Source organism: Salvia splendens, chromosome 11 (assembly GCF_004379255.2).
Source record: "Salvia splendens isolate huo1 chromosome 11, SspV2, whole genome shotgun sequence".
Classification (NCBI taxonomy): Eukaryota; Viridiplantae; Streptophyta; class Magnoliopsida; order Lamiales; family Lamiaceae; genus Salvia; species Salvia splendens.
In genome coordinates this window covers 12,408,829-12,480,917 of record NC_056042.1, presented here as the reverse complement: position 1 = coordinate 12,480,917, position 72,089 = coordinate 12,408,829, and the positions used below count along the sequence as shown (strand labels likewise).

Genomic DNA, 72,089 nt, shown 5'->3' with positions numbered 1-72,089 from the left:
AGGATACACATCAGACGCCCACTCCAAGGATGGAGCGAGAGGAGGCTGCAAGTGCTGACGAAGAGTGGAAGCTCCGAATGGAGCAGACGCTGATGCAGCTGGCGGAGAATTCAAATACTCAACTAGTTCTGTTGGCCAGGTTGTTGGGAACCACCCACGACCAAACCCCTGCCAGGCAACCACCACCTCCCTCTACAAGCTCTCCTCCGACTCGGTACCCGTCGTCCTCCAGGCCACCCTCAGCATCTCCCAGTCAACCCCCTATGAAACATTGAGTAAACCCCCCCCCCCCCAAATCTCAGCTCATTTCAAGTTCCATAACATTTTTAATTTTTATTTGTTTATGGTATGTATAACTGATACTCCACTCCACATCACACTTAGAACTGTGTTGGGTCTAAGTGTGACAAGTATGCATGCATGTTTTGTTTTCCTTGTTGTTTGCCTATATTTGATTTGTTTTTGTTGTTTCTCTATATTTATTGGCATGTTTGATTGTTGACACTATCTCACACTTAGCCCAGTGTCTGGTCTAAGTGTGAGAAGTTTCCTTGGTTGTTGTTGTGCCGTTGCCTATACCTAACACTTTTTCCATTGCATCCAGTCCCTCGAGGACGAGTTCATATGCAGTGGGAGGGGGGAGGGTTAGTTACAGTAAAATCATACATGTCAAAATTTTTCAAAAATACAAAATATCAGTTAGTATTAAATAGGCAATATGCATGAAATTGGATAAGTGGAAGACTTGATTACTTTTTGGAAGAGTAAGAAAAATGACTCTGTATGCTTACATGTAGAAACTTGATTGCAAAAAACTTGATCAGTTTGAACGACGTAAGTATGATGGAAACGCTCAATTTTTAACTTATTGTGAAGCCTCTCTATATGTGAGTTATAAGCCAAAGTAGAACACTTTCTACTATTTTTACAAAAGAAAATATTTTTACGAGAGGCTGAATTTTTTATATTTAGATGAAAATTGCACAAATAGTAATGACTAAAGGCATTAGGACTTAACCCATTGAGCCGTTTCTTCTTTCGCTCCACGAACCCGCCTCGTCAAGCAAGGCACCCCTTAGTTAGCCAAGTTGAGCCCATACACTTTTACCCTTTCTTTGATAACCAAGACCTACATCCATATACTTTTTATAAACACGTGAGGAAAAGGGGTCAGAGAGATGAGTCAATTTCAAAGGAAAAGGGGGATACCAATAAAAAGTCAAAATAAAAGGGTAGCCGGGTTGAGCGAGTTAGTCAATCAGGTTGATCAAGTCAGAAATCGTCATTAAAAAAATGTTGTTATTGAGAAAAGTTTGAGAAAAGAGGGCAGGAAAAATTTGTAACCTGACCCAGCAAGTCAGAAGTTAGAAAATAAAGCCAAAAAATTCAAGGCTAGAAGTCGCCACTTGACCACGTAAGATATCTAGTGGCGAAATAAATAGTTCAATTCTTTGGGCTCTTGACTCGTGTGTTTTTTTCCTTTTACAGTTTATATTTTTAAAACTTAGAACCCCTAGGACCCTACCTTGATGCACCACTACCTTTAAGCCCCATTACACCCGAAACAAAGACTTTAAGGAACTATCTTGTGCAGTCCGATAATAAAATTGTGGCAATACCGAGTGAACAGTCCTAACATCTCTGGTGAGAAATAAGTGACTGAGTGAATCCAACAGTGGTTTAAATTGAGCAATCTTGACAAACTGACACCTTGATCAAGCAAACGCAAAAGAGAAGAAACATAAGCTGCTGGCAAACGGATTGACCTCGACCTCGGGTATGATTGTTGGAAATTTAGTCGGTCTAATGCATACTTGTGAATATATGTTTTTTGTTTTCCTTTTTCGTTTTCTTTTATTTTCTTGAAATGAGTAAACCATGCCTGAAATTTGTCTTATCTTTTTCTTTTCTTTTTCTTTATACTTGAGGACAAGTATGTTTTAAGTGTGAGCAGTTTGATAAGGCTCATTTCATGCATTGGTTTAAGGGTAAAATGTACTCTACTTGATCAGTTTATCGCGCAAAGCAAGTGTTAAATGTGCAGGAATGCCGCTTGACTAAGGCAACAAGGCCAAACTGATCAAGCGAGTACAATAGGCGAAAAAGGCTAGATTTCAAGGGAATTTGATCAAGGGAAATAATCAAGCAGTTAAGGAGGGGACCACTGGATGTCAGAAGAAGGACACGCGAGGCTATGAGCTGGATGGTGCGCATCATTCTGTTATCAAGGACAACGTTCTAGAAGGGGACACGTGCTGAAATATGAGACGCAAGGATGGAGCTGAGTCACGATTCTGTTGCTGAAAAGCGTGGTCATTCTAGAAGAAGAGCACGTAGCAATCAATGAGTCACTCACTCTCAGCATGAGCGAATATTCTCTGCCAATAGACGTCACCACGGTTCGGGAACCGGCGGTTCACGGTTCGGAACCGTTGGTTTCGGTTCAAGAAAAGCATGAACCTGAACCGGCCCGTCCTAGGTTCGGCGGTTCCGGTTCTTGAACCGTGAACCGGCGGTTCACGTAAACAGCCGGCTCCTATACGGTTCCGGGCTAGTTCGTCCAGTTCGGCGGTTCATGTTAAATTTTTTTTTACATTGTAATTCAAGTAAAAAATGTAAATATACTTGCATAAATAAAATTAGAATAAAGCGATGTACAAATGCAAATTTATTGATACAAATTACAACTTCAAAATTACAAATTACAACTTTAAAATTATAAATTACAACTTAAAATTTACAAATTACAACTTAAAAATTATAAATTACAAAAGACTTAAAGTCTTGATTACAATTTACAAATTACATATGCGAAACTAAGGGGAGAAAAAAGAAATAAAGGAAAAGGATTTGAGCTCAACTTAAATTTAAAATTTAAGTTGAGATGCCTACGTATCCTCAATGCTCAATTGCATTTTGGAATCAAAGTCCACGTAGTTCTAATACCTTGCTTACCTATTTGGATTGATCGGAGGAATTGGCCTATTCTTCTTCGTCGGGGAAGTAGTCTTGGTCGGGTTGTACAACTTGATTGTCCAAATCCGGTTCTTGGTCTCTAATTTCGGCGGAGCACCAATCATCAAGTAACATGGTGGCTTCCATGTTTTGCCCGGTGAGTCTACTTCTTCTGTCGTCCAAGACATTGCCTCCAACGCTAAAGGCGGACTCGACGGCGACAGTGGAAGCCGGAACCGAAAAGATCTCCTTGGCCATTGATGCAAGGATGGGAAAATCTTTCTCGTGTGGTCCCCACCAATCTAGGACGTCGATTTGTTGGGGAACGGGACCTCCTTCTTTCTCATTGAATGAAAAGTGTGAGTCAAAATATAAATCTAACTCACTTACCGAATTTTCCGTCCTTCCTCCACTGCTGAAGCCGTATAGGTCCGCCAAAGTTATGTGTTTGACGGGGGGTCTACGTCTCACTTGGTGGGTACTGTTGTACTTGGCTTCGTAATCGTGAAAGAGAGCCCGCAAGTCGAACTCAAACCTTCCTTGCAGGGTTGGGAGGTGGGGGAGGTTTATTTGGAATGTTTGGGCTAGGTTTATGTAGTTGTCGTCGTCCTCGTCATTCGATTGCATAGCTCAGAGTGGTTCAAGATCAATAGAAGCCAAATTGTTGTAATAAAATTCTAAAATTTTTAAAGTACCAACTAGTTTCCATTTTAGATCCAAAACTTTTGCAAGCAAAAAAACTGTTGGGATCTCATTGAAATACTTGAGCCATTTTTCAACCATGTAATATAAAACACACATTAATTCAAGATTATTTGCAGAATTTTTCATTACAGTTTTAAAACCAAGTGATATGTACATACAATGTTCTAAAACACGAACGGATGTGCAATAATACACACCCGATAACTCCACGGTGGCATTTCTAAAACCTTTGAATAATTTAAATAAACTCATGCTTTGATCCCAACAAGAAGAGGTTAGATATAAATCATCAACAGGGAAAGTTCTATAAAAATCAACCAAATATTATATATGCTCTAATGTAGAATGCAACATATCATATGTAGAGTTCCATCTAGTAGACACGTCTAAAGTAAAAGTTGTGTACCTTATTTTCTTCGAGTGGCGATACTTCTTCCACGCCTTGCCAATTTGAGGCTTCCAGTGGATCAAGGATACAACTGTTGTAATAGGTTGAATATGTCTTTGCCATAAAGACAAAGCATCTTGTACACATAAGTTTAAAATATGACAAATACATCGTTGGTGAAAATACATACCACTTATTACTGGGGAGCAAGCCGCAATTAAATCGGGTATACTTGCAGTGTTGGCGGTTGCGTTATCAAAACCAACTGAAAATATTTTGTTGCATAACTCATAATCATTCAAAACTTGAATAATTAAAGATGCAATTGCTTGTGCGGTGTGTGAGGAAGGAAATTGTCTAAAACCAATTAAACGTTTACTTAAAGACCAACTATTGTCTATAAAATGACATGAAATTCCCATGTAGGAATTTCTTTGAAAGAATCCGTCCACACATCAGAGCAAATATTAACTTTGTGCCCCAAGTTGGATAGAAATTTTCCAACTTCTCTTTTTTTATCAAAAAATTGCCGGTTGTTAGATCTTTGAGCAGTTGAGGGGGGAATTCTTTTTGTAGCAACATTAAAAGCGGTTTGCATAGTAACTTCATATTTTTTTTCATTAAAAAAATTAAATGGCAAATGCTTCATTGCCGCCCATCTTACCATAGCATCAGTAACATTTTTTGGATCATATTTAAATAGAGGAGTACCTGTTTGAGACGATGAGCCGGCAGGGAAGTTTATTTGGCTTTGGGACTTAGTATGCCCATATTCCACGGAGTATTTTGTCTTCAAATGGCGATGGAGAGTACCATGTCCCCCACCGGTTCCAAATGGATAGACTTTATCGCAATAGTTGCAATATACTTTGAACTCATTTGTCTCCACGGTAGTGGTCGGATCATTAGGATTTGAAATTACCACCGGGACTTCTTGTAATGTTTGGTGAAAATATCGAATTTTAACTTTGGTGGCATCTTCTTCTTTTGTTGTCCTGAAGCAGGAGGAGCATCGGCCTCCTCATCATTTTCGCCAACTTGGCTGGCGCTAGAAGGGGGGAATTGATGCGATCCATCATCGCCTTCGTCCGACGATAGATTCACATCGTATTCGAAATGCGAAGCCGAATGTGAATGCCCCCTTGTTGGTCGTCGTCGGCGAGGGCAAGTAACAAGGTCGCATTTCGATCTTCTTCCTCCTACGAAAATTATACAACTAAGTAAAAATACTAACACAAAAATAAAACACATAGACACATATATTTAAAAAATGAAATTATGAATTTAATAAAAATGAATTAACAAAAACCAAAAACATATTAGAACTTACTTGCGTTCGAAGAGCGACTCGCCTTCCCACCTCCTCCGCAACTTGTGCTCTAGTAGGGGCACGTCAACGACGAGTATCACTTTGATCTTGGGCAGTTCCCTTGCCCTGATCACCACCACGACGAGATGAAGACATGATATTTATGTGGAGAATAAAGAGTAGTGTGATTGTGTGAATATAATAACGTGAACAACGTGAATAAATTATTAGCGCAAATAAAGTAAACAACTTGAGAGAATGACTGAATGAGGATGGAGAATAGAGATATTGAGATTGAGAAGAGAAATTCTTATTAACACAAGAATGGGGTGAGTAGAAATGAAGAGGAGGGGGGTATTTATAGGGGAAAATTGTGATTAATTTTTTTTTTTTAATTCAAAATTTCAAATTTTGGAAAACCCGACGGAACCGCCGGTTTTATGTTGAAACCGCCGGTTTTATGTTGGAAACCGCCGGTTTCGTCAACGGTTTCTGAACCGGTTTCTGAAAAGGCAGGGGTAGGTCGGAGGTAGCCTGAAAAGCTATCGGGAACTGCCGCACCGGTGGTTACGATTCGTCCAAAAATGAAACCTGAACTGGCCCGGCGGAACCGGCGGTTCCGGTCATGGTTCGAACCGCCGCCGACGGTTCCGGTTCCGGGCCGGTTCGTTCGGTTTGGGGACCTCTACCTGCCAAGATCATTATCCAGCTGGAGGTCGTGCCGAGCCTATAAATAGAGGATGTGCCACCACATGAAAATCATCCGATCCTTTACTTTCCGTCTTAGTTTAGCTTAGTTCTTTAGCTTAGTTCAGTTCTCTAGAATAGCTTAGCTTAGATAAAGTAATGCTTAGTTTGAAAGGGCGATCGAAGGAGCGCTGCAAAATACTTGATATCTGTCAGGGTTTTCTTAAATTTCCCGCCGAGGATCTCCTCGGTTTTACTTGCTTTCATATTTTCCGAAGTGTTAGCTTAGTTTAGATTTCACGCTGTACTGTTCTGAGTTCAGTTTTAATTAAAATTGTTTCATTTTCATCCTGGTGTTTACTGCTTACGTAGTTAAATTTTCTTTCCTGTCTGAAATTCACTTGACCCAGTAGTTAAATTTCTCTTGAGCAAGTAGTTAGTTACTTTTTTGTCTAAGTTAAAATCAGTAGTTAAAAACTCCCAAAGTTAAAGTGTGGCAGCAGCCAACCCCCCTGTTCACTACTCACACACTTGATACACTAGCTTCTCTGTGGGATCGACCCCGAACTTGCCGCTTTACTGTTAAAGTAGTGCAAAATTGGGAGTTATAAATTACTTTGGTAGGAATCGAGTGAGAGCGAGATTGCATTGATCAAGTGGCAACGACATTTGCTAACTGATCCAATCGGTTCAGTTATCTTCCATATAACTTGATACATTCACGCAACCTCTCGTTCGAGGCCGTCCAGGTATTTTGTTACAATGAGAGAAATGGATATGATTTGTGTATAGACGATCTTCGATCATAAGTTTTTTTGGACAAACGACCAAATTTTTCGGATAATACCAGAGATTATTTGAGGATTGGTTGTAGTGGTTAAATTTGGGGATTAATTTGGTATTTTTCATTTATTTTTTTGTGCGGGATCAATCAGTTTGGTTGTTATTTTTCAGTCAACATACCTGTTTTGTTTAAGAGGTGTGGTGTATGGTTTACAAATTTTTTTCGTTAATCACTGATACAGTTTTTATTAGCACTAAAAATACCAGCAACTATACAAGGTAGATCTAGTATAGCTAAAGGTTAGTACGGGATATCGAACACGGGGAATAAATTTACATATTGTCTACCACATACAAAGCCTCAAATACTATTTGGAAAAACCTAATTTTTTGGGTTGAGTAATTAACTAGACAGAAATAAATAAGGAAAGCAAGTAATGAAACAAAATTGTAGTAAACTTGGTTTGAGAAAACAGACGAGGCAAGGGAATCCTAGGGTAGTGATTTCATCAACTCATTAGTAATTCTAATTATTTAGTTCTATGTTCATCCGACTCAAGCTCTACTATGAGCTATTTCTATCATGTATCAACACTCATGTCACAAATATTGTATTGACACATAGAATATAAACCACTCAAAGTCATCACCGATAAGAAATTAACAATTATTAAAGTAACAACCAAGCAGTTAAATATAAACCAAGGAATAATTAAAGTAAAACGAGTTCTAAACATTAAACAAAACAAAAAGAACTACATAGAGTCAATTACTTTCATCCCCTAGGATTCTATAAATTTAGCTATCCATAGACAGATAAGCAAAATAAGACATGTTCAATCTAACAAAAACTAGATAAAACTCAGAAGAATTAATCTTGCTCTTGCTTGATCTCCCTTGAATTCTATGCTCCTTGTAGAAGATGGAGGAATTTATGTGCAAGATAGGGGATGGAATTAAGGCTCTAAGATTGGTGAATAATATGAATTAGGTTATGAGGTATTTATAGGCTTGAAAAAGGTTTGAAGAAGGTAAATTTCGTGCTCCATAGTTTAAGGAAAAGATTTGGCTTCACAAGGTAATATCTTCTTTCATTCCTTTAATTTCCGCCCAAATTCAACACTTGACAGCATTGCGCGACTTTCGTAGAATGGTCATAACTTTCTCCACTGAACTCCGATTAAGGTGTTCAAGGTACCATCACAAAGCTCTTTCGAAGATGAAGGGAAAATCGCTGGGAAAATGAGTTTGAACACAGGCTGTCATGCGCGACCAGGCCTAGCGGGCCGCTGGACAGCTCCAGAGCTCTCTGGATTCGTTTCAGCGACCGTTGGCATTGGTCCAGCTGGCCGCTGGGTTGCCCTTCATCTCCAGCTTCCGAATTTTGACCTTTTATGCCCTTTTTCAGCTCTATTTTGCACATTTCTCACAAAACACGTCAAAATACTAAAATAGTTAAAATATGCAAATAATGGACATGCAATGCAATGCAACTTTGACACTCAAAATGGACCAAATAATGGCCTTAAAAAAGTGTAAAATCCGAGCCTATCAACTTTGTATTCTTTGTGTAAATTTTGTTTGTGCAGTCAATTGATCCTTCATATTGTATTCCTTTTTATGGTGATGGCCCGTCCATTTTGTTTATCCACTGTCATTTACCTCATGATAGAAGATATAGTGCATCTCTTACATATGCAATCGCTTATCATTTTGTACTAACATCTGAAAAGAAGAACACAATTTGGATGGTGTACGAGGCAACGTCTAATTAGGTATTCACTAATATGATGCCTCCACAAGTGAAGCATATGACCAGACTTCTATCAGTTAGTGACATAAACTGTTTTGTTAACCCTCGTATCGATAGGAATGCATTTGGTCGTTTGTGAGTCTTTTTAAGAGACTTCGGGTGGGCTGCAAAATGGTAGGTATGTGTTATTGGAGGAACAAGTGGCTATTTCTCTAAGCACTCTAGCCCACCACAAGAAAAATCGTACATCTGGTTTTGATTTTATGCGCTCTGGAGAAAAAAAATCACATTATGTTCATCTTGTCCTGAGAGCAGTCCTCAGGCTTCATATCATTCTCTTGCCTTAACCCGAACCAGTTACCAACACTTGTGTTGATCCTCGTTTAAAACATTTTAAGGTAATTTGCTATGTGAGTAGTTATTTGTGGCCGTGTGATAGTTTTTCTTAGAGTTGATTTATATTTTTATGAATTGTTGTGATTCGTCTTAAGGGTGTATTGGCGCTTTGGACTGGCCATATATACATGTCCTTGTCAGTATCGTGGATAAGCCACGCTATCGAACTCGGAAGGGGAAAAATCCACTAACATTCTTGCTTTCTGTGACCACAACATGAGATTCTTATATTTTCTACCCAGGTGGAAGGGTTCTGCTGGTGATTCTCGGGTGCTTAGAGATGTCGTTAGTAGAGATGGAAGATTGAGGGTGCCCAAAGGTTTAACTAAACCATTACCTTTGACACTTATTGATTTTTAAAAAATTGTTTCTTTTTTGTACACTACTACCTCCATCCCACTATAGGAATCACATTTGGTGTGGCACGAGTTTTAAGAAATGTAAAGAAAAGTAGGTTGAATAAGTTAGTGGATTATGAGTCTCACTTATATATATTAGTTTTATAATAAAATGTGAGTGGAATAAGTTGGTGGAATGTGGAACCTACTTACTATTTATGGCAAAAGTGAAATGTGACTCTTATTGTGGGGCAGAGGTAGTAGTACATAACATCACTCTGTGTCCGAATGTTTTTTTTAGGAAATTACTTTCTATGCGATAATGGGTACGCAAATTGTGAAATGTTCGTTATCATTTGAAAGAATGGGGCTTCGGCACTCAAAGACCCCAAAATGCACGCATGTTGTTTAATTTACGACACAACTTGTAACATTATCGAGCGATCTTTTGTGGTTCTTAAGATGAGGTGGGGCGTACTACGAAGTGCTAGTTTCTATCCGATTAAGATCCAAATCCGAATGATAATGGAATGCTTCTTACTCCATAATTTTATCCATGGTGAAATGAACAATGACCAATAGAACAACAAGTTGATGGTGCTACCGAAGCTGCCGTAATTGAGGAGGCTGATTGATGTGAATCCGGAGGTTCACAATCATAGAATACAAAGATATCGAGGACCATGGGTTGATCAGGGTCTGAGAAACACATCACAAGAAACCAAGTGGAACTGGAGTATGATTCAATCAGTAATTTTCCTATCAAGAAGACATCCAAATTCGATTGTACATCCACCATTATCTTCATCTTCTAAAGGGCTTCACGTGAGTACCTTGCACGCCTCAATCGGAGTCCAGGAGAAGAAGTTATAGCCATTTTTAAAAAGTCGTGCAGTGCAGAAAACAACGCGCGACGTGCGTCGGGCACCTAGCAAAACGCCCCGTCGGGCGAGTTTCCCGGAAGGGCTCATTTTTTACCAAAACTTGTTTTATTTTGCTCTTTTTAAATTTCTAGTATAAATGTCCGTGTTAAGGTTTTTCCATGGCTGCTTTGAATGATATTGTAGAATAAAGACTCAAATTTGAGCACCCCCTTCATCTTTTGCAGGTTTATCCAAAATCCCTTGTGGGTTCATTTCAATCTATTGTCAGAATTAGATTAAATGTGAATGTATGCAATTCTAGTTCTTGTGTTGCTAGTTTTATGGAGTTATTAGGTTTTGCTTCGGTAAAAGTTGTCTTGGGTTGTCTTCATCGTTTTGTAGAAGGTCCATAGGTTCCAAGCCTCTATCTTAATCATAACACCTCCTTCTTCTTCATTTTTTCCACCATTTTTATTGTTTCATTTCTTGTTGGGTTGGTTGGGTTATTGAAATATTTGCAAGATCAAGTCCGGGGTAAACATATGTGTCTTGAATCCACAAGATTCACATTACTGATGGTTGACCTTGAATTCATTGATCAAGTTGAGATAACTACGACATGGACTCAAATGCAGGATGATTTGGCTTACTCAATGTGGAGCTATGGGTGTATTTGCACCTAGTTCAACTTGAACTTTAGTTTTATAAGTTGTTTATGTTGTCATTTGTAAATTAATGTTTGAATTAACTATGTGACATATGACCTTTTCATTGAATTTTATTTGATGATTTACAGCTAGCTAATGTCCACGTCAACTAAAGAACATGACATGATACCCTAGTGTCTTTGTGGCCGAGGCAAGATGAAGTAGTTTTGTGTTGAGAAAGAAGCCACACACGGTGGTAGATACTTCTACAAATGTCCTACTAATACAAACCATTCGGGATCTTTCTTATGGTGTGATGACTATCATAGTAGGAAAGGAGATGGCAAGCAACCAAATTATGTTTTGAATCAAGTGTATCGTCCAGCTACAACAGTATGCAATAATGATGCTGAGAAAAATAAAAGGATGGCTTATGCCGGAAATGTTTGTGGAGTTTGTAGTAGATGTCATGTCGCAATCAGGATGAACTATGTGTTGGTTTACATGGGTCTAGTCTTGTTATTGCTAGTGGTTGTTCTAGGGAAATGTTCTAGTTTCCTATTTGACTTATTTTCAGTCTGGAACTTTAGTTAAAGTTTAGTTAAAGTTCAATGCATCTTTGTTTGGACATAGTTTATGTAATGAACTATATAAATCTATCTTGTAGAGTCCATCACTTATATGTGTGATGATCTATGGCAGTAGCTTCAGTGATCTTGTATTGTAAACCCATTTCCAAAATGTGCATTAGTAAGTTCAATGGAAATAACACATTTTTATTGTCCTTATATATCATATTGTTAAATATTTGCTACGAAGCATTGATTAAATCCAATGGTGGTGGGTGATGCATTGAACGGTATCTTCTTCTGAGAGTTGTAGTGATTTAATAATGTGAAGTGTGAGTTCATTATATTCCCTTGGCACAGGAGGTAGAAGATTAGACATGAATTTACCCATTGCAAGCGGCGCGTGACATTTAAATAGGTAGTTTCTTGTCAAAAACTTAAATTTATGTACAAGTATATGCAATATATTTTTCCCCAATAAATATGGACTATGTAGACATAGATCTACCCACTGTAGGCCGCGCATCACATTTAAGTAGGTAGTTGCATGTCCAAAATCTTGTATCTGTATATTTATATATCCTACATCTTTTTTGCCTATAAATATGGACCATTTGGAGTAACCAAAACACACACCAGTTGTTTTCTTGAAGCCTCTCATGCGTCAAATATGTCAAATTATATCCCATCCAAAGCTCCTCCTCTATGAAATCAAACCGGGGCCATAGGATTGACTCGGTGATTCTCGGTATATTGATAAGGTTGAAACATGCTAGTGGTTGTGAGGAGATCGTGTTTCCCAGCCATTCATCTTCGAGGCCAAGATCGCAATCGAAAACCAGTTAGGCTACTCATTTGAGTGGTTTGAACTAGTTGATCGCCTACATTTTTTTGGAAAAGCGGTATAAGACTTTTACTGAGATCGTTCATTTGGATGGGACCTACTGGAACGTGCCAACCAACACCTTCATAGTTATGGCGCCCAATAGGCCAGAAGCGCTCGATGTAAGTGCACAACTATATATTATAACATTTTTTAAATTCTTGACTATTGTAAACCCCCTACTCGGAGCTTATTATCAACGCAGTGACCCAGTATACAATCAACTGTATGAATTGTTTGCATTTAATGCCACCAAAGAGGAGTGCGATAACACTGTGATCGTGCTGTCAGAATCATTTCAATCTCAAGGCCATGTGTGTGCTGGACCAGATATGAATGCACCCCAGATTGACACGGGCGAGGTGAATAGCTACCAGCGGTTCTCACTTGCCAGGCGCAAACTCATTTTCGATAAAGGTGGCCCACTGGACCAGGAGTCAACCAACAACAAAGTTGTATGATTCTACGTCCCCGACGCTAATGGTAAGTTTGAAAGGAAGGTTGAGAAAAAAAATCTAATATATTACCTCGAAAGTTGCCACCCAAGAGTCCAACATTGTCCTACTTGTGTCCATAATCTAGTCCGATCACTTAGTGAAGGATGCCACGACAACCCAACATATAACTAGGGTGACAAGTTGTTGTCTTTGTTTGGATAGACACCGTAATGTAATGGCTTGTGTCTTTATTATCGGATATTAAGTTAGTTTATGGACTATATTATGTTGATCATAGTTATAGGTAATAACGAAGGTCACTATTCTTGCATATCAAAAACACTTTTGATTATATTACATGGCTTATTTTGCGGTCAAGTATAATTAAGTAATTGAATCTATTATGCATTATCATTGTGATAAACAAAATAGAAGTTTCTATGCTTAAGTATTTTGCATGTCAAATAATATTGTCTTTCGTTTATCAGTTGGTTGGTGGTTCGGGGTTTAGATGCTTTATTATTTCATTGGACATTGAATTTGAATGTGTGCAGCTGTAGTTTCTTAGCTTTGCAAAATGAAGTTGTGAATTTGAGAAAGGAAAATGTAAAACAGTTCTAATACAACAGTTAGAGGCAAAACCAATAGGAAAATTCTAGGTAATGAAGCTACATAATCATACATCACAAACGATTAGTTCTAAGACACCTTACCTGCCTAATTACAAATCAAAGACACCCATCTGAAATCAATACACAAAAGCAACAGTACATATTGAACTACAAAAGATTGTCATACTACAACACCGGTTAAATAAAGCTGAACTTGTCCAAAAGTGCATAGTTTTTCATAAGCAAAAAAAAAAATCGGCGCTAGTCAGATGGGTTGAGATGCAGGCCATATGTGTGCACAGCCATATAGGTGCAAGCTTCTTTTTCCAGGACTCACTTCACATATCCGGATTTCGAAGCATAGGGAGGCCTGTGAAGATCTCTAGTCTCGAGTTCTCTTTTCCAATGATGTCACAAAGATCATACCTTTCGTTATCAGTTAGATCAGGTATGTTCCCCAAAGCCCAAATGACAGAAGATTTCCTGTCTGGCTTTCCCAAAATCCACTTCATAGCCAATGCGTGCTAACAGAGTATCCAAACGAACGTTGGTCCCAATGCGCAATTTTCCTAGCAGCTCTACTATGCCATTATCATCCTCACTGCCTTTGCGTTTGCGCTTGATCTTTTGGGGAACCTGAAGGTTTGTGTTGCATTCTACCCACTTTGTGCGCTACTGTCATCCACCACCATATTGTTTACAAACGTAGCTTGAACTTGCTCGTAACCTAGAAAATATTCAAAGCTAGGGTGGTAATCACTACTCTCAGCTATTTCAGTAATAGGCTCCTTCGGTATTGCCACTAGTTGCCCTGTCCTTGTCGAAGATGAACTTCTAGTCATCCTAGAAAGGCCAAAACATTGTGGGCATATGGCGTGCATGGTTGTCTTGCTATGTGGAAACATGAAAATATATACTCTCTTCGTCTCATAAATTTTGTCACACTTTGACCAGGCACGGGTTTTAAGAAATGTAATGGAAAGTGAGTTGAAAAAGTTACTGGAATGTGAGTCCTACTTTTATATATTAGTTTTATAATAAAATGTGAGTATGAATGAGTTAATGGAGTATGAGGTCCACTACTAAATATAGTAAAAAGTGAAATGTGACAAATTTTATAGGACCGACGGAAATGGGAAAATGTGACAAACTTTCAGGGTCGGATGGGAGTAAAAGGTTAGAAGCAATGCCAAATAGCTTATCAGAAGTAATCAGTGTTCAAAAGCTAGATATAAATCACAAATCCCATTGGTCATTTGAGCAATCAATTTTAAAATCTCCGTGCACATTGAAACCAACATCACTTCGATCAAGGATTTTTTATATGAGTTGTAGTTTATTTTCAACACTATGTGGATTTGCTTTTAAATCAGTTCCCGGACACTCCTTTTGCAGCCATTCTTTCACCTTGTTCAAGTATCCACCTAGGAACCCATTATCCGATTTCCACCCAAGGACGAGACCAAAAAAATATAGGCAGGAGTATGTTCATAACAATCCAAACCTTGAGTTCTGTTATCAACACAAATAGAAGAATGAGTACCAAGCAAGGTAAACAGAACAACACTACCAAGAAATTAAGCAAAAAAGCAAACAATCAAAGTAGCATTTGACATTGAAATTGTATTATGCGTCACAAACAATGATATACACACCTCATACACCATAACAAACTAAGTTGTTTATGTCTTCATGGTTTTAACAAAGAACCAGGAATGCATTACAGAAAAGAAAAATGAAAATCCAAAAAAACAAGTTTATATCTAGCAATTATCGAAATACAGTGAGAAGCACGCAACAAAATCGGATAATCTAACCTGGAAAGGACTTAGTTCGTAACCGTGGAGGAACTTATGCAGTCGCCGCCCTCGGGAGAAAAGTTTCTCACAAGAAAACACAGTGCTCGAATGATGAAAATCCAAGAGGGAGTCGCGGTTAACATTCTTCAATCCTGAAATAAGTGGACAACCCTAGGGGCAAAAAAGTCGGCCAAACAAAAAGGATGGGAATGGTCTAATAATTGAATGATGCAACCAAACAACTGTATTGTTATGAGTCATAACATCTGTCGATTATAAACCAAGTAGGAGCCTGAACATTGTTATAACTCATCTTGATAACCAAACAACTCCTAAGAGTTAGAAAGTACTACTCTCTAATTGATAAACTCAGTATTTTGATATCTTAAGGTGATTGTTAGGGATTACTAAGATGATCACTAATGCATTCTAAAGCTCTTGTCAAACAATCTAGATTGTAGATTACACTTAAGGGTCGATTAAAGCATCAATGTCCTCATTAATTAGTCTCAAACTTCTCTGTCTTATTGATCTACTGTATTATCTATTATGTCTAACGTAATATCATTGCATTCTACTTAATAATCCAATAATTTATCAGAAAATCGGACACATTATTCGACAATAATAGATAAAATAAGTCCAGATCTTGATATATAAAATAATTCAACTATTATCACATAGTTAGATGGAATAGTTAGAATAACATGGGATCTTGGGTATTCAACCATTCAACTATATATCACATAGTCAAATGGTAATCAAAAGAACATCAAAAGTCAATACTTTCAAAACCTATAATTTCTAAGAAACTTAGGTACTCTTATGTTTACTAAAACAATTACAAGAATAAAATATGTTGTCACATTAAGTAAAACGAGCAGAAAATAAATTCTATCGACTTCAGACTTTTTTTAAAAAATAAACTCCTATATGAAGGAGGAAATTACAACTGATGTCAAAAGGGCTCAAACTCGGCACCTCATACAATAATGTCTAAGCTCCTTGCCGCTAGGACAAAGGCTCTAGACTATCGACTTCAGACTTCTTAGGATCTCTTGTCTTGCTTTGTTTGATCAACTACCAAAGCTCCCTCCAGATAAAGAAATAGATGAAGAAATATGATGGAATAATATCCTATTTAATAGATAGAATAACATTGGGTCTTGGGTATTAAACCATTCAACTATGTCACATAGTTATTAGAAATTTTTGAAGAGAAAAAGTAATCAAAAGAACGTTAAAGTCAATTATTTTCAAATCCTATAATTTCTAAGAAATTTAGCTACTCTTATACAAATATTAGGGGTGGAGAAACGAGTTAACCGCGGGTACCCGTACCTGATTTCGGCTGGAATAGTTGTCCTAATACTTGTCCCGCAGTAAATCGGGTAATCCCGATACCCGAGTCGGGTATCCCGCACCCGACGCTGCGGGTACCGACCCGAACATGCCTTATATATACATGTAGTACTGTATTATACTATCATATACTCCTAAATTACGTTCTAACATTAAGTAAAACTAGAAAATTTCTTATAGAGAATAAATTATGTCGACTTCAGACTTGTTAGGATCTCTTGTCTTGTTTTGATTTATCAACTACTAAAGCTCTCTTCAGATAAAGAAATAAATGAAGAAATATGATGAGGTAATATATCCTAATGAATCATAATAATAAATCCTACTACTGGATTACTCCCTCCGTCCTACAATAAGAGTCATATTTTGTTATTTCGGCTCGTCCCACAGTAAGAGTCTTATTTCACTTTTACTATAAATGGTAAATAGGTCTCACATTCCACCAACTTATTTCACTCACATTTTATTATAAATCTACTATATATAAATGAGACCCATATTCCACTAACTTATTATATCCACTTTCCTTTACATTCCTTAAAATTCATGTCATGACTAAATAGGACTCTTATTTTAGGACCTAGAGCGGAAGCTAGATTTATAGATAAATTTTGGATAACTATTTTTAAGTCAGGGTGTGCATATTTACAGTGTGGATGAGGCTGGGATATGATAATTCGAATCATATAAGGTAATATCTTTAATATTGAGGTTCAAATGATAATAAACCATGAAAAACGTAAAATCTCCCGCTCAATGAACCACTAAGTTGACAAACACCAACTCGGCGGTCCGCTCACTTGGCACCGCATGCACGCAGTTTTCTAGAATAACCATTTCTCTCATTTAAATTCTATTTGGCTGCGTTTGAAACACATAATTGAATTGGAATTCAAATTCTATAGAATTGAATTGGATGGAATTGAATTAGAATCAATTCCAAATCCTATGTTTGGTAAAATGAAGTAATTGATATGGAATTGCATTTGAAGAATTTATGCATACACATTATATGCAAAATACACACTCACACACACTTTGCACAAATATGTTGAAATCTTGATTTAAGATGTCCGGTCAATGAAGTTTGACCAATAATAAATGTGACGAGACATTTAATTTTGGAGAATTAAATGATATAGCGTCGATCTACGTTCCGCGTAGATGACCGTAGTATATTCACTTTCTCAAATCTGATTCTCGGTGAGTGAGAAATAGTGGATTAAAGTTGGTCACATTGTAGCTTTTGATAAAGCTAGGAGTTGAAAGTGTATGGAGTAATTAACTAATGTTAATTATCCCACATAGGAGATGAGACACGTCTTTAAATGTGTATTTATTAAGTGACTAATTACACTTAGTAATTATCGTGGACTAAGATGGGTGAAAGAGCCCACACGCGCGCCGAACTGAGCCGCACCCGCTCCTGCGCCCGCGCCCTTGGACTTGGACCTTGGCAATTGGTCTTTGGGTGGTCTTTGGGCTTGTCCCTGGATCCAGACTTAATGTTTTGGACCACCTAAGTTTTGGGCCTTGATCAACTCGGCCTGCTGCGCCTTGAGCGATGGCTTGATCAGCGTCTTGATCAAGTCGAAGTCCACATGTGACGGCTGAACTAGGGCGTGTACTTCGTCTAGATTCAAAGTCGATCACTCCAGCTTTCAAACTCGTAACGGCCGGCGGTTACAGTCCCGCCATAATGAGCCATGATGACAGCCATCAAGGCTGTGTTGACCCCAGCAGTGGACTGAGCCTATAAATAGGCTAGTCATTCCTTGCATTAGCAACACACAATACATACGAACATACACACAAGCATCATACTCTCTGCATAGTCTTTCTTTCTGAAGCTCTGCCCTCTCCTCCATCCAGTTCGCCGGAGCTCTGTTGATTGCGGTGCTGCTTCACCAGAGACGTTGTCGTTTTATCTTTGGGGACGACACGCCAAGCCGAGAGCACTACCGGGGCGTATCTCGTCTTGCGGAAAGAGGACTCCTCAACTCGGCTAAGTTTATTTCCAGTTTATAGTTTCGATTTCTTTGTAATTTTCAGTTTTCGTTCTTCCTTCTTGGGTTGTATTACACCCGGTATTGTTTATCTCTTGTAATTTCAGCATTATCCCCGACAAAATACACATACTATATACACACACCCACGCACAAAATATACACTACACACTCTACACACACTATACACTATAATGTGTGTAGTGTGTGTAGTTGGTGAAATGTGTGTGTGCGTATAGTGTGTGAAATGTGTGTAGTGTGTGAAATGTGTGTAGTGTGTGAAGCGTGTGTAATGTGTGTAGTGCGTGTAGTGTGTGAAATGTGTGTAGTGTGTGAAATGTGTGTAGCGTGTGAAGTGTGTGTAGTGCGTGAAGTGTGTGTAGTGTGCGTAGTGTGTGAAGTGTGTGTAGTGTGCGTAGTGTGTGAAGTGTGTGTGTGGATATATAGTGAATCTATCTAATTTTATGACTATTTGGAATTCCAATTTTCTACTTTTGATATGAAATTCAAATTGTGGATTTGGAAGATTTGGAATTGCAATTCAATTCCAAATCCAAACATTTTTGTGGTACCAAACATTGGATTTGGAATTGAATGCTCCAATTCAATATACTACTCCCTCCATCCCATTTTAGGAGTCTTTGTTTACCGTTTTTAGGTGTTCCACTTTAGGATTCTCGATTGAAATATTCCATAAAATGGTAATAGGCTTCACATTCTGCTAATTATTTTCCACTCACATTTTATTTTAATATATAAAAGTAAGATCCAATTCTATTATTTTTTTTATATTTCTTAAAACTCATGACGGAACTCACACCCGTGCTATGCACGGATTAAGATATTTTCAAATAACAGAGATTAAAATATAATTACTGTGATTTAAATTAACCAAAATGATGGTTATATAAATTAGTACGGATTGCAACGCAATAAAAAAACACTTAAACTAACAAACACATAGTACATAAGAGTAAAATAATTAATGTTATTCAATTAACCAAAATGGTGCTTCTATAAATTAGTACAGATTGCAACGCAATAAAAAAATACTTAATTAGCCAAATAGTTCAGTACCCAATTAACTAAAAGAATAAATCTAATCAATTAAAGACTTCGACTAATCATACTAATAATTCGAATACCGAAAAGCATAAACCTTCCTTCTTCCTTCTTCCATCATCTTTGTACCTTATTTTTTATCGAGAAACTCCATAAAAAGATACATATTCAAATCTTAAATTTGTAATGCCTCTACTGCAATGCACTAAATATAGATACTCATCAACCAACTAACCGAGCAAATATAGACAGCTCGAATATGATTACCCTAATGGTGAAATCACATAAAATAACACAAAAAAACCCTTAGATCTATGGCTCCATTGCTGCCACATACATGAAATAGTCGATCACCATCTGCATCGATATGTCTTCCGCGTCGATAAGGTCCGGGAGGCTCATGTTGATATTCTTCCTGTAATTTCCTCGGACCCCAACAATGTCAAAAAAATGTAAATATGAATAACAATGAAAGAACATGTATTTAAAGATAAAAACTAAAAGTTAATGTTCCACAATTCATAAACAAAAGACTATTTTAATATTTGTAGGTGAAATGCTTAGTGAATAAATGCTAATTAAAGGTCACATACGGTGGTTTTTGGAACGTGGAAAGCAAAATGCTTAGAGCAAATATACTCCACCAATTTAAATCATGGATTATTAATAAAAAACTATTTTAATTAATAAATAACTTTTTTATTAACATGACATTGAATATCAAGTTTAATGTCATATGTTACAAATTATATCAATAATAAATGTCTTATTTTTTTTTGCGTTTCAAATCATAAACTATTTATAAAAATTAATTTTAAATAATAAATAAATTTATTATTCAAATGGCATTCATGTAAATATCATCAAAACTCTCCGAGCTTCATTTCATTGCAATATAGTGACCATATACACTAAAACCAAACCTTAAAACCTAAATCCTAAACCCTTGACTTTAAAATATACTCATCATGACCATCAAATGAGCCAAATATGAATAAAATTCTCCCTCCACCCCAGTTCAAATTTACTTTGTTGATCACTTATTTTATTTTGGAGGTTTTATATCTGTATTCGATATCTTACACTAGGTCGGCCTACTTGATAATCCTTATTGATAGTAGAGGTTTTTTACCTGAATATTTGTTGTGAATCTGTTTGAGTGAACTGCACCAAATACCCATAACTTTTCCACTTGTTGCACCAATGACCCATAACAAAAAGAAATAGCATCAAAGGGTCTAACAAAACATACAATCACAAACCATGTATTTTTAGCCATTTTTCAGATGAAAATGCCCAAATGGCTTGAAGGGCATTTTTGTCTGATCTTTTTGAAACCTGCACACTTATTGTCTGATCCTTTCCACCTATTTTTTATAGTAATTAAATTTCCGCGTGTTTGTGTGTGAAACTGGACGTGTCAATTTTAACTCAGCATTTCACATCACTTCATTATTCTATCCGTTTTACTTTTATCATAATAAATTGATGTTTTACATTTTTACACTTAATTTTCAGTTTATTGAAGTTTAATTTTTAATCTTTTTGAGTGGAATGAACGTAAAGAACCCAACGTAACCAACATGATAAGATTTTTTTTTCCTAAATTAAAAGATTAATTGACAAGACATTTTAAAAATTTAAATTACTAGATAAAAATGGTTATTAAGTTTGATAAATTTTAAAAGGGTATAATTTTTTTAAAAAAACTCATAGTCTTTCAAATAAAGTACTCCCTTCGTCGCATAATAGATGACATACTTGGGGAATGACATGAGATTTTAGGAGATGTTGTTTTATGTGTTAGGTTGAGAGAGAAAATAATATATTTATATTAATGTGAGAGGGGGCTTTTTTTTTAAAAAGAAAATGTGACATCTTTTATGGGATAAACTAAAAAGGAAAGTGTGACATCTATTATGAGATGGAGGGAGTATTAATTATAATTTATTATATTAAAATAAATTGTAATGATTTACAAAAATAGAAGAAGAATAGAGATGAGAGAATAAGAAACCGGTTATAATTAGAATAAACTAATTGACAGAATATAAAGCTCAAGGTGTTATTTTTATTTTTGCATTGGTATTCATTCACAAATTTACTCTTTAACCTTTTCAATTAAGATTTGAAAGATAGTAGTGCTATTTTTTGTTATTAAAATTAAATATGAATTTAAGTAGTTTCATAGTCAATGGAATACGAAATTTATTTAGTTTATTATTCAAGATTCATGATCATTGTTGTGCAAAAAATATTCTACCAAAATTCTTGAGCCATTTCTTCCAATATTGATAATAATAATAATAATAATAATAATAATAATAATAATAATAATAATAATAATAATAATAATAATAATAATAATAATAATAATAATAATAATAATAATAATAATAATAATATTAGGATTAGGAGTAGCTGTTTTGACCAACATTTAATCAATTTAGTTGACAACATAGGAGGCGAAGGGTTGACAGGTTTAGGGAGACACTTTAAGTCCTATCCGTTGTCAGTCAAATAGGGATGTTGCAGGTTCAATTCAAGGCGGCGTCAGCATATTTGGGTAATTTGACAAGAATGCCCTTTAAGGGCATGAGGGTGTTATCGTCCGAAAAAATCTCGTTTGTGATTGTATTTTTTGTTCTGGTGCTATTTTTTTGTTAGGGGTCACTAGTGTAACAAGTGGAAATGTTAGGGGTATTTGGTGCAATTCACTCAATCTGTTTATATGCTTATATCAAGAAAGAGCAATTTTAATTAAAAAAACCATGATGACATTCCTGAACTCCACTTTTATATAACTCATAAAAATCTATATGCATATCATTGTAAATATTGAAATTTATAAAATAATTTAGGTTTAAATTATATTTCATATATTTGATTGGATTAAAAAAAATTAATTATTGTCATCATTGTTGTGCATTAAATATTACACAACATTATTATCTAATATTTAAAACTTTTGATACAATGGAATAGACTCATATGCAACAACATGAGTATATTGACAATAATAATCCATAATTGTATAATATTATTAACCGGGATTTCATTCATTTATACTAAGGCTGTTCACATCCCATACCATAAACGGTATACCCCATCTCAAATCCCACTAAATAATTATGTCACGTTATTTTACTCCATTTTGAGTGTTGCAATACCTACAATAATTCATACCCCACAAACACCAAAACTATATCATAGATTAATTTTATTTTCTCAAATATTTTTAATTCATCTTCAAAAAAGAATTCATTTCATTTTCCCCATTCAATTCGAAAACCTTTCTTGTAATTTATTTATATATCAAATATAATGTATATTCGATAAAAATTACATAGCTTGAAAATGAAAATATGATCCATTAAACATACTACAATAAAATGTAAGCATAAATTAAAACATATTTAAACATTGGAATTCAGTACATACTATAATAATAAAATGTAAAACGCATTCTTACAAATTAATTGTTACTACAATCTAACCAATTACATTAGCTAAATATCAAGCCCAACATATTCAGTCCATGCCCTTGAATTTCAGTCACCTTTAACTCATAGAACGAATAATAAATTCAAGGCCTAAAATACGAGCGGCGCCTTTGAGTTTCTTCTTCCTCCATGCCTCTGGAGTCTCTTTATCTTCTTCGACTTCTTTTCAGTTTCAGAGCTTTTCTTCTTCCTTCTACCCAACGTTTCAACATACCACTTGCGTCACTGCTCCGACGTTTACCTCCATCGCTCTTCTCACCCAACAATTACAGCATCAAAAATCAATTATCCGCAAGACTGCAGCCATACCTAAAACGAACCTCGGCCTCCCGGAGTTCAAACCCTCTGAACCTGAAATGAAACAGTCTCACTGTGATATGGTACTAAACTATTAGTACTACTTTTTAACTCTATACAATTCGATTTAGGCGTGCAATTTGCATGTTATTTAATGGTGTTGGTGTAAGAGTAATGACTCTTTGGGTTTATGCTTAGTTCAATTTCCAAATCCAATTTCTGGTTATAATCTTCAATTCATATATAAGAAGTACCTTACCTGGTTCATACTTTTGGAGCATGCTCGCCTTTCCTCTTTTGTTTGTGGACTTTCATCAGCTCATTCCTACGCCATCTACATTAATGATGCAAAACAAAAGGAACATAAACTAAATTCTACATCAAGCAATAACTTTTGACCAGCCACAACAATCTAATTCCATACACATCCACTGCATGTACAAGGTGAATAGAAACTCTCCAATTGTCAATTGACAAAGACGTGAAGGTGGTGTTGGAAACACAATCACAAGAGCAAGGCGAACACCAAATAGCCAGTGCAATTGAATACATTCACATTTAAACAAAATCTGATAGCTTTTGTTATTCTTGTGACTTTTAGTTATCCCATTATCATATCGAAATAAATGTTTCACAATTCTCTTATAATATGCTCTTTCCAAGAACTCATTCATTCCATTGATTGCTAGAAAAAACGTTTACAATGATTAAATGAAATTAAAATATTATTACGGAATATGTAGTGTCATCTCACATAAAATGGGGTATAATTTTATTAAATACACATAAAGGAAATTTTACAATGATTGACATACACCAGCCGGTTATGCACAAATAACAAAAAGTAATTTCAATTAGATTATAATTTTAATTTAAAATGAAATTTCCATAAATACCCCCAAAACTCCCCTTTTATATATGTATAGATAGATATAAAAGTAAGATCCACGTTCTATTATTATTTTTTATATTTCTTAAAACTCATGATAGAACTCAAATGAGATTTTTAAAATGGAACGGAGGAATAGTACTTGTAAATTTTGTATAGTTTCTAGGCAAACCAGGCCCTAATTGTATTATTGGGCCAAGTACTGCCCTCAAATTCCAATTGCATTTCTCTGCTAGAATAGAAGTTCACTTTCCGTATTCTCGACAACTGAAATTCGTGACTTGGTAATGGCTGCATTGCTTAGAGCGAGAGATGGCAAGGCAATATTGGCTCCATCAGTTCGCCTCCTTCGCACGACGTTGACGCCACTGGATTGCGGTGGCGCGCAGCGTCGCGCCTCCACCAAATCCGGCAAATCTTTACCGCGCCTTGTGGAGGTTCAGCGGCTCATGTATCAGGCGGAGGAGCGTTACAAGCCTTCTGGAGGCGTCGAGCCTATCCCTAGAGTAACGCTCGGTAATTTTTATCCCGTGTTGTTATTTATTGAGTTTCAGTGAGAAACATTTTTCGTTTTGGTTAGGGATTTATTTATGAATTCGAACCAATTTTTTTATGAATATATGGTTGTTGATCAATTAACGCTTCAAAGATCAGCTATCTGAGGTTTAATAATTTTGTTATAGTTGGTGTTCGATGTTAATGAATTGTAGCGGTGATATTGCTATTGATTTGAAGTTGCATCTGTAGTAGTTGGAAGTTAAATGTAATGCTTATAAAAAAATTACAAGTAGATTACTACTAATAGTCATTACATTGCACGGAATGATATTATTGGTTCAGTAATGAGGAAAGCAAGCTAAGACTAGTCGCAAAAATATGACTGTGTAAGGATCTTTGGTGCACAATTAGGCTCATGGCTCATAGGAGTTTGTTTTTATAATAGATCCCATTGATTTTGCACTTTATATCGTGTTAAACAATTCATTTTCCTAATCTAAATATGACTTATAATAATCCTCATTATGGTTTTGATTCAACAGAAAGCATTGTTTGAATGAAGCCAATAAGACTTAGTTGAGCCATAGTGTGCTTCTTAGCATATGTCCCTGGGATAAATTTCCCATATGTAGCCTTCAGAAACCATAGAATCATTCAAAGCATATATCAATGTCCCTTACCTAGTGTTCTGTTCTTATGCTCAATGTCAAAGTTGTTTCCCTGTGACAGAGTAATTACTCAGTAATGGTCAATGCTTGTTCCAGTTTCTCAGCAACTTCCTACATTGACACCAATGTTGTTATTACTTTTTCTTATTAAGTACAATAAGTTATCAATTGAAATATCATCTACAGGTTACTGATCAGTAGAGCTATATGCATGGGCGAATCTAGCCTATTAGGTGGTGGGGCAAATGCCCCTCCTCAATTCTGGTTGACTTTATAAATTTGTTATAAAATTTTAAATATAAGTTAAAAATTGCACTTATTGCCCCTGCTCAAATATAAAATTTTTTCCTATATATATCATTTTGCCCCTCTTACAATAAAATCCTGGATACGCCCCTGGCTATATGCTATTGTATTGATCATAGTTTTTATGTCTTCATTTTTCATTCATTTATAGAATTATAGTGTACCACCTAAACCCTGACAGAGCCTCTCAGTGATGTTAGATAATTTTTTTACCAGTGGATATAACGTAGCTGATCAGTATTACACAATGATCCAATGGGTATATCCTACTATGCCCCAGGCACAAAAATTCTGATCTGTATTATTGATGTCACTTGTGTTTCAAATTTTATCTGGACACTGGACCTTTTGAGTTAAAAATCTCTGAAGTGTCCTACTATGCATTGTTGACATTTGGAATATGGAATTTTGTTTTCTTAAACCTACTATTTATATTGCACTATCTCGTATTTATAAATGAATTATTTTTGCTATTTCAGATAGTCTATGTATGTTTATCTGTTGATGATATGTTATAAGTACTATTGATCTCTATAGCATGGTGATGATTGACCATGCAAAACAATTATCCTACAGAATGGCTCTCACTTGGATGTTTCATTCGAAGTTAAGCACAAGTTCTTGAATAAAAAGATTGGTTAAATGGAATAGAACAACCTTAAACAAGGTCCTCAGGCACAATCTCTCCTGCCTTTCTAATAAATACTACCATAGCTGGCACATGCAAGAGCCATTGGGCTTCAATCAACTAAAGGAACTCTATAATAGTAAAACTTAAGGAAAGAAAAACAAGCTAATCCGGTGGCTGCTTTCCTCGAAATTGATAAACATGGATAGGAACTAGGAAGTATATGTTCTATCAGTTTTTGTATCTTATTTTGTGAGTATACCTCTTTTTCCCTTCTACTTTTTTTTTATTTTGGAATACTGAGGGTGTCTTGAAATGTTTTACATGTTTGTCCCTGACCACTCTAATTGTCCTTTCCTTATAAATTTTCTGAATTCTTAAACTTTTAGCTAGGACACCTATGCAATTGATGTTTTTTGTTTATAGTGCTGAATGGCTATAATGAGGTTAGATAATTTTCAATTTTCCTTGCAGACCATGTTAAAATAAGCTATGCTAACAGTGGTGGGGGAGGGCAAGGTTTCAACAAAGGTGTGTTACCTCAGTTTTATCCATGCCTAGTCAGGTACTTATATGCACTAATTACATTTCTACATCAGCGGTAAACACAAAGGTGGACATGCGGTTCAATGTGAAAACTGCACAATGGTTGGATGAAAAAGTGAGAGAAAGGATCATGCAAATGGTGCGTTATGACTTTGCTTTCCCCTTTTCCTTGTGATTTTACTTTGAGTTTTCTTGAGTTAATTCTTTATTTCTTGCAACTCTCCTTAGTGTGGTAAAGTTCAAATAGATGGTGCCTTTGTGTATGTGCAATTATCTTAGTGCCAAACTGTTTAGACGTGCTCTGTGATGATAATTTATACCACTAACTAAGTCTGCTGCTTTCAACCATGGATTTTGTGATTCCTTATCCTTATTTGATGGACAGGTGTTTTACGCTTCTTTGTCTCTAGCTCACCTTGTAGAAGCCAATAAACTTTTGCTTACAGCTTGACTGTTAAAATTGGGGCGTCATGCCCTCTCAAGTCTCAACTAATGGGTCTTCACTCCATCATTCGCCTAGCTTCATGAGGACTAGACAAACCAACCAAATAAGTTTAGTATAACTAGTATTAACACCCGAGCTATGCACGGGACATAAGAGTTTCAAATAATGAATATAAAATATAATAAATATATAGAAAATAAGAATTGAAAGCAATATGGAGATTTAAAAAAACAGAAATATACTTATCTTGTCTCACTCAAAATGAAGAATTTACTACTCCCCAGTGAATGAAACATTTATGCAATTTTAATTTATAATCTAAGTGAAGTAAGAACAATAAAATTAATGACACAAATAAGATGTGTGGGTAATGATCAAAGAGTATGAATTAATTAGAATAAGATATACAAATAAAGAAAATTTGTGTGAGTAAAGATGTTTATTGAAAGTGCTATGCAAGTCATTAATCCAAATAAAAGGTAAATTAATATATAAATTAAATAGCTTAATTTATAAAAAAATAATTTGAAAAAAATATATGGAATATTAAACATATCTACATTAAATATATGAATAATTTAAATCATATAAATTTAAAACTTTGAGAAGTCAAGTTGGAAAATTTGTATTGTCCAATAATCACATTTTAGTTGACTGTTTATTTCTTTCTTTTAATTTCAGACCATATCATAACTTGATATACATTGCCAAAGACTAAATGAATTTTTTATATTGGAAAGAATAAATTTCTTACTTCCCGCCACATATACGTATAAAAAGTAAATTACTACTACTATCACTTAAAATAACGATAATATTTTATGCATCTTGTTTTGTTTTGAATAATGTGAGAATTTACACTACTCTTTATATTAAGAAGTTATATTAAGTTAGATTTAATTTTAAATATTTATAATGTCATCTCATTCCTTAGTTTAATCTATAAACTTAGTAGTATGGTTTAATTAGAGGCGAATTAAAATATAAGAACTAAAAACTTTAATTGAGTAAATATAGGATGGAAATTGTAAGCTTTATATATATGTGTTGTCGTTTAGCTTGTGAATTAGTTCGGAGAAAAAGTATTGCAATAAATGATTAAATCTCAATTTTAACCTAAATAAATGGAAGGCAAACTAAACTCTCTAGCACAATTCCAATTTAACTCAAATATAAGGCTAATTAATTTATAAATTTAATAACTTAACTATAAAAAAAATTTAATGGTAGTGCACTATTTAAATGTGTTTTAACGCTTCTTCAAGAATTTAGCATTTTATTGGGTTATTATTTGTCCAATTGTTTTTGCCTTAAAAAATTATTTTTGCCTTAAAAAATTATTTTTGAATAGAAGACACTTCATCTTTCCATTTTCCCTCCAAAAAAGGCATTAAAGACTTTTCATCAAACTTGCACTTTAGATTAGTATAGATTATTTAATTATGAAACTAATTAGAACATATTAAATTTAGGACTAGTTAAAATATACTAAAAATTTTAATCGAGTAAATATTGGACGATTGAAATGATTACATATTTATGTTGTCGTTTAGCTTATGAATTAATTCGGAGAAGAGACATTGCAATAATAAATAGTATTATTTTAATTTTAATTAAAATAGAAGGCAAATTGAACTCTCAAGCACAATTTCAATTGAACATAAATAAAAGAAAATTAATAATATAAAAATTTAATTACTATTAGAAAAGAATCTACGTATTTTAAAAATTACATACTACTGTATTATTAAAATCCAATGGTCAAATTAAATCCCACTTACTATTTTTTAATACATAATTTTTTAATCGTAATACCCAATTTAGAACTCTTCTTAAAAAGGTCCAAATAATATATTCCTACATAAAGTAAGCTGGGGTGTTTTTTGAGTTAAATGTTTTCAAACAATTAAATCCAACAAACTATAAATCCAACAAATGTTTTCCTACATAAACTAATAATATGTACATAAACTAATACTCCCTATAAACCCTACGTGATTAAAAAAGCCGCCTCTCCCCCCTCTCTCTTTCTCTCAATCGGCGGGATTAGCCTTTCCTAGCCACCACGCCCACCAGCCTTTCTCGCCGCCGCTACTTCCGCTATTCCTCGCCGCTCCACCGCTCTGCCTCGCCAATTCCTCCGTCCTGCTTCACCGCATGCAAGAACCTGGCCAGCCAGCGTCGTTGTAGTGTGCTCCGGAGGATTTTGGTGGGTCTGCACAGCCGCCTAACCTGCGGCGCCACCGGCGGTGGCATTTCTCTTATTCTCCTTCCTCTCTTTTTTTTCTTGGTAGATTTGATTATAATTCAAATATTGTGATTTTATTTATGAGTTTGTATGTTTTCTTTCTTTTTTCTTGCCCCATGTTTTCTTCCTTGTATAGCTGTGTCTTTCTATGAACTTCATAGATTTGTAAAAATGCACGTAGCTCTATGTAGTCTTGGAAGTAGCGTACTATTTGTAATATTTAAACAACATTTAGCCAATTGGATTTACCAAAAGTGCCCTTTCACATACTTTAATTTTTTCCCGCCAAAAAGGGTAAATTTGACTTTCCACCGAACTGTCACTTTAGATTAGTATAGATTTCGAATTATTTTCTAGGTTTCAGTTTTAGGTTTCATTTTAATTGTTAATGGTTCCAATATACTAGTAAATAAATATTTAAGACTCAGTAAATAAATTTAGTAAAATGTTAAACTTGTAGTAGCAATAATTTCTTTTTTGAAAGTCAACTAGTACTAGAAGGTATGTACTCCCTCCGTCTCACTCAAGATGACCCACTTTCCTTTTTGGTTTGTTCCAACTAAGATGACCCATTACTAAAAATAGAAATACATTTATCGCTTACTTTATTCTCTCCACTTGACACACAAAATAAAGTTGCATAAAATCCCATGGCGCCCAATGAAGGGATCATCTTCCTTGGGCGGAGGGGGTATTTGTTTTAGGCTTAGAGTTAGAGTCAAGTTCATCTCATGTATCTCAGGGGCAATGTTATCAATCTCTTATGGCGGCTTACGGCGGTTTGCCTAAAAACCGCCACAGGGATATGGCGTATTAGTATGGAGGATATGGCAGTAAAAAATTAAATAAATAAAATAATACTTATATATTTATATATAATTCAAAAATTTAAAAATATTAAAAATATAACATCTAAAACACTTTAAACAATTAATAAAGCATAATATACCACTCTAACAACCATGTTTCTTGCATAATGCCCTATTCCTAAATGCAGTACACACACAATGTTGTCAAATGTCGGATATGGCGGTGCTATGACAGCGACATGGTGCTATGGCGTTTCCACCACCGAACGCGATGCCATAGCGCCATGGCGCTGCCATATCCGCTATTCAATGTTGTCAAATAGCGGCTATAGCGGGGATATTGCGCTATAGCATATCAGTTTTTAATGAAAACGCTATCGCCACACCGATACGTAGCATTTTTCTGTGGCGGCCGCCATACCCGTGGCGGTCGTGGCGCCATAGCGCTACCATATCCCGCAATAGCGGTATTTTAGCCCAATTTTGACTTTTTGGTGCTAATTTTGACTTTTATTGGGCTTTTTATTTTTTAATTTAATTTTGCATAAGCCCAATCAGCCCACCCCAATAATTCTAACCCCAATAATTCTAAACCCTAATTCCACAACCCCAATCTGCCGCTTTTCATCTCTACTCCTTCAGTCCTTCCACAATCTGCCACCCACCGTCGTGGCGCCGCCACCACCGCCCCGTCGCCGCCTGTTGCAGCCTAGCCAGCACCCGCCAGCACCCTCCAGCCCCACTCAATGACTCAGCCACCGCCCAGCCATACAGCCCCTCTTATTCACAATCTGCACCCTACAGCCCCTCCTATTCACAATCATCCCCACTCAGTGACTCAGCCACCACCCAGCCACTTGACGCCGCCACCCCCGCGCCACCGCCACCCTCGCGCCGCCGCCGCCGCCACCTACAGCAGCCGAGCACCTTCCAGCAACAGATGAATTTGATCCTATTATTCTCGATGATATTGATGAGTGCAATGAGTGGCTAGTTGGGGAGTTGGATGATGATGATGATATTGATGGTGGTAATCATTTGGTTCATGATGACGATGATACACTTGATTGGAACATGGTGTATAAGGCTTCGGGTGTTGGAGAGCCTAGGACATATACTAGGTCAAAGAAGAGGAAAGAATCTTCTACATCTAGTTCAAGTTGTCTTAGAATTTCTAAGAAAAAAGAACCTATCATACCTAGAAAAGGGAAAAGGAAAAGGAAAAGGCTTGCGCTTGTAGATGAAGAATCGGAAGAGGAAGAATTTGAGGATAGTGTAAGTGGAGATCAAGAGGATGAAGCAATGGAGGATGAAGATGAAATGGATGCCGATGATAGTGATGATGATGAGCTAGAAGACTATGTTGAGCTTGATGATTGATGTCTATTGAGCTTATCATGGTTTTATGTTTTGTTGAACACTTGAACTAAAGACTTTAATTGCTAGACTTTTATATAATTGTTTTCTATTTTATGCTTTATTACATGTTTTTAGAGTTTTTAATGTTATATTTTTATTATTTTCTAATTTTTTGAATTATATATGAATATATAAATATTATTTTATATATTTAATTAATGACCGCTATATCCCGCCATACCGATACGCTATATCCCTGTGGCATTTTTCGGGCGAACCGCCATGAACCGCTATACTGCTTTGACAACATTGCCGCTATTTGATAACATTGCTCAGGGGTATGTATCCAAAATTCCAAATTATTATTAATCATAGATTTGAAGCCTGTACATGAGACTTTGTAGCATGGATTCTTAAAATTTCTTGTGATGGAAATCTCCATATATTAATGTTAGTTAAGTCTTTTTTGGCCATGGTATCGTTGTTTCCTAATTTCTGATGTCGTTGGCAGGAGAAGCACCGGATCAACAAAGATGGGGAGATTGTAATATCTTCAAAGAAGAGTAAAGCTCAAAAGTTAATATCTGTGACTACTTTATCATGCGATATCTATTTCAATTTATGCTAGAGAAGTTAATGTCTTATTTTTTGTTGTAGGAGCAACGCTGAAGATGCCATTGCAAAACTACAGGTATTCAGTTACCAAAAGAAGAAATTACAGGTACGTCTGGATTAAAGAAATCACTCTGTTTTAGTTCTTTGGCTACGGAAGGCTGGAGTTAGTATCTGGTGTTAAATGTTTTATGAGCGAAATTGTTTATGGTATCACTGATCATTTGTACATGAATGAGACAGGCAATCATTGATGCTGCTTCATATGCCCCAGTACCTCCTTCAAAAGAGACTCTAAAAAAGATTGCTGAGTTGTAAGAAACTCATCTCTTCGAATAGAAGCTCTCTCTCTCTCTCTGGTAGATGAAAGACAGATGATATTGTTTGTTTCAGTTTTTAACACTAGCAGATTTTTTTTGTGGAAATTTTTGGGTCAGTTTGATTTCTTCCGACTTCATTTTGCCTTTTTCTTCTTTTTTCCCCTCATTTCATTTGGCTTATTTCTTTGCTGAGCACTTCCATCACCTTGTTTTGTATGAATATTGAGCCGAAGCTTGTAATAAACAAAAAAATTGAGTCGAAGATATGAGTCGACGTTCCGTTTCTTGCCTCGTAGGTCCACTCTTGCAGAGCAAAAACGAGTATAGAAGGAGAAAGCCCAATTACAAAAGAAACTGCTGTGAAGAGGAAACAGGAAAGCGCAGTTGGTTACTGATCCTAAAACCCAAAGCTTAGTGAAATATGACATGTTCCTTTCATGATATTTCTGTTGCTTTTCTACTTAAGCTGGGCAAAACAATCAACTGCTGTCGCCATCATTTTAAAATAGTTCATGAATTGACATTGAAAAGGAAGATTGCTCTACCATGTATGTGAGTTAGGAACAAATTCTTTGATTTTGGCTGTTTTGTTTGAGGTTGGTCATAATAAAAGACTGCGCCACGGAGGACTCGAACCTGAGGCCATAGTTGGGTAAACTTTTAATAGTGACTGATTCCACCGCATGCGGCTTAATATTCCGGACACCTAAGGGTTTTTTGGAGGAAATTCAGTTCCCACTAATGTTGGTAAGAGGGATCGAACTTGGTGCCTCAGTGAATAATGTCTAAGCTTCTTGCGGCTAGGACAAAGGCTCTGGACCATAATAACTCACTCATTTTGTAAGAAAGAAGTTAAATTTTTTACTAGGATCTATTGTTTTGGGAAGAAAAAGCTACATCGATAAACTTCATAAAAATTAATCGGAGTAAGCTGTTTTTATCTGCATTATATAAGTTTCCATCCATCTACATGCGAAAAGAATCAAACAATCGTCCATTTAAATCCCATAATAACATTTTATGCATACAAATCATAAATTCCGAAAGATAACTTCCTCCCCTGATTTCTGATCGATACCTTTGATCCACCTACTTCGACGCTTTGTTCCGGCTGAGGTCCCACCCACATGAGCGATGCCGACACCGTCCCCGATCGGCAGAAACACCGACCGCATGACCCTCGACTCCCTCCGGAGCACACCCCGCCAGCTGAGGTCGGAGGTAGCGTTCTTGCATATCAAAACAGCTCCCCTCTCTCCAAATTTAGCAGCCCTAATCATCCTCGCAAACTCATCCCTCCTGCAATCAACAACTAGAAAATCAATCCCTTCCAATCCCTCCATTGCCCCCTCAACTATAACCTCATCAGCCACGCGTCCCGACTGAACCATGGCGTCTTTGTACTCCGCCATCGACTCCTTATCAGGGACTACACAAATATGCCTGCCCCCGCTGTGATGAGTCGCCACGGCGAGGCCAATGCTCGTCTCAACAACGCCTCCCCGCGACCATGTCTCCACGACTACTTTCGCGTTCCATCCGGCCGCCATGGCGGAAATGAGTTCCGCCAGGCTCGATTCATGGGAAACCTCACACTGCATCGTGCTAATCGATTTTACGGTATCAATATAAGCCTTGGATGCTGTTTCCGGAGACCAAACTAGCTTCATTTTCTCCTCCTTTTTCCTTGTTTGCCAAGTTATTGAGGCAAAAAGTTTAGAACATGGTTTTATAAGTGAAGAAGAGACAAAAAAATAGCATGTCAGCCATTATAAATCAATCCAGGCTAATCCAACGTGTGGATTGGCATTGACTGGATAATGGATTCCATGGTATTTTACTTTTGTATTTTATTTTTCTACACTAGTTCAAAGTTCAAACGGAAATACTATAATACTCCCTCAACGATGTCTTATGATAAGTGATGCATTTTCTCTTTAACAAAAATAAATACAGTAATACTTTTTTATTTTATTTTCTTTTTCTTTTTTTTCCTTTCCTACTCTGTTCTCTCTATTTAACAAGTATATATTACTGTATTTTTAATTCGCGTGCTAAAAAATGTTGTTCTTTGAGTTTGGAAGGAGGGAATATAATTTAATCAATATTAATTGATGGAAATATACTTAAACGTACAACTGAAAAATGATTGTTAAACTCCAACTCCCTATGAATAGATATATCGACTCACGAATAAACTTAAACCGTACAACTAAAAAAATATGAATATAATATAATATAATAAAATGGCGGCTAGAGTTGACGTGGGAAGAAAGAAAGTGATTATCAGCAAACTAGTAAAATTGATGGAAATGGTCACGTAAACGGTTTTCAAACTTTATTAGATGAACATATTAAACAATGTGGTTGACTTCTAATTTTTACACCTCAATCCCATTGCCATTGGATAATCTGATCGCCACGTCACATCTACGTTAGAAAAGATAAATATTTATATTATAGAGAGTAGAGGAGGGATCCAACTTCCAAGGTTGAATTCCAATGCCCAAAACATTTTGCATGAAACGATAGATCTATACCATAGAACGATTCACATATATAGTTTGGAACATTCAATAGTTTGGAACATTCAAACCAAATGATAATGCTACTCGAAACTGATAGTAGAGTCCATGCAAAGTTCCTAGATAGGTAGTATTAATACATTTCTTTCCAAATATAATCCATTCGTTCCAAATATTTGAAGCATTTCTTTTAGACATAAAACTTAATATTAATTAATATTTCTTCCATCTTACTTTAAGTGGATTGTTTCTAATTCAGCACGAAATTTTATGTAGCTTTGTTATGTGAGTAAGAGAGAATAAAATAAGATAGAAGAAAAAGTAGAGATAGTGGTTTGTCTATATTTAAAATGTGTCATTTAGAATGAGACATTCCAAAAAGAAAAATATGTCACTTAGAGTTAGACGAAAGGAGTATGTTAAAGGTTAAAATAAAATAATAGAGTAAAAAAGAATAAAGATGAGTGAGAATACATTTGCCGAAAATGAAAATGACTCAACTATCTTGAGACCAGCGTTGTCAATCCAACTCGAAATCCACAAGTCTACCCGAATCACTATATAAGTGATTATGGTTGTAATCTCACAATCCGAACACAAAATCGGCCAATACAAGTAGCCAATTCGGGTTGGCGGGTTATGCGGACTTCAACTTCAATCCCTAGGGAAACATCTCTTCTGATTAGACATTTATGCTCATGTAGTAAAAAGGGTCTTCTGATTCTCCCTCTCTTTCCGTACAATTTTGCAATGCATGCACTCCATGATATTTCCCTAGACTACTTGGGCAACTTTTCTGCATTTTTGCTCCAATTTGCTTCATTTCCATCTGCTTGGTCAAGTTAGCACCATCTAACTGATCCAGCAGCAATTCATGCACACTTAAACTCAAAATTCGTGTATTATCTCCCAAAAAGTATGTAAAATCATCAAAAACCTATGCATGAAATGAGCTTTATCAACTACTTACAATATCCTTTATACTCCCTCTGTCCCACAATATGAGTCACTCTTGTTGTGGGCACAGGTTTTAAGAAAACTAAATAATAGTGGGCTGGAAAAGTTAGTTGAATATGAGGTCCACTTTTTTATATTGGTTTTATAATATGTGAGTGAAGTGAGTTAGAAGAATGTGAGACCTACTTATTTTTTATGGTAAAAAGTGAAATGTGACTCTTATTGCGGGGCAGAGGGAGTATCATTTACCTCTATCTCTTACTTTACCAGCTATACATTGAAAATTCGTGACGAACCAGATGTTTATACTTTTCAAAGACGGGGAGGGTATATTATAGTTCTATATATATACTTTAAGAAATGTTAAAAATGTAATTATACAACATGATAGGTGATGCATTATTTTTTAGCACTACAACTAAGGAATAGTGTAGCTAAGGGTAAGCACAGGGATATCGAACACAGGGAACACTATCACAGATTGGATATCTAAGACTAAACTTTTTTTACTATCTGGAGATACGATATGGGTTGGTTTTGAATGCTGAAAAACATAAAATAACAGTGGCGGAGCCAATATAGAGCAAGGGGATACAACTGTACCCCAATCATTGACTCCTTAAGCATATATTAATATAAAGATAGCAATGTGGTGGTTGTGACACATCGGATGAGTGCAGGTTGAATTAATTTAGGGACTCAAGTTTGATTCTCAGTAGACGGAGCTTATTTTCTCTTTTTGTTACTTCTCGATTCATTAAAAATTAAATCTTTCGCAAATAAAAATCAAATCTTTAGCAAATAATTTATGTTAGTTGTGTTATAATCTCTAGATCATATAGAACTTCTAAATATTTATCACTTCCAAATATTATATCTTTTGTATTATATATATTTTTTTATCATCTATATATATAATTCATATCAACTTCTTTTGTATTAGAGAAGAAGTTGTTGAAATAATATAGTGGATGGTGGGATCCTTAAATAATAAAGTAAAAGAGAAGAGAAAAAGTTTTCATAAATGAATATGAACTATTTTTATAGGATTGACAAAAAAGGAATTTTAGTCTATTTTTATGGAATAGAAAGAGTGAAATTAAATAGATAGAAAGGTTAACAAAAACATAACGATTTAAAATATTACATATCATATCACACATTAAGTATTAAAAAAACTATTGTTAATATTGTGTATAAGGAAGTTTTTACAATTTGTAAACTTCATTTTCTTTTGTAGAACTCCATCTATGCCGTGTCAATAGAGTCATTTTTTTCGGCATAAAGATTAGCAAAAAGATGCATAGTAATATATTAAATAAATAGATAATAAGGGTCCTGTTAAGTGAAGATTTTTTAGCTTAATTGAGATGCATTTTCAGCCACTAATCCACAACATTTTCGAAATGTCAACTGCAAGTAGATTATGTCAACTCGGATGTATTATCGTCAATATCCTGCACATCAAATGTCAACAACTTATAGTTGGCATTATATGTGTGTAGTTGACATGAATTGTATATGTAGTTGACATTATATGTGTGTAGTTGACATGAATAAAATGTACCATGAAATTACCATTATGCCTTTTCATAATTAATTAATCTAAAAATATTTCCATGTGGCAAATTCTGACCACTCATTTAATAAAAATGAGTGGCTGACAATGCATCTCAATTCTCATTTTTTGCTAAACGAAAAAATAACCGAACTATCATGAAATGTTCTAAAATAGAAAAATGACTCTACTATCGTGAAACTTAGGAGAATAGTTAATAATAACAACATATGCACTAGATAATTAAAACAACCCCAAAAAAGATTAAATAAACATCTTAAATCGTTCAAAACATGCACTTAGGAGAATAGTTATTAATAACAACATATGCACTAGATAATTAAAACAACCCCAAAAAAGATTAAATAAACATTTTAAATCGTTCAAAACATGCATCAACCGTTCCTATCCAATATCCATCGACCAAATCGAAGAAATCACATTTCAGCATTTTCAATAAAACAAACGATCCCTTAGTGATTGCAGTGTGACGAAGCCAAAATCTGATCAATCATAAATCCACCTTTTCTCTCTCATTATAAAATTGACACTCACTTCCTTTCTCAGTGATCTTGGATCATTTTTGCAATTGAAAAATGTCAGCTACATTGCATTCTCCGCTCTCCTCCTCTGTCGTGCCCTCTTTCCAGCAGGCATCTTCACTGCGTCTTTTGCATTCATACAGCCTAATTTGTGGTTTTTTTTCTCTGATCTCTAATATGCTTGTGTTGATTGTAGCAGAGGAGAAGATTTTTAAGGTTCAGAGTTCAATCCGCGAAGCCAAACTCCGGATTCAAGCATCAGAAAATATTTTCTTCAGTTCGTGCTTCGGCTAGCTCCTCTTCGTCTCTTGACGCTGGTAAATTCATGCGTTGTGATCTGATTTTTTGGCTGATTTTGATGCACGTAGTGTCAGATTTGGGCGTTCCGTTATTTTATTTGTTATTTATTTATTTTTATGAAAATGATGCTAGGTTTAAGCACTGAACTGGATGTGGTGACGGGTTACAGTGAGATCGTTCCTGACACTGTTGTTTTCGATGATTTTGAGAGGTTGCGTTTAGTATTAGTATCAATTAACGGCTTTCCTATTGAGTTTGTTGATCATTTTGTTTTATTTTACTTCTTTTTTAGGAAAATGTATAATCTTGGTTTGTTGATTGTGTGACATTGTCATATTTATAGGTTTCCTCCAACTGCTGCCACTGTCAGCTCCTCTCTGCTCTTGGGTATTTGTAGCCTTCCCGACACTAAATTCAAGGTAATCGGAGATTATCTTTGTATTTTCTGTTAAGTTTTCCATGATTGGGTTTGTAGCAATCTTGATATAAAGGGGTCATGTATCTTCTGGAAGATAAATATTTTTTTTTTGGTAATTTATAGTGCGTAATATTGGTGTTTGTATGGTGTTCCATTTATGTTTAGTCCTCTTTATATTGGACAATTGCTGAGGTGTGTTAAAACAGCATTGGTGTCAGAAAGCATTCGTGGATTTAGTTGCATAATTTCCCAAAATATCTAAAATTAACACCTACGACTAGGTACAGTGAAATATCAAAAGATAACTGCACAAGATAAAGAAGAAGATAAGAGGAGAGGAGAAATTACACAATACATGTAACATGTGCATCTCCTTTCTACCCCATACACACACCCATGCATATCCTCAATTGTTACTAGTCAAAATGGCTATCAAAGATGATAATAGAATAAAATGATGAGGCCGTTAATAGAAAAGGAATTGGTAAAAGATCTTATAGTGAAGACCAAGTCAATATGATAATAAAAAGCTACTTCAAATATCAAATGAATATAATAGCAAATCTATCCCAATGAAAACTATTTCCAGAGAATAAAGATTAATCAGAATAATGTTGATAATATCTTTTGAAACCCTCAAGTCTTCCTACTAAGATTATAGAGTGTATATAGATTTCAAAGGTAGTAGATATACCATATTTTATTGATATTCTTTTTTTACTGTGCTTTATAGAGTGCTGTTGATACTGCATTGGCCGCTTCAGAGTGTAACACCTTTGAAAGTTCTGATGATCGAATGTCTTGTTTCTTTGACAAGGTATGTTTAGTAACACTTGGAAACTTAATCAAATATTTTCTAGTTGATACTGAATCCAAACTTCTGATATGTAAATGATTAGGCTTTGGTAAATGTCGGAGGTGATCTTGCAAAGCTTGTGCCTGGTCGTGTTTCTACTGAAGTCGATGCTCGTCTTGCATATGATACACATGGTATTATTAGGAAGGTAAATTTTTACATGATATATTCCAAATTACAGCTTTAGCTTCTGCAGTGTTTTTGGCATAGGTAAAGTGACTGATTCAATATCTCCTCAATACTTATGTTTAGGATATATATGATAAATATTATTCCCATTATGTACTTTTATGCTTGAGAGTTACTTGACTAAGAGACATCATTCACGAACAACCTCCTTGGCCACATTTAGTTACCAAGATGTTAAAAGGGTGGTTCCTTTTTTTCTGCCATTCGACAGCTATTATATTTATATTTCATTTGATTGCAGTGAATTGTACTTTAGCTGTCAAATGATGTGAATAGAGTTATATGTATATATATGAATGTGTGATGGATACAGGCAGCCTTTATCTAGTCAGTTTTTCACTGGCTTCCACTGACAATCAACTCAAATGTGAAACTGTATCGGCTTCCCAGGTGCATGACCTTTTGAAGCTGTATAATGAGATTGGAGTTTCTCCAGAGCGTCTATTGTTCAAAATTCCTTCAACTTGGCAAGTTAGTATTGCAGATTAATGTCTAATTTGCTTTCTCAAAGGAGTATTGGACTTTTAATCAATATTTTTACTTATTTTGCTGCTTTACCTTTGACCTCTTTATTTGTAGGGAATTGAAGCATCAAGGTTGCTAGAGTTGGAAGGTATACAGACTCATATGACTTTTGTATACAGGTACACTGTGACTTGTATTTGATAGCTTATGGAGTATTTGAAATATAAAGGAATGCCTCCAATTTTGTTACAATTTACGAAAACTAGCTGGAGCCAAGCAGTGGCCTTTATTCCTTTTGCTTCTTCTAAGTGATAATTGTCTTGCAGTTCCAGTATTTTCTCTTCAAAATTCTCTTGAAATCAGAATGTTGTATCTCCCTTCTGTGCCATGCTTGAGCTTGATAATTTATTTAATACTTCAAAATGCTGGTTATTATGAAGTAACTGTGGAAGCTTTAGTTTGCCAGTTATGTGGATAACCTTTGGCCGAATGAAAAATCGATATCGATTCCCTCACATTTCCACCTTTCTAACCGTCAAACAGTTCAGATAGTTATTTTTTTTCTTTTATCATTATTTATTTCTCTCTTATTCTTTATTGGAAACAACTAATTAGAACTCAAGAAGTCCAGACATATAATTGGGGGATTTGTTCTTCAAAGCTTATATAATTATTATACGGCTATTCTTTCTTTCTAAATTCTAATGCAATCTTATGCAATTTCTCTCATTCATAGTGGTAATTTCTAAAATAGTTTTGTGGCTTATGGTTTTTCAACATTATACAAATTATATGTTCATGGATTTTAGATGAGTGTTCTTGATTTATAACATGAAGATGTAAAAACAAAAACAAAAATCGTCCTGAGTTAAGTTTTTGTTTGAACCTGTTTCTGTAGATATATTCGTCAAGTTTGTGTATGCAATAATAGTTTTTATTGCTGCTATAACATTTTTGGCACTGTGGTTGTGTATGAACAGCTTCGTACAAGCTGCAGCTGCTGCTCAAGCTGGTTCTTCTGTTATTCAAATTTTTGTTGGCCGCCTTAGGGTAATATCTTCCTATAGTTAGTAGATACTAAAATGATATTCTTTTACTATAAATAGGACACAATAACGAAGTGTCATTCATGGTAGTAGGACTGGGCACGTAACCATACTGGTGATCTGGAAATAGAAGCTGCTCTTAGAAGAGGAGAAGACCCTGGGTTGGCTTTGGTCAGTTTAACCATATTTTCTATATCTACTTTAATACTAACACAGTAATACTGTATCATCCATCCCTTTGCTTCATTGTTGTGGCAAAGTCAATAGCAACTATATGCATTCAGGTGAATAGTCATGCTGCATGTGTCTTGTTTCTTGTTCATACCTAGAGCCCTAACAAGAATTTAAAAAATGACAAAAAATATGCAGTCCTATCAAAGCTTCTTTTTTGTCTCATTGAGGGGGGTTTTGGCTAAAGCTTATATTGGACATTTCATGAACTTCAACATCTTATAAGATGTTTGAAGAGCTTATAAAATGCAATTTCTCAAGAGCTTATAGGCTGTCACAATTTCGGATAATGAGAGAGTGAGAGAGAGCCAATTGCGAATCATAGGCAAATGAAATGGAAGTGTATGCGTCAGAAAAATGAAGTAGGGTAAATTTTGTAAATTTGATTGTTGCTAACAAGATCATGGAAAAATAAGATGGAGTTAATGAAATTAAAGATTTTGGAGCTTTAAAAAGTAAAAAGTTATTGAAGCTTATTTTTAAATCTTGTAAATTCTTTAGGATTTTATTTATAAGCTCAGCCAGACAACCCCTAACTTTCTAATTTATTCTAATGTCCAAACTCTGAGGCATCTTCTCTGTTTTCTGTACAAGGTAGAGGACCAATTGAAATGCCATAGAAAACAAAACTCTCTCTCTCTCACACACACACACTCACACACCCATCCCTCTCTTGTTCGTCTTGTATTAAAAGAAAGAAGTAGAACCAAAAATTTGCTAATATATTTTATAATGTTTATATCTCACTTCAGGTGACAAAAGCCTATAACTACGTTCACAAGTATGGGCATAATTCCAAATTAATGGCAGCAGCAGTTCGTAACAAACAGGATGTTTTTAATCTTTTAGGGTAACTACTCATGTGTTTGTGTGTGTGTGTGTTATGTAGTCCCTATCCTGAGTGCTTATCTAAAATTCTCTCTTTTATTTCTCTTACAGAGTTGATTATATTATATCACCATTGAAGATATTGCAGTCTCTAAAAGAGTCCGTTACACCTCCTGATGAGAAATATTCTTTTGTGAGACGACTGTCCCCACAATCAGCTGCTTCCTACAATTTCAGCGACGAAGAGGTTAGCTTTCCTTGTTTCACTTTATAATTTTCTATGTCAGATAACACAATTAATACCCGGACTAACATGACGGTGGAAAACTCTTTGGTCCTTAGGTTTTATGAAAAATTGTTGGCATAATATTAAATGAATTTATGATGTATTTAATCGTGTTGCATTAAATAACAATGTAGACTGGTAACTTATTTTGAACCAAGTGATGTGCCGTTACTGTGGCATTGAGATAACTGCGTTGTGCAACTTTCGTATTTTGGGAAGAGTTGAGAAATGAAATATAGTAGTGATATAAGTTTGTCTGTTTCTTATCGCGTGAGTTAATATTTCAGCTTGTGACGTGGGACCAATATAGCTTTGCTTCTGCCCTGGGGCCTGCAGCAGTCGAGCTTCTGACTGTGGGGCTGGATAGTTATGCTAGCCAGTCAAAGCGGGTAGAAGAATTGTTTGGGAAAATATGGCCACCTCCTAATGTTTGAAGCATATTGGTGATGATCTTGCTAATCACTCCTTTTTATGTTCTTCTCCACTGGCCTTCCAACACTCAATTTGCTGTTGTTATCGATGTCGTTGTTTAGAAAATAATCTGAGTACCTTATGAGGAGATTGCGTTTCGTGTTCGACTTAAGTTCAATTTCTGATGCTGCACGAGCGCTCCTCTTGTTTAATTATTTTTTCTGGCTGATCTATCTTCATAAGTGTATGAAAATTGGCTACCGTTAATTATTTTGGCTGGAAGAGCAAACATGGTCGAAGGTGGGCATGGCGCAACCGCGCAAGCATGTATCGGCTTAGTACATGGTGCCGTTTAGGAACATGGTTGGGTGCCATGCCCTTCTAGCGGTGGTGTAAGACCTAGATTTAAAATATCCACAACAGGTTATTGATAAAGATTTTATTGTATGCAACTAAGTCAGTTATTTGCTACAACCAATAAACAAATTGAATTAAACCAAATTTATGGCATATATATATATGGGGTTGGGGCAAAATTTTTGAACATCGAAATTAAGAAATTGTTTTGAATGCATTAAATGAAAATAAAAATAAAAATAAAAATAAAAGTAGAATATAAGAGATGAAAAAAGTAGGTGGTTATGATTCTAAAGGAAGTGGAATTGTAATTGATCAGGATTTAGACAGCATGTTTGATCGTTGCAGTTTCGAACCTTGAATATGATTCTGGTTTCAGTTCAAAATCAGCAAATTTAAGTTGGTCTTTAGTCTTTACTGATTGTTTTTTTTGGTTTTCAACGATTTTTTTTTCTCGATATTTTTCCAATTTTTTTTGGTTTGTGGCAATAAACGATGGTTATGTGCAGCTTATCGGTTCCAAGGTTTTGGATTTGAAACCAAACTTATAGAATCGATAATCGTCGTCGATTTTGATCTATATATGGTTAACCAGGCATCTCTATATTAGGACTTGTTTGACATATTTTTCACTTCAAAAAAAATTAACCATCACAAATTACATTTCGTGGTCACGATTTCGAGACAGAATGTATTTTTCATAATAGAATTTAATTAGTAATTTGTAGTACTCCCTCCGTCTTAAGGTAGTCGGGTCGCTTCTCTTTTGCACTCGTTTTATAAAAATGATATTCCCTCCATTTCGCAGTAACGGAGACGTTTCTTTTCGGGACGCGATTTAAGATAACTTGTGTTAACTGAGTCAAATAAAGGAAGAATAAAATAAGAAATGAAAAGGTATAGAGATGAAGAGAGCGTAAAGCCGTTTTTTTGCACCATTTTTGTAAAAATAATACTCCCTCCGTTTTACGGTAGTGGGGGCATTTCTTTTCAACACGCAATATAAGAAAAATTGTATCCAATGAGTAAAGTAATGAAGAATAAAGTAGCAAACGGAAAATGGTAGAGAGATAAAGAGAGAATAAAAGTTTTCAAGTGGCCCGCCTATATTGAGGCCCAGACCCATGTCTGAGGCGGCTGAGCTGGGCCGGGCCTTTTCTAATTTTGCTAAGCCGGCCCGGCCTAGGCCCACTTGCCATGTGGGCCCTGGCTTGGCTTTGTTTAAATTTTTTGTTTATGTATTTTAGAGATATCCTAAATGTATTATATGAAAAATAAAATATATAACTTGTATTTATATCTCGCTATATCTAAATTTAAGTAATGTGTTTAAGTTCATTTATTGACTTTATATTAAGGGCATGTTTGATAGCACATGTAGGATATAACAAGATATGTAACTCTAGAAAACAAATGAGAGCCAAACTCAAGATTAGGACAAGATAAAGATTTTATACTATTTGTTTGATAGATAAAATAATAACTAAGATTATGTCATATATACAACTGAAAAGACATTGTTGCCCTTGTTCTTAATAATATGTAATATGCATATATTTATATCAATTCAACAATTTGAATTTTTGACATTCCAAAGTATGTAACAATCACATGAAAAGAAAAAAGGATAGCACAAAATCAAAGTGATTATACAAATCATGGAAGCTAGGATAGACTATGTATTTGTTCCCAGGCTCAAGCATTCTATTTCAAAACCTCAGCTTCAGCCTTAGCCATAGGATCATCCTTAGCATCAGTCCATCTTCTTTCCTTGCTCGCCTTTCGCTCGTTGGACCATCTTCTTTCTCTGCAAGTGGCCGCCTCAATCGCTGCTCATTACTCTGCTTGAAGCCACAACATTTCCTTTTCTTGTTGCTGCCTCTCGAAGCAGGTGTCAGCATCCTCCCAAATTGCCATTTTAACAAACCTATTAGTACGAATTCAAGGTCTATTATAAATCTCATTCTGCATATAATCTATCATTTTCACCCAAAACATTATGAATATGTTATGTGCTTCTTCTTCTGCATTCTAATGAATGAAGTTAGTATTTTGACCCTAGCAATAAACTGATTCTAACATTCTTCATTGCACAAGAATTGCTTCAAAAGTTTGAATCCCTACGTCCATTTAGCTAACCATCTTGAGCAACAACAAAAGCTTGAATTTAATTCGCCTCAAAGCCGAAAGGTAAATAATGTACAAAGATGCTACATAATTAACATGTTTAGCCTTAAAAGTAAATTTTGAATGAACAACAAAACTTCAATTTCCGCCCAAAATCACTAAATTCTCAATTCAACTACTACCAAATTGCATAAACCATGCCAACAATATCAAAATCTTCCATCGAGCAGCAATCAATTAAAAAAACACCGAATTCAAAACTTAGAAGAAGAAACCTGTATGAAGAAGCTTACAACAATTGATGAATTGATAAATTGTTCATCTCGTCAAGAATTCAGTTGTAGATGCTCGGTTTTGGAAGAAAACAGAGCACCAATGAGGAGCCATAGCCGTTGTTATTCACTGCCTCTGGCGAAGGACCCAACACATAGATGAAAAGGCTCAGGCATATCTAGAATTGCAATATCACTGCCTCAAAGCTCGACGGTGGGAAAAGATGGTGCGACGGCGGCCGTTGAGAGACGCCCTCACTACCGCCGGAGACAACCACCATCGTACACATCGAAGGAGAGAAGAAAAATTGCAGGGTCTTAGATCGAGTCGGCAGTGCACCGTCAGAAGGCCCACCGCCTTCAGCTAGAGTGTTGCCATGGGTGATAGGATATGGGGCGGTGGTAGAAATGGAATGAAGGGCAGCGTGGAAAACAAGGTTGAATAGTTCCATATCTCACCAATTTGGTGAGATACATAAATGAGAGAAATAGTGGTTTTTCGTCGGGCCTAGACAGGCTTAGCGTGTTAACACGGGCCATGAGATAGAAGTATCTTTGTTACCAAATGAATGGAAATACATGGATACAAAACCTTATCTTGGTATCTTATGCTATCAAACGGGTCCTTATCATATCGAAACGGAGGAGGCCAAGGTGGAGGAAGCTCCAAGGCGGAAGCCCAGGCGGGCGAGGGGGAGGAGGAGGAAGAGGAGGAGGAGGAGGAAGAGGATGAGGATCTAGGCCGGCATCCATACAGCAACAACGAAACGATGGCGGTGTACAACGCCTGGATTTCCGTCTCGTACGATCCCATTGTCGGGAATCAACAACCCCGGAAGTGCTTCTGAGAAAAGGTCGCCGAGACCTACCACCAGATCAAGTCGAAAGGGTCCCGCAAGCGCACATATAAAATGCTCCGCTCTCACTTTGACCGAGTCGACAGACAGGTCAAAAAATTATGCGGCATCTACTCGACCGAAGCGGCGCACTACCAAAGCGGCGCCACTGGAGCCGGCATTCTGAGGGTGGCTTTGCGTGTCTACAACCAGGACACCGGCAATCAATTCAAATTTGTTGATGTTTGGCAGGTCGTCAAGGACGAGGAATAGTGGGCCGACAGTGTCTGCTCCAGCTCGGGCTCAACCTCGAAGCGCACGAAGCACACGGCGAGTGGCCAATACTCGTCTGGTGACACCGTTGAGGGCAGCGACGCACAAGAGGCTGCCTCGCATGAGTTTACAGGTACGGCCGGCGATGACGGGGGATCCAGCCGTGGGCGCCGTCGGCCGCAAGGGACGAAGGCGGCGAAAGCGGCTAGAGCGAGGAAGGGCCGAGGCGAATCAAGTCAGGCGGCCTCGGGATCGTGCTCGGGGGGAGGCTCGAACTCCCTTATGGCGGTGTACATGACCGCCACAATGGCAGACACTTCCCGCTTCTCGGCCTCCCAATACCGAGCCTGGTGGAACGGAATTGTGTATATGGCAGCACAACTTGGCCTTCCGCCTCCTATTGCACCTCCACCGCCTTCGGGGGATGATTCGTCGGCGGAGTAGTTTTTTTATTTTCTTTAAATTTGTATTTTAAATTATGCAACGTTTAATTTTTTAGGATTTTAATGGTGTGTTTTTTAATTTTTTTTAATTTTAAGTTGTAATTTTTTTATGTTGTGTGTTTTTTAATGAAGTGAGTTTGTTTTAATTGAATTGGGTTGGAAATAAAAATAAAAAATGAAATTGAATAAATAGTAATTTAAGGGACGGTTTAAGGGACGGAGGGTTGCAGGTTCCTTCCCTTAATTAAGGGATGGAGTAAAAAAGTACAGTGGGGCCATCAAATAGTAGTCTAAGGGGCGGTATAGAGACAGCGTAATGGATGGCCTAAGGATTCAAGACACATATGTTTGCCCCGGACTTGCTCTTGTAAATATTTCAACAACCCAACATACCCAACAAGAAATGAAATAATAAAAATGGTGGAAAAGGAAGAAGATGAAGGTGTTATAATTTAGATAGACGCTTGGAACATATGGACCTTCTACAAACCAATGAAGACAACTCAAGGCAACTTTCACCAAAGCAAGAATCTAATGGCTCCACAAAACTAGCAACACAAGAACTAGAATTGCATACCTTAGCATTCAATCTAAGCCCGACAATAGATTAAAATGCAACTACAAGGGATTTTGATAAGTCTTCAAAGATGAAGAAGGATGCTCAATATTGAAACTTGTTTAAACCCTAGCAAGAGTATTTATACTAGAGTGAAAAAGAAGCAAAATAAAACAATTCTTGGTCAAAAAGTCACATCCCAGACAAAACACCCGACCGGGTGTTTTCCAAGGCTCATTTCACCGGCCCGCGTGAAGTTTCGGGACAAAAACTGATTTCTCGGCAAAAACGCTCGATCGGATGTTTTTGGGTTGGCAAAACACCCGCCCGCAGAAGGTAGCTTACAATTCAGTCAACTTCAGATCTGGAAGTAACTCAACATCCGATGCAGCTACTTCTATACCCCCTCGACCACTTAATGCAAATACTTGGAGTGATGTTGAGCATTTATTTGATGGCTTTTATGAACAGCAAAAGGCTGCTATCCAGAGAGAAAGGGCTAGGAGGGTTGAAGAACAGAATAAACTGTTTGCTGATCGAAAGCTATGTCTTGTCTTGGATCTTGATCACACTCTCCAGTTTACAGAGGTTGGCCCTCTGCATGATGAGATTCTGAGAAAGAAAGAGGAACAATGATACGAGTATATCTTCGGAAATATATCTCATATCTCTATTATTATATTATCATATCTTTATTATCTTGTTCACCAAGTTAGGTTATTCATAGAAGTATTATAAATATGACCTATTGTTATTCTCATTAATCATTCATGAAATAGAATATTATTCACGTTAGTTTTCTCTTCTTCTTCAATATCAAACCCTAGTTCTTGTCGTTGTTGATCGTCAGGCAAAGGTTCCAGCGACTTCACGGAGGAACCCTAATTCTTATCATGTGCGATCGACGGGCAAACGATTCCCGCGACCTCACGGTGGAGTTAATCCGGCGTTAAGGATATTATCCTTAACAACGGGTGCTTTCATTGACGAACTCACTTTTCATTGCCGATCTCAGATTGACGATGACGAATCGTGTGGGGAGCTGCACGGAGCCGATCGTCGTGACGCCTGCCGGAATCATCCGCGGACTGGAGCAGTTTCCGGAGTCGAGTGGCGCGCGGGACTCCACTACCTTGGCGTTCCAACACGTCCTGGCATCGTTAGCCCGTATCGAAGCACGCCTGGACGCTTCGGAGAGGCGATCGGCCTCGGCGCAACCGCCGCCTAGGCCCGAGCCTAAGCCGCCCTATGAGGATTGGCAGAGGGGGAGAGGCGAGATGGGTAGGAAATGCCCGATTCTATCTCCAGCCACATTCGTGGCTTCTCAACAAAACCTAGGGTTAGTCAGCCCTTCAACAAAGATCGCGATTCAGCAGCCAAGGACAGATCCGCTGCCGTGGGATAGGTACGGCAGAGGTAGCGAGGGTTTTCGGGGGCGCCGTCATACAACCTGGGATAACCCCTCGCATAAGCTCGACGATCAGCCGGGGCGACTTGCGACGGAGTGGGATCAGAACGGCGGTGGTAGCGTTGGATTTCGAGGGCGACGTCCTACTGCCTGGGATAACCCCGTGCTTGGGTTCGACGATCAGCCGGGGCGACTTGCGCCGAAGTGGGATAATGCATGGGGCCGACAGGAGGGCGGTTGTAATTCGGATCAGCCGCGTTATGATCATTACCGTATGGAGAAGCCCCGTTACGAGAAGATGAGAGCCCCCGTTTTCGTTGGATCGGATGCGGCGAATTTGCGGGCGGTTCATGTCGATGGGAATCAGAAGATAGGGGTGGTAAGTAGCTGGCAAATACCTACTGAGATAACTGGGTTGAGAAAGAAGCATGATGCTGATGCTTTGCAAGTTTCATCAGTGTCAGTTACCAATACTAATATTATAACTGAAAAAGGATCTGATCTTGTTAGCTTAAGCACACCTGCTACTAACACAGGCGGTCGTGATGCCATAGCAGTTAGATCTTCAGGTGCATCTGCCTCATCTTCTGCATAAGATCTCATAAAAAAGAAGTTGCAAGATTCTAGAATTCCCGATTCTAGTTCCCCCCCATCTGTGTCTGGTTCAGTTGCAGTAGAACTTAATAACTCAAATCCAATGGAGGATACCATGAAAAATATCCAAAATGATAATAAGGATAAGAACGGGGATAGTGACATATCCAATTCTTCTTCTGATTCTGAGGATGAAGAGGGGGGCCCCACCATGGAGGACTGTCTCCTCCAGTTCAAGGAGATGCTTAAGGAAAGGGGAGTGGCACCATTCTCAAAATGGGAGAAAGAACTTCCTAAAATAGTTTTTGATCCACGCTTTAAGGCCATTCCAGATCAAAGTTCACGAAGAGCTCTCTTTGAGCACTATGTTCGAACTCATGCTGAAGAGGAACGAAAGGAAAAAACGAGCGGATCAGAAGGTTGCTTTGGAGGGTTTCAAGCAGTTACTGGAAGAAGCAAAGGAGGACATTGATCAGAATACTGATTATCAAACATTTAAGAGAAGATGGGGTGAAGATCCTCGATTTCTGTCCTTGGACAGGAGAGAGAGGGTACATTTGTTAAATGACAGGGTGTTACTTCTGAAAAGGAATGCTCAAGAAAAAGCTCAAGCACAGCGTGCTGTAAAGACATCTAATTTCAAGTCGCTGCTTAAGGATATAGAAGACATTACATCTACTTCCAGGTGGTCAAAGGTGAAGGATAGCTTAAGAAGTGATCCCAGACACAAGTCAGTCAAGCATGAAGATAGGGAAAAGTTATTCAATGAATACGTAGCAGAACTAAAGGCTGCTGTAGAAGAGACTGCTCAGAAGGCAAAGGCAAAACAAGATGAGGAGGACGAGATCGTGATTTTGGAAGGGATGACAGAGTTCCGGAACAAGTTCAAAGTCGATCCGTTGGCGAATCTGGATGATGACGGGAGACGTTCAGCTGTTCGTTGTGCGTTTGATCCAGGAGGAGACGCCTCTCAACAATTTTTGGCTATCAACTCTCGTCGTTGCTTCGTGGTTTCCACCTTGAGGACAAGGTGGATTTCAACCGTTGGGGAGTTGATACGAGTATATCTTCGGAGTATATCTTCGGAAATATATCTCATATCTCTATTATTATATTATCATATCTTTATTATCTTGTTCACCAAGTTATGTTATTCATAAGAGTATTATAAATAGGACCTATTGTTATTCTCATTAATCATTCATGAAATAGAATATTATTCACGTTAATTTTCTCTTCTTCTTCAATATCAAACCCTAGTTCTTGTCGTTGTTGATCGTCGGGCAAAGGTTCCCGCGACTTCACGGAGGAACCCTAATTCTTATCGTGTGCGATCGACGGGCAAACGATTCCCGCGACCTCACGGAGGAGTTAATCCGACGTTAAGGAGACTATCCTTAACAAACAAGATCGGGAAAAGTCCCAAAGGCATCTGTTTGGGTTTCGCCATATATGGAATTTGTTGGAGAAGGTAAGAGTTCTTCTTATTAGAATAAAAATCACTTAATAATTCTATTTCTTCCCAAGTTTATTATGGATTTTCCATGGGTTTTCTATGAACTTCATCTGTGCACCATGGGAAACAAATAATATGCCACTGAGATGATGGTGAACCATTTGACAGTGATGATAGAGTTCCCAAGAGTAAGGATTTGGAGGGTGTTTTGGGCATGGAGTCAGCGGTCGTAATTATTGATGATTGCTGTGGAACGGTAATGGATTACCTGGGTATTCTTAGATTGTTAATTACTGATGGAGTACGGACTAAACAAGCCCAACAGCAGTGACGGCCCATCAGCCCAAAGCCCAAGGAAGAGTATCAGATCGGCATTACCAAAGAGTTCGGCCCCAGCCTACAGCTCGGTAAAAGCCAACCAATCAGTTCGGCATTACCAAAGAGTTCGGCCCCAGCCTACAGCTCGGTAAAAGCCGACCAATCAAGCTCTACTCTCAGACCGGCAAAAGCTGCTCGGCAATAGTTCAGCAGTTCGGTCTCAGTATTTGACCGAACTGGGAGATAGTCAACTCATGTCAGAACCTCCACGATCTCCACTACACCCACGATCTATTTAGTGGTGTCAAGCAGTCATTAACTCATGCAGGATAGTGGGCCCATGCAGGATCGCATGACCTCCACGACATCCACAACCATCATGAGTGGTGATGCAAGCCACGATCTTAGTTCAATGTATAAATAGAACTTAGATCAGATAGATTAAGGGGACTCTCTCTCTCGCTCTCTAGAGATAAAATATCAAATAGCAAGTTTGTATTTGTAAGCTGTAGAAAACAGATCAAGCAATACAACTCTGCCCTCTTTTCTTCCCGTGGACGTAGATTTACTTCAGTAAATCGAACCACGTAAATTCTTTGTGTCGTGATCTTTATTCTCTACCGGCATTCACTAACATCAGAAATTCGCGGATTCATCACTGGCGCCGTCTGTGGGAAACAGAGAACCAAATTTGTGATAAAGCGAGTTTTTGATCCTCTTCTACCAAAAAAATGCTTACCAGATCACATAACACCCGTGCCTCCGTCCGTGATAACCATGAGGAAGCTAATCCAGCAGCCCATAGGCCTGGAAAGCAGCCTCGTGAAAAATCTACTTCCAGTCCTCACGGAGAAGGAACAAGCCGCTCAAAAGGTCCACACACCGAGTCTTCCCAGCAGCCTGATTTGAATGAGGCTGTCAAGCTGTTCTTGGCTGAGAAGCAGGATGAGTTCTTAGCCTTCCTGCAAAAGAGCCAAGAGCCGAAGACGAAAAGGGTGGATTCTCCTTCCTCCTCCAGACATGAAAGTCACTACCGCAGTAGTGCCGTGTCTTCCGGAAAGAAGAATCCTCAACCCCGACATGTTCCTGCTCCTCCTCGGTACCGGAACCACAGGAGAACTCCATCTCCTCCGTACCGAAGAGATGTCAGTTCGTCTGAAACGAGCTGCAACAAGCCAACGATTGTGAGTCAAAGCTTCTACAGAAGATACAAGACCACAATTCAGCTTAAACAAGCAGTTCGTCTGAAACGAACTGCAATAAGCCAACGATTGTGAGTCCAAGCTTCTAAGGAGGATACAAGACCACAATTCAGCTTAACAAGCACTTCGTCTGAAACGAACAGCAATAAGCCAACGATTGTGAGTCCAAGCTTCTAAGGAGGATACAAGACCACAATTCAGCTTAACAAGCACTTCGTCTGAAACGAACTGCAATAAGCCAACGATTGTGAAGTCCAAGCTTCTAAAGAGGATACAAGACCACAATTCAGCTTAAACAAGCAGTTCGTCTGAAACGAGCTGCAATAAGCCAACGATTGTGAGTCAAAGCTTGTAAAGAGGATACAAGACCACAATTCAGCTTAAGAATCAAGCACGTCGTCTGAAACGAACTGCAACAAAAGTCCGATTCACGCGATAAAACTTGCCTGAATCAGGACAAGGGAAAGTCCGATCCACGCGATAAAACTCGCCGAATTAGGACAAGGGAAAGTCCGATCCCCGAATTAGGACAAGGGAAAGTCCGATCCAAGCGATAAAACTCGCCAAAGATGTTTATTTCATCAGACCAAAGACGAGTCCGGTCAAAGATGTTTATTTCATCAGACCAAAGACGAGTCCGGTCAAAGATGTTTATTTCATCAGACCAAAGACGAGTCCGGTCAAAGATGTTTATTTCATCAGACCAAAGACGAGTCCGGTCAAAGATGTTTATTTCATCAGACCAAAGACGAGTCCGGTCAAAGATGTTTATTTCATCAGACCAAAGACGAGTCCGGTCAAAGATGTTTATTTCATCAGACCAAAGACGAATCCGGTCAAAGATGTTTATTTCATCAGACCAAAGACGAGTCCGGTCAAAGATGTTTATTTCATCAGACCAAAGACGAGTCCGGTCAAAGATGTTTATTTCATCAGACCAAAGACGAGTCCGGTCAAAGATGTTTATTTCATCAGACCAAAGACGAATCCGGTCAAAGATGTTTATTTCATCAGACCAAAGACGAGTCCGGTCAAAGATGTTTATTTCATCAGACCAAAGACGAGTCCGGTCAAAGAGGTTTATTTCATCAGACCAAAGACGAGTCCGGTCAAAGATGTTTATTTCATCAGACCAAAGACAAACATCAACTTACCCCGTACCTTTATCCAGAATGCCGAAGTGACTCGCTTCGCCGAAGTAATTCACTTCGCTTTTCGGGGGGGGTAGTGATGGAGTACGGACTAAACAAGCCCAACAGCAGTGACGGCCCATCAGCCCAAAGCCCAAGGAAGAGTATCAGATCGGCATTACCAAAGAGTTCGGCCCCAGCCTACAGCTCGGTAAAAGCCAACCAATCAGTTCGGCATTACCAAAGAGTTCGGCCCCAGCCTACAGCTCGGTAAAAGCCGACCAATCAAGCTCTACTCTCAGACCGGCAAAAGCTGCTCGGCAATAGTTCAGCAGTTCGGTCTCAGTATTTGACCGAACTGGGAGATAGTCAACTCATGTCAGAACCTCCACGATCTCCACTACACCCACGATCTATTTAGTGGTGTCAAGCAGTCATTAACTCATGCAGGATAGTGGGCCCATGCAGGATCGCATGACCTCCACGACATCCACAACCATCATGAGTGGTGATGCAAGCCACGATCTTAGTTCAATGTATAAATAGAACTTAGATCAGATAGATTAAGGGGACTCTCTCTCTCGCTCTCTAGAGATAAAATATCAAATAGCAAGTTTGTATTTGTAAGCTGTAGAAAACAGATCAAGCAATACAACTCTGCCCTCTTTTCTTCCCGTGGACGTAGATTTACTTCAGTAAATCGAACCACGTAAATTCTTTGTGTCGTGATCTTTATTCTCTACCGGCATTCACTAACATCAGAAATTCGCGGATTCATCACTGGCGCCGTCTGTGGGAAACAGAGAACCAAATTTGTGATAAAGCGAGTTTTTGATCCTCTTCTACCAAAAAAATGCTTACCAGATCACATAACACCCGTGCCTCCGTCCGTGATAACCATGAGGAAGCTAATCCAGCAGCCCATAGGCCTGGAAAGCAGCCTCGTGAAAAATCTACTTCCAGTCCTCACGGAGAAGGAACAAGCCGCTCAAAAGGTCCACACACCGAGTCTTCCCAGCAGCCTGATTTGAATGAGGCTGTCAAGCTGTTCTTGGCTGAGAAGCAGGATGAGTTCTTAGCCTTCCTGCAAAAGAGCCAAGAGCCGAAGACGAAAAGGGTGGATTCTCCTTCCTCCTCCAGACATGAAAGTCACTACCGCAGTAGTGCCGTGTCTTCCAGGAAAAAGAATCCTCAACCCCGACATGTTCCTGCTCCTCCTCGGTACCGGAATCACAGGAGAACTCCATCTCCTCCTCCGTACCGAAGAGATGTCAGTTCGTCTGAAACGAGCTGCAACAAGCCAACGATTGTGAGTCAAAGCTTCTACAGAAGATACAAGACCACAATTCAGCTTAAACAAGCAGTTCGTCTGAAACGAACTGCAATAAGCCAACGATTGTGAGTCCAAGCTTCTAAGGAGGATACAAGACCACAATTCAGCTTAACAAGCACTTCGTCTGAAACGAACAGCAATAAGCCAACGATTGTGAGTCCAAGCTTCTAAGGAGGATACAAGACCACAATTCAGCTTAACAAGCACTTCGTCTGAAACGAACTGCAATAAGCCAACGATTGTGAAGTCCAAGCTTCTAAAGAGGATACAAGACCACAATTCAGCTTAAACAAGCAGTTCGTCTGAAACGAGCTGCAATAAGCCAACGATTGTGAGTCAAAGCTTGTAAAGAGGATACAAGACCACAATTCAGCTTAAGAATCAAGCACGTCGTCTGAAACGAACTGCAACAAAAGTCCGATTCACGCGATAAAACTTGCCTGAATCAGGACAAGGGAAAGTCCGATCCACGCGATAAAACTCGCCGAATTAGGACAAGGGAAAGTCCGATCCCCGAATTAGGACAAGGGAAAGTCCGATCCAAGCGATAAAACTCGCCAAAGATGTTTATTTCATCAGACCAAAGACGAGTCCGGTCAAAGATGTTTATTTCATCAGACCAAAGACGAGTCCGGTCAAAGATGTTTATTTCATCAGACCAAAGACGAGTCCGGTCAAAGATGTTTATTTCATCAGACCAAAGACGAGTCCGGTCAAAGATGTTTATTTCATCAGACCAAAGACGAGTCCGGTCAAAGATGTTTATTTCATCAGACCAAAGACGAATCCGGTCAAAGATGTTTATTTCATCAGACCAAAGACGAGTCCGGTCAAAGATGTTTATTTCATCAGACCAAAGACGAGTCCGGTCAAAGATGTTTATTTCATCAGACCAAAGACGAGTCCGGTCAAAGATGTTTATTTCATCAGACCAAAGACGAATCCGGTCAAAGATGTTTATTTCATCAGACCAAAGACGAGTCCGGTCAAAGATGTTTATTTCATCAGACCAAAGACGAGTCCGGTCAAAGAGGTTTATTTCATCAGACCAAAGACGAGTCCGGTCAAAGATGTTTATTTCATCAGACCAAAGACAAACATCAACTTACCCCGTACCTTTATCCAGAATGCCGAAGTGACTCGCTTCGCCGAAGTAATTCACTTCGCTTTTCGGGGGGGGGTAGTGATGGAGTACGGACTAAACAAGCCCAACAGCAGTGACGGCCCATCAGCCCAAAGCCCAAGGAAGAGTATCAGATCGGCATTACCAAAGAGTTCGGCCCCAGCCTACAGCTCGGTAAAAGCCAACCAATCAGTTCGGCATTACCAAAGAGTTCGGCCCCAGCCTACAGCTCGGTAAAAGCCGACCAATCAAGCTCTACTCTCAGACCGGCAAAAGCTGCTCGGCAATAGTTCAGCAGTTCGGTCTCAGTATTTGACCGAACTGGGAGATAGTCAACTCATGTCAGAACCTCCACGATCTCCACTACACCCACGATCTATTTAGTGGTGTCAAGCAGTCATTAACTCATGCAGGATAGTGGGCCCATGCAGGATCGCATGACCTCCACGACATCCACAACCATCATGAGTGGTGATGCAAGCCACGATCTTAGTTCAATGTATAAATAGAACTTAGATCAGATAGATTAAGGGGACTCTCTCTCTCGCTCTCTAGAGATAAAATATCAAATAGCAAGTTTGTATTTGTAAGCTGTAGAAAACAGATCAAGCAATACAACTCTGCCCTCTTTTCTTCCCGTGGACGTAGATTTACTTCAGTAAATCGAACCACGTAAATTCTTTGTGTCGTGATCTTTATTCTCTACCGGCATTCACTAACATCAGAAATTCGCGGATTCATCAACTACGTAGTTTAAACTGAAATCTTGTGCATTCTGCTCAGGTATATATATTTTCCGGGCTCTCTGCTGGAGATTGATCATGATGAGAGACCAGAAGATGGGACTCTGGAGGTTCTATTCTTTGGAGCTACAGTACTTTTTTTCTTTCTAACCTTAATCCAATGGTTTCATTTCAATGCCCCGACATTGCGACATCTCCTCCTTCACTATGGTCCTACAACTTCCTTCAACTTGACTTCCCATCTTCCTACATCATATTGTCCGTATCGAAAAAAAGTGACTCAATTAACAAGGATCGGATGGAACATAATTTAGTGAATGATAACATATAATGAAATATATATTGTATAAAATTATAAAATATCTTGAATAGTGGAGTAAAATATTACTATTATGCATATTAAATAAAAAAATCAATAAATTAATTTATGTATAAAACAGAATGCCTCCTAATTTTATAGTTTTACATTTAAATATAAATCATTTTTATCAATTTTGAGTTTGTGCTATACTTGTGCTTTTTTGATAATTAATTTTTGGAGATAATTTTAATACACACCATCATTTCTTAATAAAAAAAATATGAACTAATAGAAGTTGATAAACATGTTGATGGATTGCTATATTTTTGGAACCACTATAAAACATAATTGAAAGAAGGTTGTTTAATTTATATGAGTAGGTAGAGAAAATAGATGGATGAACATGAACCACAAGATGTAAGGAGTAAATATGAATAAATTATGTAGGTGCGCAAACAAGCATGGGTAGAGGTGTGTGGAGGTGGGGTGGCTCAGCAGTCATTGAGCAAGGGAGAGCTGTGTCTTGAATCTCTGGGGTCTCAACCACCTTTATGCTAATTGGATTGTGATCATTACTTGCAATAGGAATACTACTGATAGGAGTAGTAATTGGAATAGTAGTAGAAGTGGCAGAGGCTTTAATTTCCAATTGCTTGTTCCGGAATATTCCATACACCACCATTTGTATCATCCCCAACAAAAATCCCATTACATTTGGAAGCTGCATCATATCATTATATATATATATTTATAAGTATAATGTTGTTGAGAAGGGAATTTCAATTAGCATTAATACTTAATAGTATGAATGAGGACTCACCGCCACACACAAATCCTTTTGGAACAAACCGTACGCGAACCACATAATTGCACTGAGTGTCAAGAAAAATGACAAAGGAAATGGCATGAATTCCACGCTTCGTGTTCGGACCACTCGAAACTGCATTAGCATTAGTAGGGATGTGATCAGTTGCTAACCATTTGTTGACAGCTAACTATATGAAAAGTCAATGTCATAGATGTCAACATGTGTATGTCAATTAAATTTTGTTGACATACAAATGTCTGACATCTATTTTATAGTATATATGAAAATGGACATATATATACAGTGAAGCTTACGATGATGGTCAAGGGAGCTGCGAAGACACATACGGAGACTGCAACACAAATCCATCCAACCACTCGTGCTCGAGTCGTCCCCTCGAATACAAAGAATGTCACCGCAAATATGACACAGAGCAGCCCCACATTCATCAACCCAAGAATCTTGGCAGTGTGATTCTGAAATACAATTAATAATGAAGTTAAAAAAATAGATGGGATGTAGAAGGAGGAGGTAGTAGGTACCCTAGGTTTTGTGGAAGCATATGTGAAGAAGGTGAAGATGTAGGCAGTTTGAATAAGGCATCCGAACAGATTGATGGTGATGAGAAGCACAACATTAGTCTTGAGCAATGCATAGTAGAGCCACAGCATGGATGAGAAGAGCGAGACCGCATAAGGCAGTGAGTCAAATCCCATTGTTGATTTTTCCTTGTAGATTTGGATGAATGTTGGCCTGCATTATTTTCTTACTCACTTCAATTCATCAAGAACATATACTACTAGTAGTAGTAGAACTTACATTGGAGCCAGGTACACCATAACTGAAATAATGTTACCTGCAAATCACAACCCGAATATGTTATGTGTATAATAAAATTCACATGGATGGTATTAGGTCATGCATGGAGTAATATGTATATGATACCTAAGATACCAAATATGAAGCTCCAGGTGTGGAAGACAGCCATGAGGTGATATCTCTCTCTCTCTCTCTCTCTCTGCTGAATGCTGAATGCTGATATGTAATGGTAGGTAGTTCATGCAGAATATGGGACGAGCTGCTTCTTGTGCTTATATAATGTATATATATAGAGAGAGAGGGGTCAGGTGGGGGATATCGAAGAAGAAGACATCCTTGTTGCATGACATGTGTAGAAAATAGTACCATAAAAAAATCATTCATCCTGCCCAGGGACGGAACTAAATATTTATATAAGCCAGGGCTAAAATTCTAAAAAATATATACTAATAATACTTCATAAAAATGATATTTTCGTAAATCTTACATTTCCTACTTATTTCACAAAGTTTAGTCAAATAATAACACAACATTTTAAATCAAAATATTAAATTATGAAATTTTAACTTTCCTATGATGTCTTCTCCTTGTACATATGTCTGTCTTTTGGTTATATTTAAAACAATGTTATTTCATTAAAATAAGAGAAGAAAAAATATTAATTTTAGTCAAAATGCATCTTTTTAAATAGCATCCTAAGTCGATGGAGCATTTTGTACACAATAAGACAAGTGAAAAAAATTATAAAAAAAATCATAATTTAATATTCTAATTTTAAACAATAGTTACAAGTGAAAAAATTTTAAAAATTATATTACATATTTTAATTTTAGACCTAGTAGATTGACTAAAATTTAATTAAATTTTATAATTTAAATTACTATTAATTACTTTTTATATTAATAGAGAAATACAGTAAAATCAAAGATATTCAAAAAGTACATTATTACAATAAACTAAGCAATTTCCTAAAATATAAATAGGAAAACAAGTAAAAAAGCATAATATTGAATCAAATGACAAGATCACAAAATTTATATGGATATTTTTTTTCCAAATCCAATTAACACACTAGAGAAGAAGAAATTAAAGTGGTCCCCACATTACAACTGTAAAGTAAATCATTCCCTTCTCCCTCTACCCTCTCTCCTCTTCTACTCTATCTGTAAAAAAACGTAAAATCACATTTGGCCTTTGGGTTCTTCACGTCGGCACAGGCAGAGAGCGCCGGAGCTGCCATGGTCAGTATTGGGTCCGGCACCGGCTAAGCCCCCGCTGGAGCGGCGGCTTGGCCCATGCCTAGGTCCGTCCCTGATGTAATGAAAAATAGATTAAAAAATTAGTTAAATGTGGATTCTACTTTATATACTAGAGTAATAAAATGCAAGTGAGAATATCCACCGCCAAAATAAGTAGTGAAATATGGCGAACTTGGTAAGAAAGACGAAAATAGCAAAATATTTTCAGGATGGTGGGGGTGGTAACTTTCATTGAATGAAGAGTAATACACACTCCCTCCATCCCCTGGAAAAATAGAAACTTTCCCTTTTTGGTCCATTCTCTGAAATATAAACTTTCTATATAAGGAAACTTCTTTCTCTCTAATTAAGTAGAACCACCCATTTTTTACTAGCTCACTTTCTGTCTATCTCTCTATTACTTTCCCAATTTTACATTAAACCCCGTATCGTTTCAAAAGCTCTTAATTTTTGGGAGACGGAGGGAATATAACGAAAATCTGTGTCTTAGAAATGTTACATATTGTCACAATTAGTAAAATATTTCCTCTTCATCAAATAATGAAAGTTAAATAGAATTGATAGTATATTAATTAATGCCTTTGTTTGTCACGCAGTTTGTAGTGGTGGAAGGAAATAGGGGGTTCACTACTTTAAGCATGAAATTAGAATGGCATTTCATTTGAACTTATAATTAATTAGGTTTTATTTCCTCCTTTTCATGCCCATTTGGAGCGCTTACGTTTTGAATGATAAAATGTGTCGATATCATTCATTTGTACTAGTACTAGTACTAGTATGTATTTTTGGGTTTATTATGTGAAAGTGGATCCAAAAATTTTGCATGGACACGTAAGACACCTCAACATACGCTACTCACTTTTATATTACCATTATAATCATTGTTGTTGATGAGGGTGAATGAGATAAATCAAGCTCGTTGTCTCCAAATGAGTTTTAATACATTTTTAGTAGTACTAATATTAACGATTATTAAATATGTTGTGAATAGAGAAAATGATGAGTTGTGTAGTAAAAAAGATAAATAAAATTGGTTTATTGAGAATAATATGTTGTCCTACTCCTAGTATCAATAAATAAATTATCAATTTTTGAAATATTCAAAACGGCATGCATAATTTAATAGTAGTGCATTGGTAATGTGGTGTGTTGGGCTAAATATCACGGCACAACTAAATCAAGGATATGATTAATGAAATAGTGATGTATGTATAATGTTTGATGTGTCAATGTCAAGCAAATAATTGTGGTGACGCAAATGTGTATATCTATTAATATGATTAGGGGTAAAATCAGAGCAATCATTTGGTTGCATGATTGAATGAACAATGCATGCATGTATATCTTGAATTCTCCATACATTTGGCGCCATTGCAGCTCATACATTTCAATTCCAAATTCACTTCATATATTGTCCTCATAAAACACCAAATAATTAAACGTATATACATAGAGAGAGAGAGAGAGAATTAAAGAGAATTAGTGTGATTTTTGTGTGGCTACAATAAATTATGAATGTTGTGGCGTCTCTCATATTGCCAAGAATGTAGAATAAACAGTGCTTGACAATCAAGAGTTTAGAGCCAACTTAAACACGACAAGATTAATGTAAAATATAAATGAGGAGGCAGCAACCCTTTTGCCTCCTCATTTCTCATTATTATAATCTAATTATGATTTGGAGGGGAACTCACTTCATTTATTGCATCTCATTTTCAATATAAATTATTATTGTTATTATTATTTCGTAAGATCTTGCAATTCACGGCTCCACAGCTCACAATTCACTTCATGGTATTATAGGTAGATCAATTTTGGCGGTCCTCCACTTTAAACACTATATATTTATGAAATTCTCATCTGTTCAATTTAAAAGACTCATTTTAACTCGATACAGATTTAAAGAAATTAATAATTTTACTTATGAGAGGAAAAAGTTTGTGAAAGGTGAATTCATTTTACCTTTAAATCGGGAACGTTTCGAAATGGCAAAATGGAGTATGACAAGTTTTGGGTTAGCTTTATTATTGAATTATCAGACTGAAATTTCAGATTAGAAATTTACAATCTTAATTTTAAACATTAGGCTTTGTGGCTAGTCCAACAGGCTAAATGAGCGAAAAACTAATGATAAAAATTCACCTATTTATTCACGTATAAAAATCAAATAAATCTAATATAAAAATAAAAAAAATATATATCACTAAATACTAGTATAACCTTTTTAAAACGTCTATGAATGATATTTAATAAAGCTTAAGTTGTTGAATAAATTCTAATTTATATAAATCTTGACCTGTAAAAAATCTAATTAATTTAAGATTGATAAAATTAAAATAAAATATTGACAAGTTTCAATAAATTTTAAATCATGTGTTTGGTATTATGAATATTTTATACAAGAAGTCCTTTGGATTTCAAATCAGCTATTTTTTGCAAGTTTAAAATTTAAATCCCCAGTTGGAATTGGGCAATTGGTCATGCATCAAAAGTTACACATTTTAACTTACGTCGTCGTCCTCACTTCAAAACGAAGAGAATGTGGTGCTATGATTCTATCACTAATACAATTTCCATATACTAAAAGGAAAAACTATGATTTTGGAAAAAAAATCGAATCAAAGTCCAGAGTGCTAACCACTACACCATAGAAGCTTGTTGTTGCCTTTCCCAGCTAATAGTAATACAAATATTTATGAAATTGAAAGCTGTAGAATTTTAGGATAACTAAACATATTGAAGGTATGAAATTGAGCAGCTAAATTTCATACACAGAGAGTTACAATTGGCATTGCAATTATAAAAGTAAAAATGGATGTGAAGATTGTTTATGAGATTTCATAACTAAAGTAAGCAGAGAATGAAGTTACTGCATCCAAACAGAAAGAAAAGCATTCTTGAATTTAATGGTCTCATCTTAACTTTACCTTCTTATATAAATATGAAATATTTGCAACTTCACTTCACTGAATCTTGACAGCCATGTTTCATTCCATCATCATTCTCTCTCTCCGCAGCTCAGCCCGCCACGCACATTAGCGTGCTAGGTTCCGACGTATGCTCTCAGAATACTTTCTCCAACCATACCTACTTCTTGCCAGGTATGTTCACATCATTCATTCAAAATATAAATTGGACTTGGAGAGTGATTCGATTCAGTTCGGTGCAGGTGTCGATGTTAACATCGAGTGCAAAATGAAAAGAAGATGGGCAAGGAGCAGGGAAGATATATCATTCTCAGTGAACAGAAGCACAGATAGATTTGGAATATACAGAGTGGAGATTCCTCTTGTTGATGGCGGCGTCGACTGCACCCGACATCCCACCATCCAGTCACTGTGCAAGGCAACTTTGCTCTCTCTCTCTCTCCGCACCCATCACCAATTGCAATCTCCCAGCCGTGAAAACCATTTCATCGCACATTACACTCAGATCGAACCGAACCAACGCCTGCACTTACACGTTAGGCGCCTTGACTTACAAACCACCACAGAGAAATCTCACCCTCTGCGGGATTCCCAGTCCAGCATTATTCAATACTTCCAAGTTTTTCTTTCCTCCCTACAACGTATTCCCTTGGCCGCCATTGCCTCCACTTCCCCAGCTCCCCCCGCTGCCTCAGCTTCCGCCTTTCCCTTACTTCCCATTTCCTCCAAATCCTCCGTCTCTGCCTTTTCCATTTCCATCTGTTCCTCCTCCTGCACCACCACCGATGGTCAATTTCTGGGATCCGAGTACATGGTTTCCACATCCTCCCCCTAGTAATCCATAGCTCTTATCATCTATTCCATCTCTAAGTATAGTGAAAACTGCATGATAACATCTAATTGTATCTGAAATTTATACATTTTTGCTGATTCAGACTGCACCTCTGATAATTGTTGTAAATTAGCAAATCATGGTGACAATTGTACAAGAGAATTATCTGCCCATGTTTTGGAACATTCCCATTCAAATATTGGGATTTAGAAAGAACAATATCCATCATTCAATTTACTCTTTCCTTTGAATTCACATTTACAATGCAATCAGTTATAGGATAGAAAATTGGAAAACTTTGATGTCATTAACTATGTAGTTTCTGGAATTTTACAAGATAGTTTACTCAAGTTTATTCCCTGCATAGGTGTACATGTCCATAACAAGATACAATCTACATTTCTTTCTCCTCAACTAAACCCAAATTTGAAAATCTTGTAAAACAGCAAAGCAGCAAAACAGCAAAACAGCAAATTGAGCAAATGAGAGATGCATGAACCTGTGACTAGTGAAGTGCAGATTTCATATATATATTCTTGGACTCTGATGCTATTCGTCAACCCCAAGATCACCCCACTTCACGTTGTATCTGGCTGCAAGGTAATGAGCCCCCACTGGTCCTCGACTTCCATAAGGATAATACTCGGGGATCTTTTTCTTTTCTTCGAGATCCTTCAATACAGGGGTGAAAAGTGCCCACGCAGCATCTAATTCATCACTCCTGATGAAGAGTCTCCTCTCACCTTCAACAGCATCCAGTAGAAGTCTCTCATATGCATCAGGTATCTCCTTAGAGTACCTACGCAACACAAGATAATAAACTACAGTCCCAAAACCTCAACCAACATTTCAGCCCCTAAACGTTATGAGTTAAAAAACAACACTTTCAGGGATCTTGTAGGCAATTGTGTGCCAAGACAAGTAAATTAATGACTAAAACTTAAAATAATTGAAAATTCTCGTTAATACCTTGCTTTATAAAGAAGATTAAGATTGCTTCGGTCCAATCTCATCCCTAGCCCCGGGACTTTGTTATTAATCTTCAAATAAATAGCTTCATCAGGCTGAACCCGGATTACAAGCTCATTTGTTGCTAGGTCCAGATCAGTCCCAGAGTTTCGATTGTATAAATTACCAGGTACATGTCTGAACTGCACCCTTATTTCAGCCCTAAGAAAAGGAATACATTTAAGCATCAAGCTCCGAGTTAGTAGGGTAAATAAGAAACTAGTGGCAACCCTGAGTTGATTCTACATATATTTCTTTAGAATGAAGCGATACTGCATATATCATATATCTTGGCTTTGCTATACCTTTTATCATGTAAAGCTTTTCCAGCTTTCATTAAAAAAGGCACACCATCCCATCTTGCATTATCTATGAAAAGTGCAGCAGCAGCAAAAGTTGGGTTAAACTATTTTTGGGAACGGTTTTGTCATCTGTATATCCCGGGTATGAGACGCCTCCTCTTGTGTGACTCTTATACTGCCCTATGATTACATCATCGACTCTTATAGGTCTCATGGAGCGCAAAACTTTAACCTGTAATCCATGAAGAATTAGCATTGCTCTAAGCAGAAAAAAAAATACGAGTCAAACAAAAATATGCACAAAGAGAAACCTTTTCATTTCTGATATCTTCAGCATCCAAACTGACAGGTGTTTCCATGGCAAAGAGGGCCAATATTTGAAGCAGATGATTTTGCATTATGTCTCTCATGATTCCGTAGTGGTCAAAGTAGCTGGCACATAACAAAAAAGATTAATAAGCATGGTTCCAGATACTAGTCATTAGAATTCGTTCAGCATAAAATTAAACAGACAGTTACCCTCCCCTTCCTTCAGTGCCAAAGTCCTCGGAGAATATCAATTGAACATTCCTTATATACTGTCTTGACCATAAGGGTTCAAAAATAAGATTGGAGAAGCGAAGGACAGAGAGGTTCTCCACTAGCTCCTTTCCTAGGTAGTGATCTATCCTGTAACAAGAGAATTATCACAAGTAAAAATAGCAAATCAGATTCTACCTGAAACATACATCATAACCCTAAACTGCATTCACATAGAGATAAAACAAAGCCTACCTAAAAATCTGATCCTCGTCCAGGTATTGCTTTAAAGATTTAGTCAAAGCAGCCGAAGATTCAGAATCCCGGCCAAATGGTTTTTCAACAATGACCCTAGTCCAGCCAGCAGAAGCAGAAGCAGAGAGACTGGCACATTTTACAGCATTTACGAATATGTTTGGTGGGATAGACAAATAAAATAGCCGATTTGAAACCCGACCAGCCTACAGAAGCCAACCATCATTGTATCTTCAGTAATATATAATGATTTTACAGCCCCATGACAATGTGCCAGGAAACATGAAGTTAGCATTCACAAAGCACTGTTTGATATGGATGCAGTTCCATCAATCCTAAGTTTTCAGTTTCTTCTAACATTATGTACCTAGACAGTGATTGTGCACCACAATAATGAAAAGAGAAGAAAATGAAGGCAGAGCCACAGACTCCGACAAGTAGCTCTTGTCAAATTACTCGAGTAATGTTTATTATAAGTAGAAATATTTATTGTGGGCTGTGACTCATGAGAATAATGTGTTCACATATTAGAATATAAGAAAAATTAAAAGCTCAGTGACCCACTACCTCATGCTCCTTTAGTATCTCATCAAGCTCAGCAAAATTCTCCAGAGAATCATATTGACCAGAGTGGTAGAAACATCTTTGAAGGAACTGTTCCATCTTTTCACCACAATTTTCCCTATATACATGTTACAATTCTTTAAATCAACACCCAGTCGAGTCCCCCATAACAATAAGTGCACCAAATCCTAAAAACAAAAACTAAAAGTAGAAGGCAGCAGCGATACCTCTTATCAATTCTGCAAGTAAGAGTCTTGCTAACCATATTTCTTAGTTCAGCATCTGTCATCTTACTACGGGCATAACCAAAGATAGTGAAATGCTGAAACAAACAAAACATTTAATAAACATCCATTAGGTGGAAATCTAGCAGATAAGAGCAAGTATTTTAGGTTTCCCCCAAAAACACTATACAAATCCCATAGGATTGATTGCAAACAGACCTCAGGTAGGCAATCCTCATAGTATAGTGCAAAAAGAGCAGGAAATATCTTCTTCTTTGCAAGATCCCCAGAGGCCCCTACAACAGTAATACTTGTAGTTGATTTACCATCATTAACATCAAAATTACTAAGCTGTGTGTTCTCTTTAACTGAGGTCAGCCCATCTTTCAATTTTTTCAAAGGAGCTTCGTTTTGCAGTCCAGCAACGGTTGCAGCCAAAGAACCTACATAATTTATTCGATTCGATTAAATCCTCAAATGGCATAGCAGATTACACAGCACTAGTGACAAATTGTGACACAATAAACACAACCACGCTATGAATATTATCCCTTTCTTACTATGGATTCTTCAAAAAGAATGAAACACAAAAGCTCAAAATTCACAAGTGAGTTATAGGTTTCACCAATTCAATTTATAAAAGTCTACAAAAACATCAAAACATCTAAAATCGTGAATCCGCATATCAATTTAAGTCCAAAACACAGTCTTCAGAAAGAAAATCAAACACAAAAACTGGCATGAGCTTGATAATTTGGGGAATTAGATAACCAACCATCTTGCATGGAAGCTATAGAAGGAGAAGCGGTGGAGTTGAATGGCAAAGAAGCAGTTGCTAGTTTAGGAGAAGTGGCAGGAAATATAAAATTATTGGGATTCTGGTGAGACGAAAGAGAGGACAAATTGGGATAAGGCGAAGATGAAGAACGGTAGTGGGTGGAGACAGAGATGGTAGTTGCGGCCATAATCGCAAACCAAGTTCCTCCCAAATTCCAAATTCAGCTACAGAGAAAGAGAGAATACGGCTGCTGCTGCTGAGTTTGACGATGAGCAGCAAAGCTTCTTGGGACTTTGGGATTTTTAAATGCCTGCTCAATTCTCTTTTTCAAGTCGTACTCATTAAGTTCGACCCGCTTCTTCTTTTTAATTTCTCTCATTCATTTTTTATATTTGAAAAAAAATATTTTTCTCTTCTCTCTTCTTATATTATAGAAATATTTAATCACTTTTATAACTCTGCCTTATCATATTCTACCTAAAATTCTGTTACTATTCAAGAATATGGACATTTTAAATAACATGAAATGAGTATATATCAATACAATTAATTACACTATCTTCCTCTTAAGAGCCTACTTGTTATTTTGGCCTTTATTACAATAAGAGTTTTTATTTTTTTTTATTTTTATTATACTCCATCCGTCCCTAAAAAATAGACTATATTTACAATTTTGGGATATCCCTTAAAAATATACCAATTCTATTTAATTTTTTTTCTTTTTGATAAGGTGTGTCTCATTCTCCACTAATAATACTTCAATCATTTTTCTCTCTCTTACTTTACCAATTGTGCATTAAAACTTATGTCATTTCAAATGTTATCCATTTAGGGACGGAGGGAGTAAATACTAAGTAGACCCCACTAACTCAATCTATTCATATTTCATTTTAAAACTAATGGAGTGTATAAAAGTGAGATTCATATTCCACTATTTTTTTAGCTCATTTTTCTTTACATTTCTTAAAATTCCGCCCAAGCCAAAATATGACTCCTATCGTGGGACATAGTTAATACTCCCTCCGTCCGGCATTAGGAGTCCTGGTTGAGTTGGGTGTGGGTTTTAAGAAAAGTTTGAGTATGTAATAATTGGGGTGTGTGATAATGGAATGTGGGACCCATTTGCATTATTATTTGCTTTATTCATTGGATGTGTTTTTACTTGTGCTTTTTAGTGTTTTATTTTATAATATTTTTATTTCACTTTTTATAGAAATATCCAACCGGGACTCCTAATGTCGGATGGGTGAAAATGGTCAATCGGGACTCCTAATGCCTGACGGAGGGAGTATCTTCTTCCAAAAAATATAGTTTCTTATTTTCGTTTCGGTTCGGTTATCAACTTCACTCACATTGTATTATAAAACTAATATAAAAAAGTTGGTACCACATTCGACTAACTTTTCCAACCAACTTTTCTTTACATTTCTTAAAACTCGTGCCCATAATAAGGGTGACAATTATTGTGGGACGGATGGAGTATCTTCTAGGATTAAGTTATAAAATTCAATCTCGCTAAATATAAGAGCATCCACAATGGGGCGCCCTATAGCCCGCCCAATAGGGCGCCCTATCCTCTGGCACATCAGCATTTTATTCTCCAACACATCTCCCTGCAGTGGGACGCCCTATAATTTTAACTTCTATTTTGTATTTGTTTTTTTATTTTTTATGTTTGCAAATATATCAATTAGCAAGAATAAATATAAAAACACCACAAATTAAAGGCAAACCTTATTGTCAATATTTATTTTTTATTTTTTATTTTTTATATTTTATGCTTGCAAATATGAAAAATTGTCGGAATTCATTATTGAATTTAGAAAGAATTTGAGATGAGGAAGAGAGTGAAGTGAAAGGTATGAAATGAAGTATAAAAATTGGTGATATATATAGAAGAAAATATTAAAAAATTAAAAAATAAAAATGTGTGCATCGTCCGGACCTATCATCCTTACCCCCGCAATGGGGCGGAGGATAGGCCGGAGGATGGAGATCGCATAGGGCGCGGAGCTGCAGTGGAGGACGATATCGGGCGGACTATCGTCCGCTCCACTGTGGATGCTCTAATTCATACTCAATTATTTCAAAACGAATATACTCTTATATGACTAATACCCATTAAAGTACTCCATCCGTCCCACACAAGATGACCACATTCTTGAGTGGCACGAGATTTTAGCAAGTGTTGTTAGGTGGAAAAAGTAGAGAGGAAAAAGGTAATTGAATATTTTAATGAGGAGAGAGGAGGTTATTTCCAAAATTGGAAAGTGGTCATCTTGATTAGGACAAACAAAAAAGGAAGGGTGACCATCTTGAATGTGATAGGGGAAGTAGCTAGTACTCTTATGTATATTTATCAACTTTAGAACATCCACAATAGCTCTGGACTAGCAATAGTTTAGCAATAAACCTAGTAAAAAACTCTTCATGTACACCATGCTATTCCCACAGCCTAGTCACTGCCCTAGCCAAGCAACAGCCTAATGAATGCCCTAGCCAAATGAATTTGAGAAAAAAAATACCAAAAACAACGAAAGAAATTGGAGCATAAAAACATAGTTTGACTAATTCGAAAACCTTCGTTGTATTACAATTTTGGATAAAAATTACAACGATTAAACAACCAATCAAACAAAATACAAACGATATCAATTTGCAATCATTAGTGCCCATAACTCTTCATTATATCATGCTGGAGTCGAATATGAGCTTCTTGCTGGCGCATAGAAGCAAATGCTTGGACACTTTCGGCTTCGCCGGAAGGGGAATCCCCATTTGTACAGGGGAGGTGGCCACACCGTGGCTTGGTACGACACTATCTTTATTGGCCTTATCATTAAGTTCTGGACCTCCATTGTCGACTATCATGTTATGCATGATGATACATGAGTTCATGATATCAGCAATGCGGTCAGCAAACCACAGGCGTGTTGGACCCTTCACCATAGCCCATTATGAATGAAGCACACCAAATGCCCGCTCAACATCCTTGCACGCAGCCTCTTGTCGTTGTGCAAAGTAAATTTTATTTGGATCTGTTGGGAATCTGATCGTCTTCACAAATACGGGCCACCTGGGGTATATGTCATCAGCCAAATAGTAGCTCGTATTGTGCTGGTTGTCGTTGGCTACGAAACTGATGGTCGGACCTACGCCAAGGCACTGCTCATTGAAAAGGGGCGATGAGTGTAGGACGTTGATGTCGTTGTTCGACTCGACAACCCTAAAAAACGCATGCCAAATCCACAACCCGTAGTCAGCAACGGCTTCAAGGATCATTGTGGGATTCTTGCCTTTGAACCCGGTCGTGTACATCCCTTTCCAAGCGGTGGGGCATTTCTTCCACTCTCAATGCATACAATCTATGCTGCCCAACATTCTGGAAAAAGCCATGCACCCTCCAGTGCAAATTCATCAGACCTTGGCAGTCGAGAGGGGTAGGCTTTCGAAGATACGTATCCTCGAATATGTGGATGACACCTTCACAAAAATTCATCAAACATTCACGGGAAATTGTTTTGCCGATGTGAAGGTACTCGTCGAACATGTCGGTCGCGCCTCCATAAGCCAACTGCCTAATTGCAGTGGTACACTTCTATATCGGCGATAGCCCGGGTCTGCTGCTCGCATTGTATCTGAACCGGAAATACATGTATCGGGCCTATAACGCCGACACGATATGCAGAAAGAATGGTCGGTGCATTCTAAAACACCGACGGAAAAACGACTCCCCCCACCGCGGCTCCTCGGTGAAGTAGTCATCAAACAACCGTTGATGGGCACCGACGTGGTCCCGGGCGATTTTACGTCGATGCTGGAATGGGTGAGGGACCGCCGACTGCATCTGTTGCTACAGGTGTTGGTCCACCAACCGATCTATCTCCGCAGACGTCCGCACTCACAACTCGTCATCGATTCGCTGCATTGGATCCTCATCACCATCATGAGCCATTTTATATCTACAGAGCATGAGAGATGAGGAAAAGATACTCGTTAATACAAGTGGTGTGAATAAAATTAAGTGCA

At 37.2% G+C, this 72,089-nt stretch overlaps 4 protein-coding genes and 2 pseudogenes across 4 annotated transcripts; 3 read left to right on the top strand and 3 right to left on the bottom strand.

Moving 5' to 3' along the window:
* The first annotated feature begins 24,432 nt into the window (after positions 1–24,432).
* On the top strand, positions 24,433–33,257 carry LOC121756141 (peptidyl-tRNA hydrolase ICT1, mitochondrial-like). Its single transcript, XM_042151602.1, has 7 exons — positions 24,433–24,758; positions 26,817–26,873; positions 26,942–27,027; positions 32,261–32,325; positions 32,407–32,470; positions 32,605–32,675; positions 32,978–33,257. Exons 1-7 carry the CDS (start codon positions 24,530–24,532, stop codon positions 33,006–33,008), a joined length of 603 nt encoding a protein of 200 aa, XP_042007536.1. The 5' UTR covers positions 24,433–24,529; the 3' UTR covers positions 33,009–33,257.
* A 410-nt stretch (positions 33,258–33,667) lies between these two features.
* Positions 33,668–34,351, bottom strand: LOC121755214. Its single transcript, XM_042150496.1, has one exon. The coding sequence runs from the start codon at positions 34,349–34,351 to the stop codon at positions 33,713–33,715; it is 639 nt and encodes a 212-aa protein (XP_042006430.1). The 3' UTR covers positions 33,668–33,712.
* A 3,820-nt stretch (positions 34,352–38,171) lies between these two features.
* On the top strand, positions 38,172–43,563 carry LOC121754160 (transaldolase-like). The gene is made up of 13 exons (XM_042149508.1): positions 38,172–38,374; positions 38,463–38,580; positions 38,696–38,774; positions 38,907–38,982; positions 39,715–39,798; positions 39,881–39,985; positions 40,417–40,497; positions 40,606–40,670; positions 41,472–41,541; positions 41,631–41,708; positions 42,521–42,618; positions 42,708–42,843; positions 43,170–43,563. Exons 1-13 carry the CDS (start codon positions 38,318–38,320, stop codon positions 43,314–43,316), a joined length of 1,194 nt encoding a protein of 397 aa, XP_042005442.1. The 5' UTR covers positions 38,172–38,317; the 3' UTR covers positions 43,317–43,563.
* A 5,616-nt stretch (positions 43,564–49,179) lies between these two features.
* On the top strand, positions 49,180–51,912 carry LOC121754443 (annotated as a pseudogene).
* A 6,201-nt stretch (positions 51,913–58,113) lies between these two features.
* LOC121754934 (bidirectional sugar transporter N3-like) lies at positions 58,114–59,638 on the bottom strand. The gene is made up of 6 exons (XM_042150218.1): positions 59,519–59,638; positions 59,393–59,429; positions 59,116–59,326; positions 58,888–59,049; positions 58,586–58,705; positions 58,114–58,486 (listed from the first exon to the last, which is right to left on the bottom strand). Exons 1-6 carry the CDS (start codon positions 59,559–59,561, stop codon positions 58,205–58,207), a joined length of 855 nt encoding a protein of 284 aa, XP_042006152.1. The 5' UTR covers positions 59,562–59,638; the 3' UTR covers positions 58,114–58,204.
* A 5,048-nt stretch (positions 59,639–64,686) lies between these two features.
* Positions 64,687–68,453, bottom strand: LOC121756148 (annotated as a pseudogene).
* Between the last annotated feature and the right edge of the window lie 3,636 nt (positions 68,454–72,089).

Coding starts and splice junctions, on each gene's coding strand:
- LOC121756141 (XM_042151602.1), top strand. CDS start 24,530: ATGGCTGCATTGCTTAGAGCGAGAGATGGCAAGGCAATATTGGCTCCA. Junction 26,874..26,941: donor AGGGCAAGGTTTCAACAAAG/GTGTGTTACCTC, acceptor TTTCTACATCAG/CGGTAAACACAAAGGTGGAC. Junction 27,028..32,260: donor GAGAAAGGATCATGCAAATG/GTGCGTTATGAC, acceptor TGTCGTTGGCAG/GAGAAGCACCGGATCAACAA.
- LOC121755214 (XM_042150496.1), bottom strand. CDS start 34,351: ATGAAGCTAGTTTGGTCTCCGGAAACAGCATCCAAGGCTTATATTGAT.
- LOC121754160 (XM_042149508.1), top strand. CDS start 38,318: ATGTCAGCTACATTGCATTCTCCGCTCTCCTCCTCTGTCGTGCCCTCT. Junction 38,375..38,462: donor TCGTGCCCTCTTTCCAGCAG/GCATCTTCACTG, acceptor TGATTGTAGCAG/AGGAGAAGATTTTTAAGGTT. Junction 41,542..41,630: donor TTTTTGTTGGCCGCCTTAGG/GTAATATCTTCC, acceptor TCATGGTAGTAG/GACTGGGCACGTAACCATAC.
- LOC121754934 (XM_042150218.1), bottom strand. CDS start 59,561: ATGGCTGTCTTCCACACCTGGAGCTTCATATTTGGTATCTTAG. Junction 59,050..59,115: donor ATGCTTCCACAAAACCTAGG/GTACCTACTACC, acceptor ATTGTATTTCAG/AATCACACTGCCAAGATTCT. Junction 58,706..58,887: donor CAGCTCCCTTGACCATCATC/GTAAGCTTCACT, acceptor ATGCTAATGCAG/TTTCGAGTGGTCCGAACACG.